This window comes from Salmo salar, chromosome ssa01, assembly GCF_905237065.1.
Source record: "Salmo salar chromosome ssa01, Ssal_v3.1, whole genome shotgun sequence".
NCBI classification, from domain to species: domain Eukaryota; kingdom Metazoa; phylum Chordata; class Actinopteri; order Salmoniformes; family Salmonidae; genus Salmo; species Salmo salar.
In genome coordinates, this window is record NC_059442.1 from 158,539,080 (window position 1) to 158,611,168 (window position 72,089).

The window sequence follows — 72,089 nt, forward strand, 5'->3', positions numbered from 1 at the left end:
CCACACGGCCCATTTTTTCCCTCAAGGCCCCTACACCAGGCCACATTTTCTCTGAGGCCCATATTATTAGCCAAATAATGATAATTTTGAACAAAAAACCTGAGTTAGACAGGCCCACTGGGCTAAAAATGAACCAGCCAGTCCAGCCCTGCTAGTGTATCCCTCCTTCCCCCACATGGGGTATGTAAATATGAACCATCAGTGATCATGGATCAACCAGCTGTCTCCTTGACAACAAGCAGGAGAGGAACAAGTCTGTTCAAGTCCCTAGGGCCTAGATGTAGCCGTTGCTCTCAATGCGCCCCTGAAAGCCCTAGAGGCACTTTATCTGTTCAAGCACAGTGGCTGTAACTAATGAGGTCCTTGTTTTGGAGAGTACCCAGCTTCAAGCATCTATTAGCAAAATAACCGTTTAATTAGTCGTTTTATTATGTTAAATCATGATGAATCAAGGATAAACCATTGATAAAACATAGGGTAGAAAATAGGTTGTTTTTATCAACATGCAGAATCTTTGAAAGAGGACTCCAATTTGAGTATCTGCACTGCTCTATATTGGCCCACTGACCAGTGGAACCAGTTGACACCACACCACACCCACAGCAGTATACCAGCACAATAAAGTAGGCCTACACCTTTTGCCATATAGTAATACCCTATACATGTGTAGGTTATACAATAATATATGGGCTATTATAGGACTGGCCATGCAATAAAACAATAGGCTAAAAAGGGTTATTGCAAGCGCATAACGGTGATACAGCCAACAATTTCTGATAATGTTGGCCGGATGGTTTGAATATGGTGTTATTCTTTGCTGTCTAAATTAAACTTTTCACACACAATTCGGATACATCATTCTGTCGTCTATCCGGTGCCTGTCATTGCGCGCATCGGATACCGACGGGTAAATTTAGCACGAATAAAAAAACTACAGTAGGCTACGTCCATACAGTCAAAAACATATCCTAACAAAACAAGCAATATTAAAATATTTGCGTTAACATTAGTAATAGATATTCCAAAATATGAAGATTCTTGCCTCAGTTTGGCTCATCGATGCCACTAATTCAGGTCCTCCCGTGTCTGCTCTATAGTTCCCGAGATCAGCGCATTCCTCCTATCCACGATTGACATCGCAATCCGTTCTTTCAATGAATGCGCGCAAGCGGGGATGTGGCGATAATGACACTGCGCGGAACCCCCAACAAGCTGCACCAGAAATCTCCTTTCACAAAGCATTAGCTCATGTTTGTGACCTGAAAAAAACTCCTGCAAACAGATTATAAAAAACGCCATATATGTCTCATTTTACGAGGAATCGTTTGATGTGATCAATGATATGACCTAAATCGTAGATGTATAGGCTACACAATAAAACATGATTATTTTAATCAATTCTCATTATAGACCACATTCTAAACATTGAAATCCTGAATGAATTGTGCGAGAATTATCAATATAACATTTTTATTTTGTGAATACAGAGGACCTTTAACCCTATACACCATCCACATTTTTAGACCTTGTTTCACTCAACAGACTTTAGAAAATAGTCCATCATATAAGATGCTAAGTTATCTTGTACTTGAACTAGCCAAGCACTTAATGGTATTTGAAAGCATGACAGATTTCCTAATTTGCCACAATGAGTATTTAAAATACCAAGTGTTTGTGTGGACATAAATATGCTTGGATATCAATTGGCCCCATTCAGTCCGTGTAGACTACAGTTACTAACTAAACAATTGACATTGGTCATTCTTAGCAACTAAGAACTCAATAAATCTTTAAGTCTTAAAACAGTGCCTGAAAAGACATCCAAAATGTGGTGATATGGGACACAAGTGAAACTTTGATCAAATCTGATATAGTACTCTACAAAATCAGCTAATCTAATTCCTCTCCACATTATGAAGCCAGGTTTTATCTAGGGCTGACGACATACAGTGAAAGTGAATACCGACACATTGATTTCATCCCTGGCAAAGTGACAATGCTCCTTAAGGATAAATATAGCATCTGCAGCCATGCAGGGATTGACATTAAGGGTTGCCCTATTGCCTGGGTCAAGTGAAGTGAGCAGTCGCACAAGTTTGGCCTGCACCGAGTTTGCCCCAATGGGCATGTAATGAAAAATAAATACATATAGAAATCAAACTGAAAAGAATTCCAGTAGCCTAAAGCTGATCTTTCTGGTTCATTCCCATTGTTTACGCAAAAGACAAACAATTTATGGCAGTCGGGCAAGTTGAGCCTGCTATTAATGTTTTTACTGATAACAACCAAAATACAAAGAATTCCAGTACTGATCTGATTCCTTCCCTATGTGTAGGTGACAGGCAGGCCATATATGGCAGTTTGTGTGTAAATAACTAATTTACACTTTCAGGGAAGTGATCATAATCTTTAGGCAACCAAAAAAAGACTTCTGACTTGCCGGATGGGCAAGTGCCTTTCAGACTTTAACGTCAATCTCTGACATGCATTACCAACCGCAAGGTTGTGGGTCTGAATAAGGAGAAGGGATAGGTGGTGGTGTACAGCAGCTCTTCAAGTCTTGTCTTCTGTCTTTCAGTCATTAGAGGTTTTCATCAGCTGTCAGAGCGAAGCAGTCCAGACTTTATTTTTTATTTCTCCCAACGGAATGTAAGGCAAGACACTGGACCAGGGAGGTTCTAGTGAAGCTACTGTTAGCATAACTACTAGCGCTACATCCTGACCCGTCTGACAGCGTCTCTGTGACACCATCCCTCTTAGTCCACCTTAGGCTTGCGGTTCTTCCTGGTGACCACTCCAATGAAGGTACCTGAGGAGAGGAGAATGTCTGTGGTTACTCTTAAAACGAGAAGAATAAGATCACTGTTCTCATCAAGACCAGACTGAACTACAGTGGTGGCCAAATATATTGGCACTCTTGCACTTTTCTTAATGAATTCCCCATTTCTTCTAAAATAAGTTGAAATTAAAAAATAAAGTTTGGTCTCCACACCTTTGTTCTATTGTCAACATTGCAGAACCAACGTTTTTTTTGGGAGGGAAATGTTAATTAAGAAAATGTAACCAAATGGCATATACCCCGAGCTGACAAGGTAAAAATCTGTCGTTCTGACCCTGAGCAAAGCAGTTAACCCACTGTTCACTGGGTGCCGAAGATGTGGATGTTGATTAAGGCAGCCCCCCGCATCTCTCTGATTCAGAGGGGTTGGGTTAAATGTGGAAGACACATTTCAGTTGTACAACTGACTAGGTATCTCCCTTTCCCTTATATATATAAAAAAAAAAAAGGTTTTGGATGGGATTCAGATCTGGAGCAGTCGCTGCCCACTCCAGAACAGTCCAGTGTTTATTCTTGAACCATTCCTGGGAGCTTTTTAAAAAAAAGAAGTACGTGTGTTTGGGTTGTTGTCCTGCTGGAAGACCCACAACCTTCAACAGAGACCCAGTTTTTAGACACTGGGTTGAACAATGCACTCCAAAACACCTTGATAATCTGCTGTTTTCATTATGTCTTGCACACGTTCAAGGCCCCTAGTACCAGAGGCATCAAAGCAAAGCATTCAAAGCATTAGCGAACCTCCCCCATGTTTGATTGTAGGGAGGTCCATTAGCGAACCTCCCCCATGTTTGATTGTAGGGAGGTCCATTAGCGAACCTCCCCCATGTTTGATTGTAGGGAGGTCCATTAGCGAACCTCCCCCATGTTTGATTGTAGGGAGGTCCATTAGCGAACCTCCCCCATGTTTGATTGTAGGGAGGTCCATTAGCGAACCTCCCCCATGTTTGATTGTAGGGAGGTCCATTAGCGAACCTCCCCCATGTTTGATTGTAGGGAGGTCCATTAGCGAACCTCCCCCATGTTTGATTGTAGGGAGGGGGTTCTTTTCTTTGAATGCTTCATTTGGTCGTTGGTAAACATAGGAAGACTCCAATGCTGAATGAGACAAGAAAGACCCATTGAACTTTGTAAAATCCCATCTAAACATGCCTAAATCCTGGGGAAATGTTCTGTAGACCAATGAAACAAAATGTGGCAATACATCAGCACTATGTTTACCAATTACCAAATAAAGCATTCAAAAATGTTCTGGAGTGGCCAGCGAGGAATCCAGATCTGGATCCCATCAAAAACCTTTGGGGAAATGTGAAAACAGCAGTTGGTGGAAGGCAACATTAAAAATATTGAAGAATTGGAGTCATTTGCAGGTAAAAAGGTGGCCAAATTCCCAGTAGAAAGGTATAGCAAGCTCATAGATGGCTAAAATACTTTGTTTTGTTGTTATCTTCACAAAAGGATGTTTACCAAATATTAGCTCCTGGGTGCCAAAAATTGTGTCCATGACATTTGTTTACATTTTCTTAATTAAACATTGTAAACTTAAGTTTCCCCCACATAAAATGGTTCTGCCATGTGACAATCCAATAACAATGTGTGGAGACAATGTTTTTTTAGAAGAAATGGGGAATTATTTAACAAAAGTGCAAGGCTACCAATATATTTGGCCACCATTGTAGGTGCCACATATTCACCCATTTGGGTGTATTGCATATGGATCTGTTCATGCCCAGTTAGGCTGTTCTGTGATTTATAGACCATCAGATGGTCATCTCAGCTGCACCTAGCTCAGGGAGGTCCTTGTGAACAAGCAGAATGCCTTATATCCTATGTATATCCAGTCCTTTTAGATGGACAGGCTGAGGGTAGGAACAGGGAAGGGAGCAAAACACGAGATTAGAACCCATCTAATGTAGCATTCAAGAACTCACCTACACAGAGCAGCAGTATCAATGCTGCAATCCCAGGTAGAATGACAGAGTACTCCCGTGGAAGGAAATACTGGTGGACCACATGGTCGCTGTCCACGAAGGGCTGGACAAGGTACAATATCCCATGAGTTAGTAGACACAAACAATACATAATCTTCTATTGGATTCCTGGCAACGAGTTTAACTTGCAAATTACAATGCAAAGTCAACATTCTCGAATGTGTGGACCTCCAACGATCTTTGTGGTACCATTTGAAAGTTGAAATTTCATTCCCATTTTAGTACATTTATCAGCCAAAACATGACACCCACCCTGTTTTCAAGAGCATGTTGTGTCTCAACCGATGGCCGGCACAACACAAAAACGTTACATGATGTAAAATAGGGCCTAAGCTACAACAAATTAGTTTATGCGTTTTTAGATCATTTACATTAAAACATGTTCTTTTAAATAAAATAAAAATAAAAAGTCAAATTATAAAATAGTTTGCTAACCCTGTAAGCTTTTAAATGATATCAATCTCAACCATTTATCTTTTCCAGTGATGAAGACATGTCTCATGGTATGGTGGTGTATGCAAAATGGGGAAACTTTCAGCATCTTTATTTCTTGAATGTTTCGGCATTCAGGCCCTTAAAAGCAGCTTTCTGAGCACTTCTACAATGGGCAAATATTTTTCTAATCAAAAGGCGTGCTGTCAAAAGATGATTGAATTCAAATGGATTTACCCGTTGGCAAGACAGCACAAACCAATTTTGGACCAGAATAGCAGTTCTAGGCTATACCTAGCTACAGATTGTTATACCAGATAATGTGATTTAACCAAATATTTTTGGTATCCATTACTTGGAGTTACAGGATAGGTACTGTTTGGTGTAGGACAAAGAATTTTCGACCAACCTTAGCAATACTGTCTTAATCGTTGATTCGTGGAAACAGGAGAACGACGCCAGTATCACCAAGCTTGGTCAAAAATTCTCTGTTCTATACCAAACAGTACCAATCCTGTAACTCCCAGTAATAGATATAAAAAATATCTTTAGTTAAATCACTTTATTTGGTGTAACAATCTGTAGCTAAGCTATACCTACCACACAGGGGGCTGCTTTAGGGGAGCACAGTTCATGTCTGGAACGGCGCAAATGGAATGTCATCAATCACCCATGTTAATTTTTTTTCACCTTTATTTAACCAGTTGGCCAGTTGAGAACAAGTTCTCATTTACAACTGCGTCCTGGCCAAGATAAAGCAAAGCAGTGCGACAAAAACAACAGAGTTACACGTGTTCGATACCATTCCACTTCAGCCGTTATCACGAGCCCGTGCTCCCCAATTAAGGTACTACCAACCTCCTGTGACCTACCAGTATGATGACCCAGATTGTGTAGTATGTAAACAATAGGAGGCTGAAGCCAACCAGGCCCATGCCAACTGCTCGATCTGTCCCTGTTGCCTGCAAGAAATTAAGACAAAATGTATGAGGATGAGGTTAAACTGAGAAAATACTGTATCAAGCCATTATTGAGATAATAATAAAGTACCACCATATGAGTCATAATACCCATAAAAGTGTGCAGTCAAACAGGGAAATGGTTCCAATCATTTTTCAGCCATTCACTTGTCCCATAGGGATTTTAAAAACACTTAATATAAGGGCTGCGTTTTGTGACTTTTATAAATATATTAGCCAGTATTTACCCCTAACAAAAGAAACGCTAATTAGCTGCTGATGTGGCTATCATAATGAACCACAAATGCCATGATGATCTGGAGACTGCCGAATCAAAGCAAAGGTAAGAATCTCTGGATTAACTATCTAATGTTAGCTAAATGTAGTAATGAATACATTTGTGACATTTCTTTAAAATGTACCTGTTAGCAAAGGTACCAGCTAAAGATGACATGCAGGAGCTTTTATAATATTGCATGATGTCTATTTTGATGCTAGTTAGTATTTTTAATTCAAAGTAGAGCTGAATATATTGACAAATCACCTTGTCCGAGAGAGATTTACATGGTTATCAAACGTCACGCCAGGGAAAGCCTAGATTAAACACAGCCCTTATTTTAAAATTCTAAAATACCCTATGGGAAACAATGAATGGTGGAAAAATTGGAAACATTTCCCTGTTTGACCGCTAGGTTTTATGGGTATTATGACACCACCACTGTGGGGTACTGTAGGCTAACTATTATTAGAACAGCATTATAGGTCAGCCTGGTTGGATAGTCAGGCAGGGTAGTTACAACGTTTCCTTTCATAATCTGGCTGGGTGATAAAATGAACCATGCACGACACATGAAAACGACGATAGTGTGATGGCTAGCTAGCTAACTGTCTGTAACTACCATACAGACATGAGGGATTATAGCTAGTTAAGTAACGTTAGTATCTAGCTAGCGAGTTCGTGCAACTCTTCTGGCTTTCACAGTCTCTGGAGCTTCCCTAACGAAATTGTATCAGCTATTCCGTAGACATTTAAATAGGTTTGTGGCTATAAAATAAATAGTAACATTATACAGGTTATATCACAAAATGGCTAGTAGCCCTGGCAATTATCTTTTACCATTTCTAACGTGTTGTTTCCGCGTTTGAATCACATCCGCAAACTGCGAGCGTGACCCGGATGATGAAGAAAATAGGTAAATGTTCGGTCTAAACCCTACTCTAACCGTTTAAATTCAATGCGGTCACGTCAAAGTTGGACGTCGCAAGGATTCTGTTTAGACTACCACAAAAAGTGATGCCAATTTACCAATTTTGTTGCTGGATTTAGCAACTTTTCAGACTACCCTGGCAACTTTCTTTCAAACAACACTTAGCAACAAAATGAGCTCCTTTAAAAAATGTATTTGCAACTTTTGAAAAGTGACTCAAACGCTAAAATGCACGCATTTTCCCTCTAAATGACACTAAAACGATTGTCTCTGTCACAACACACGTGCCTGGCTGCAAAAGTACGTTGTGAGTGACGTCAGCAGCAGGCGCTCAGCTCGTGCACAGACAGCAGCAAATCATTGTTGGCTGACTGCAGCTGCCTGTGCACGAGCTGAGCATCTGCTGCTGACGTCACTCAAACTGCACTTTTGCAGCCAGGCATGACAACTAACAACCAATACACTGCTGAAAACTATAATTATTCAGAATGTGTAGGTTTACCAGATAAAAAGAAAATAAGTAAAATGTAATTGTTCAATAATGTGTAATGTGTAATTGTTCAATAATTAAGTGTTGTCTTTAAAAATTAAAATATCTGATCATATAAAATGTGTTGTGTTTATATTACTTTTACAAATAAAAATGTGATAAACAAACAAATCTAAACTAACAAATGTCAAATCATATTTTTCGCCGAGATGGCCAGTCAATTTGAGTAACGTTATTGTGTATTCTACGTAAAACGCTACGTAATGGCGCAGTTTTACGTTATTACGCAATGACATCACAACGTCATTTAGCAACTTTTAGCAACAAATCGACCTGCCTCTAGCAACTTCCCCTGAAAATGAGTTGGCAACACTGACCACAAAGATTCTCCTCGCTAGCCAAGCAGACCAGATCACCTTGACATAAATAAATACAATTGAAGTCAATTATCTTCACATTTTATCATTAAACCTGTGTAACAGTGTAGGTTCCGTCCCTCTCTTCGCCCCAACCCGGGCTCGAACCAGAGACCCTTGCACACATCAACAACTGACACCCACCGAAGCATCGTTACCCATCGCGCCACAAAAGTCGCGGCCCTTGCAACACAAGGGGAAACCCTACTTCAAGTCTCAGAGCGAGTGACGTCACTGATTGAAACGCTATTAGCGCGCAACACCGCTAACTAACTAGCCATTTCACATCGATTACACTTGCTAGCAACATCCATTGCTAGGCTTACTGTTCGTCAGTTTGTCAATGACAATATCAAACCTATTTTATTTATTTTTTATTATTTCACCTTTATTTAACCAGGTAGGCTAAATCAAATCAAATTTATTTATATAGCCCTTCGTACATCAGCTGATATCTCAAAGTGCTGTACAGAAACCCAGCCTAAAACCCCAAACAGCAAGCAATGCATGTGAAAGAAGCACGGTGGCTAGGAAAAACTCCCTAGGAAAAACTCCCTAGAAAGGCCAAAAACCTAGGAAGAAACCTAGAGAGGAACCAGGCTATGAGGGGTGGCCAGTCCTCTTCTGGTTGTGCAGGGTGGATATTATAACAGAACATGGTCAAGATGTTAAAATGTTCATAAATGACCAGCATGGTCAAATAATAATAATCTTAGTAGTTGTCGAGGGTGCAACAAGCACGTCCGGTGAACAGGTCAGGGTTCCATAGCCGCAGGCAGAACAGTTGAAACTGGAGCAGCAGCACGGCCAGGTGGACTGGGGACAGCAAGGAGTCATCATACCAGGTAGTCCTGAGGCATGGTCCTAGGGCTCAGGTCCTCCGAGAGAAAGACAGAAAGACAGAAAGAGAAAATTAGAGAGAGCATATTTAAATTCACACAGGACACCGGATAAGACAAGAGAAATACTCCAGATGTAACAGACTGACCCTAGCCCCCCGACACATAAACTACTGCAGCATAAATACTGGAGGCTGAGACAGGAGGGATCAGAAGACACTGTGGCCCCATCCGATGATACCCCCGGACAGGGCCAAACAGGCAGGATATAACCCCACCCACTTTGCCAAAGCACAGCCCCCACACCACTAGAGGGATGTCTCCAACCACCAACTTACCGTCCTAAGACAAGGCCGAGTATAGCCCACAACGATCTCCGCCATGGCACAACCCAAGGGGGGGCGCCAACCCAGACAGGAAGACCACGTCAGTGACTCAACCCACTCAAGTGACGCACCCCTCCCATGGACGGCATGGAAGAACACCAGTAAGCCAGTGACTCAGCCCCTGTAAAAGGGTTAGAGGCAGAGAATCCCAGTGGAAAGAGGGGAACCGGCAAGGCAGAGACAGCAAGGGCGGTTCGTTGCTCCAGCCTTTCCGTTCACCTTCACACTCCTGGGCCAGACTATACTTAATCATAGGACCTACTGAAGAGATAAGTCTTCAGTAAAGACTTAAAGGTTGAGACTGAGTCTGCGTCTCTCACATTGGTAGGCAGACCATTCCATAAAAATGGAGCTCTATAGGAGAAAGCCCTACCTCCAGCCGTTTGCTTAGAAATTCTAGGGACAATTAGGAGGCCTGCGTCTTGTGACCGTAGCGTACGTGTAGGTATGTACGGCAGGACCAAATCGGAAAGATAGGTAGGAGCAAGCCCATGTAATGCTTTGTAGGTTAGCAGTAAAACCTTGAAATCAGCCCTTGCCTTAACAGGAAGCCAGTGTAGGGAGGCTAGCACTGGGGTAATATGATCACATTTTTTGGTTCTAGTCAGGATTCTAGCAGCCGTATTTAGCACTAACTGAAGTTTGTTTAGTGCTTTATCCGGGTAGCCGGAAAGGAGAGCATTGCAGTAGTCCAGCCTAGAAGTAACAAAAGCATGGATACATTTTTCTGCGTCATTTTTGGACAGAAAGTTTCTGATTTTTGCAATGTTACGTAGATGGAAAAAAGCTGTCCTTGAAACAGTCTTGATATGTTCTTCAAAAGAGAGATCAGGGTCCAGAGTAACGCCGAGGTCCTTCACAATTTTATTTGAGACGACTGTACAACCATCCAGATTAATTGTCAGATTCAACAGAAGATCTCTTTGTTTCTTCGGACCTAGAACAAGCATCTCTGTTTTGTCCGAGTTTAAAAGTAGAAAGTTTGCAGCCATCCACTTCTTTATGTCTGAAACACAGGCTTCTAGCGAGGGCAATTTTGGGGCTTCACCATGTTTCATTGAAATGTACAGCTGTGTGTCGTCCGCATAGCAGTGAAATTTAACATTATGTTTTCGAATGACATCCCCAAGAGGTAAAATATATAGTGAAAACAATAGTGGTCCTAAAACGGAACCTTGAGGAACACAGAAATTTACAATTGATTTGTCAGAGGACAAACCATTCACAGAGACAAACTGATATCTTTCCGACAGATAAGATCTAAATCAGGCCAGAACTTGTCCATGTAGACCAATTTGGGTTTCCAATCTCTCCAAAAGAATGTGGTGATCGATGGTATCAAAAGCGGCACTAAGATCTAGGAGCACGAGGACAGATGCAAAGCCTCGGTCTGACGTCATTAAAAGGTCATTTACCACCTTCACAAGTGCAGTCTCAGTGCTATGATGGGGTCTAAAACCAGACTGAAGCGTTTCGTATACATTGTTTGTCTTCAGGAAGGCAGTGAGTTGCTGTGCAACAGCTTTTTCTAAAATTTTTGAGAGGAATGGAAGATTCGATATAGGCCGATAGTTTTTTATAATTTCTCGATCAAGGTTTGGCTTTTTCAAGAGAGGCTTTATTACTGCCACTTTTAGTGAGCTTGGTACACATCCGGTGGATAGAGAGCCGTTTATTATGTTCAACATAGGAGGGCCAAGCACAGGAAGCAGCTCTTTCAGTAGTTTAGTTGGAATAGGGTCCAGTATGCAGCTTGAGGGTTTGGAGGCCATGATTATTTTCATCATTGTGTCAAGAGATATAGTACTAAAACACTTTAGTATCTCCCTTGATCCTAGGTCCTGGCAGAGTTGTGTAGACTCAGGACAATGGAGCTTTGGAGGAATACCCAGATTTAAAGAGGAGTCTGTAATTTGCTTTCTAATGATCATGATCTTTTCCTCAAAGAAGTTCATAAATGTATTACTGCTGAAGTGAAAGCCATCCTCCATTTGCAAAGGCTGCTTTTTAGTTAGCTTTGCGACAGTATCAAAAAGAAATTTCGGATTGTTCTTATTTTCCTCAATTAAATTGGAAAAATAGGATGATCGAGCAGCAGTGAGGGCTCTTCGATACTGCACGGTACTGTCTTTCCAAGCTAGTCGGAAGACTTCCAGTTTGGTGTGGCGCCATTTCCGTTCCAATTTTCTGGAAGCTTGCTTCAGAGCTCGTGTATTTTCTGTATACCAGGGAGCTAGTTTCTTATGACAGATGTTTTTAGTTTTTATGGGTGCATCTGCATCTAGGGTATTGCGCAAGGTTAAATTGAGTTCCTCGGTTAGGTGGTTAACTGATTTTTGTCCTCTGACGTCCTTGGGTAGGCAGAGGGAGTCTGGAAGGGCATCAAGGAATCTTTGGGTTGTCTGAGAATTTATAGTACGACTTTTAATGCTCCTTGGTTGGGGTCTGAGCAGATTATTTGTTGCGATTGCAAACGTAATAAAATGGTGGTCCGATAGTCCAGGATTATGAGGAAAAACATTAAGATCCACAACATTTATTCCATGGGACAAAACTAGGTCCAGAGTATGACTGTGGCAGTGAGTAGGTCCAGACACATGTTGGACAAAACCCACTGAGTCGATGATGGCTCCGAAAGCCTTTTGGAGTGGGTCTGTGGACTTTTCCATGTGAATGTTAAAGTCTCCAAAAATTAGAATATTATCTGCTATGACTACAAGATCCGATAGGAATTCAGGGAACTCAGTGAGGAACACTGCATATGGCCCAGGAGGCCTGTAAACAGTAGCTATAAAAAGTGAGTGAGTAGGCTGCATAGATTTCATGACTAGAAGCTCAAAAGACGAAAACATCATTGTTTTTTTTTTTGTAAATTGAAATTTGCTGTCGTAAATGTTAGCAACACCTCCGCCTTTGCCGGATGCACGGGGGGTATGGTCACTAGTGTAACCAGGGGGGTGAGGCCTCATTTAACACAGTAAATTCATCAGGCTTAAGCCATGTTTCAGTCAGGCCAATCACATCAAGATTATGATCAGTGATTAGTTCATTGACTATAACTGCCTTGGAAGTGAGGGATCTAACATTAAGTAACCCAATTTTGAGATGTGAGGTATCACAATCTCTTTCAATAATGGCAGGAATGGAGGAGGTCTTTATACTAGTGAGATTGCTAAAGCGAACACCGCCATTTTTAATTTTGCCCAACCTAGGTCAAGGCACAGACACGGGCTCAATGGGGAAAGCTGAGCTGACTACGCTGACTGTGCTAGTGGCAGACTCCACTAAGCTGGCAGGCTGGCTAACAGCCTGCTGCCTGGCCTGCACCCTATTTCATTGTGGAGCTAGAGGAGTTAGAGCCCTGTCTATGTTCGTAGATAAGATGAGAGCACCCCTCCAGCTAGGATGGAGTCCGTCACTCCTCAACAGGCCAGGCTTGGTCCTGTTTGTGGGTGAGTCCCAGAAAGAGGGCCAATTATCTACAAATTCTATCTTTTGGGAGGGGCAGAAAACAGTTTTCAACCAGCGATTGAGTTGTGAGACTCTGCTGTAGAGCTCATCACTCCTCCTAACTGGGAGGGGGCCAGAGACAATTAATCGATGCCGACACATCTTTCTAGCTGATTTACACGCTGAAGCTATGTTGCGCTTGGTGACCTCTGACTGTTTCATCCTAACATCGTTGGTGCCGACGTGGATAACAATATCTCTATACTCTCTACACTCGCCAGTTTTAGCCTTAGCCAGCACCGTCTTTAGATTAGCCTTAACGTCGGTAGCCCTGCCCCCTGGTAAACAGTGTATGATCGCTGGATGATTAGTTTTAAGTCTAATACTGCGGGTAATAGAGTCGCCAATGACTAGGGTTTTCAATTTGTCAGAGCTAATGGTGGGAGCCGTCGGCGTCTCAGACCCCACAACGGGAGGAGTAGAGACCAGAGAAGTCTCGGCCTCCGACTCCGACTCGCTTAATGGGGAGAACCGGTTGAAAGTTTCTGTCGGCTGAATAAGCGACACCGGTTGAGCATTCCTACAGCGTTTCCCTCCAGAAGCCATGAGAAAGTTGTCCGGCTGCGGGGACCGTGCGAGAGGGTTTATACTAACGTTAATATCTGTACTTACTGGTGGCACAGACGCTGTTTCATCCTTTCCTACACTGAAATTACATTTACATTACATTTAAGTCATTTAGCAGACGCTCTTATCCAGAGCGACTTACAAAATGGTGCATTCACCTTATGATATCCAGTGGAACAACCACTTTACAATAGTGCATCTAAATCTTTTAAGGGGGGGGGGGTTAGAAGGTTTACTTTATCCTATCCTAGGTATTCCTTAAAGAGGTGGGGTTTCAGGTGTCTCCGGAAGGTGGTGATTGACTCCGCTGTCCTGGCGTCGTGAGGGAGCTTGTTCCACCATTGGGGTGCCAGAGCAGCGAACAGTTTTGACTGGGCTGAGCGGGAACTGTGCTTCCTCAGAGGTAGGGGGGCCAGCAGGCCAGTGGTGGATGAACGCAGTGCCCTTGTTTGGGTGTAGGGCCTGATCAGAGCCTGAAGGTATGGAGATCGGAGTTCCCTTCACAGCTCCGTAGGCAATCACCATGGTCTTGTAGCGGATGCGAGCTTCAACTGGAAGCCAGTGGAGAGAGCGGAGGAGCGGGGTGACGTGAGAGAACTTGGGAAGGTTGAACACCAGACGGGCTGCGGCGTTCTGGATGAGTTGTAGGGGTTTAATGGCACAGGCAGGGAGCCCAGCCAACAGCGAGTTGCAGTAATCCAGACGGGAGATGACAAGTGCCTGGATTAGGACCTGCGCCGCTTCCTGTGTGAGGCAGGGTCGTACTCTGCGAATGTTGTAGAGCATGAACCTACAGGATCGGGTACAGTTACTTGCCCTTGCCTAACGATTGCGTCTGAAGCTGGGCTTGCAGCACAGCTATCCTTGCCGTAAGGCGATCGTTCTCCTGTATATTATAAGTACAACGACTGCAATTAGAAGGCATCATGTTAATGTTACTTAGCTTCGGCTGTTTGAAGTCCTGACGAACCATGTCCAGATAAAACCTCCGGGGTGAAAAGGTTGAATGAAAAAAGTTGAGTGAGGGAAAAAGTAAAAATATACGGTAATGAAAAAGTAAAAAACCGTCAGGTAGCAAAGTAAGATCGGCAACAAAACGCACAGCAGCGTAAACAAGTCTGCAAGTTGTGACCGGAGAACAAGTTCTCATTTACAACTGCGATCTGGTCAAGATAAAGCAAAGCAGTGTGACACCAACAACAACAACACAGAGTTACACATGGAATAAACAAACATACAATCAATAACACAATAGAAAAAAAAGTCTATATACAGTGTGTGCAAATGAGGTAAGATAAGGGAGGTAAGGCAATTAATAGGCCATAGTGGCAAAATAATTACAATTTAGTAATTAAGCACTGGAGTGATAGATGTGCAGAAGATGAATGTGCAACTAGAGATACTGGGGTGCAAAGGGGTAGAAATAAATAACAGTATGGGGATGAGGTAGTTGGATGGGCTATTTACAGATGGGCTATGTACAGGTGCAGTGAGCTACTCTGACAGCTGGTGCTTAAAGTTAGTGAGGTTAGAAGTTAGAGAGGGAGATATAAGTCTCCAGCTTCAGTGATTTTTGCAATTCGTTCCAGTCATTGGCAGCAGAGAACTGTAAGGAAAGGCGGCCAAAGGAGGAATTGGCTTTGGGTGTGACCAGTGAAATATACCTGCTGGAGAGCGTGCTACGGGTGGGTGCTGCAATGGTGACCAGTGAGCTGAGATAAGGCGGGGGTTTACCTAGCAAAGACTTATAGATGACCTGGAGCCAGTGGGTTTGGCGACGAATATAAAGCGAGAGCCAGCCAACAAGAGCATACAGGTCACAGAGGTGGGTAGTATATGGGGCTTTGGTGACAAAACGGATGGCACTGTGATAGACTGCATCCAATTTGCTGACTAGAGTGTTGGAGGCTATTTTGTAAATGATATCGCCGAAGTCAAGGATCGGCAGGAAACTCAGTTTTACGAGGGTATGTTTGGCAGCATGAGTGAAGGATGTTTTGCTGCGAAATAGGAAGCCGATTCTAGATTTAATTTAGGATTGGAGATGTTTAATGTGAGTCTGGAAGGACAGTCTAACCAGACACCTAGGTATTTGTAGTTGTCCACATATTCTAAGTCAGAACCGTCCAGAGTAGTGATGCTGGACAGGCGGGCAGGTGCGGGCAGCGATCGGTTGAAGAGCATGCATTTAGTTTTACTTGCATTGAAGAGCAGTTGGAGGCCACAGAAGGAGAGTTGTATGGCATTGAAGCTCGTCTGGAGGTTAGTAAACACAGTGTCCAAAGAAGGGCCAGAAGTCTACAGAATGGTGTCGTCTGCGTAGAGGTAGATCAGAGAATCACCAACAGCAAGAGCGACATCATTGATGTATACAGAGAAAAGAGTCTGCCTGAGGATTGAACCCTGTGGCACCCCCATAGAGACTGCCAGAAGTCCGGAAAACAGGTCCTCCGATTTGACACACTGAACTCTCTCTGAGAAGTAGTTGGTGAACCAGGTGAGGCAGTCATTTGAGAAACCAAGGCTGTTGAGTCTGCTGATAAGAATGTGGTGATTGACAGAGTCAAAAGCCTTGGCCAGGTTGATGAATACAGCTACACAGTATTGTCTCTTATTGATGGCGGTTATGATATTGCTTAGGACCTTGAGCGTGGCTGAGGTGCACCCATGACTCGGAAACCAGATTGCATAGCGGAGAAGGTACAGCGGGATTCGAAATGGTCGGTGATCTGTTTGTTAACTTGGCTTTCGAAGACCTTAGAAAGGCAGGGTAGGATAGATATAGGTCTGTAGCAGTTTGGGTCTAGAGTATCTCCCCCTTTGAAGAGGGGGATGACCGCGGCAGCTTTCCAATCTTTGGGGATCTCAGACGATACGAAAGAGAGGTTGAACAGGCTAGTAATAGGGGTTGCAACCATTTCAGCTGATAATTTTAGAAAGAGAGGGTCCAGATTGTCTAGCCCTGCTGATTTGTAGGGGTCCAGATTTTGCAGCGCTTTCAGAACATCAGCTATCTGAATTTGGGTGAAGGAGAAATGGGGGAGGCTTGGGCAAGTTGCTGTGGGGGGTGCAGGGCTGTTGACCAGGGTAGGGGTGGCCAGGTGGAGAGCATGGCCAGCCGTAGTAAAATACTTATTGAAATTCTCAATTATTGTGGATTTATCGGTGGTGACAATGTTTCCTAGCCTCAGTGCAGTGGGCAGCTGGGAGGTGGTGCTCTTATTCTTCATGGACTTTACAGTATCCCAGAACTTTTTGGAGTTTGTGCTGCAGGATGCACATTTCTGTTTGAAGAAGCTAGCCTTTGATTTCATAACTGCCTGTGTATATTGGTTCCTAACTTACCTGAAAAGTTGCGTATCGCGGGGGCTATTCGATGCTAATGCCGTACGCCACAGGATGTTTTTGTGCTGGTCAAGGGCAGTCAGGTCTGGAGTGAACCAAGGGCTAGATCTGTTCATGGTTCTACATTTTTTTTGAATGGGGTATGCTTATTTAAGATTGTGAGGAAAGCACTTTTAAAGAATAACCAGGCATCTTCTACTGACGGAATGAGATCAATATCCTTCCAGGATACCCGGGCCAGGTCGATTAGAAAGGCCTGCTCACTGAAGTGTTTTAGGGAGCGTTTGACAGTGATGAGGGGTGGTCGTTTGACCGCAGACCCATTACGGACGCAAGCAATGAGGCAGTGATCGCTGAGATCCTAGTTGAAGACAGCAGAGGTGTATTTGGAGGGCAGGTTGGTTAGGATGATATCTATGAGGGTGCCTGTGTTTACGGATTTGGGGTTGTACCTGGTAGGTTCATTGATAATTTGTGTGAGATTGAGGGCATTAAGTTTAGATTGTAGGATGGCCGGGGTGTTAAGCATGTCCCAGTTTAGGTCACCTAACAATGCGAGCTCTGAAGGTAGATGGGGGCAATCAATTCACATATGGTGTTCAGAGCACAGCTGGGGACAGAAGGTGGTCTATAGCAAGCGGCAATGGTGAGAGACTTGTTTCTGAAAAGGTGGATTTTTAAAAGTCGAAGCTCAAATTGTTTGGGCACAGACCTGGATAGTAAGACAGAACTCTGCAGGCTCTCTCTGCAATAGATTGCAACTCCACCCCCTTTGGCAGTTCTATCTTGTCAGAAAATGTTATATATAGGGATGGAAATTTCAGGGTTTTTGGTGGCCTTCCTAAGCCAGGATTCAGACACGGCTAGGACATCCGGGTTGGCTGAGTGTGCTAAAGCAGTGAATAAAACACACTTAGAGAGGAGGCTTCTAAATTTAACATGCATGAAACCAAGGCTTTTCGGTTACAGAAGTCAACAAATGAGAGCTTCTGGGGAATGGGAGTGGAGCTAGGCACTGCAGGGCCTGGATTAACCTCTATATCACCAGAAGAGTAGGATAAGGGTTCGGCTAAGGGCTATAAGAACTGGTCGTTCAGAACAGAGAGTAAAAGGAGCAGGTTTCTGGGCGCGGTAGATTAGATTCAATGCATAATGTACAGACAAAGGTATGGTGGGATGTAAATACAGTGGAGGTAAACCTAGGCATAGAGTGATGATGAGAGAGGTATAGTCTCTAGAGACATCAATTAAACCAGGTGAGGTCACCGCATGTGTGGGAGGTGGGACAAGAGGGTTAGCTGAGGCATATTGAGCAGGGCTGGAGGCTCTATAGTGAAATAAGACAATAATCACTAACCAAAACAGCAATGGACAAGGCATATTGACATTAGGGAGAGGCATGCATAGCCGAGTGATCATAGGGTCCAATGAGTAGCGGGCTGGAGACACGGCGATTCAGACACCTAGCGGGCCGGGGCTAGCAGAAGGGCCTTAGAGGGACGTCGTGACAGACGAAGTCTGTTGTAGTCCCTCGTGCGGATTACGTCGGCAGACCAGTCGTGACGGATCAGCAGGGGTCTGTGTAGTAAAAGGGTCCAGGCCAATTGGCAAAATAGGTATAGTAGCCCAAGAAATTGACTGATGTACCACCTCAGCTAACAGTCCGGTAGGCTCTAGACGGCTAGCAGGCTAGCAGATGGGCATCAGGGGACGTCGTGACCTGTTGAAAAACCCCTCGGGCGGATTACGTCGGTAGGCCAGTCGTGATGGATCGGCGGAGTTCCGTATCGGCAAGAAAAGGGGTCCAGGCCAATTGGCAAAATATGTATTGTAGCCCAAGGAGTGGCTGATGGACCTCTTCAGCTTGCTGGGAGAGGGGCCTAGCATAGGCTAGCTCCAGGATAGTTGGTGCTTGCTTTGGGACAGGGCCGTTAGCCAGGGAAGTCAATCAGGATAGCAGCTAGCTAGCTGCTATTGGGCTAGTGCAGTCTGTTGACTGCAGTTTATTGTATAAGAAGAGTTCAATAATGCAATTTACATTCTAACTAATGTATTTAATCAACAAAATATTAGGGTTAGGCCTACCAATACTGTAGGTTATTGCTCAGTGTGTACCCTAATCTTTATTGCATAGAAAAGCACATTTAATAAAAACATCAAGCACAGAAGTGTAGGCAATTGGTTAATATCAATAATTGGTTACTATGTGATGCAAACTGTGACTATTAAGAGGGAATAACAGCAAGTACACTAATGATGAGGGCTTTGGCATTTTTGTCTTTCCTGATGTCAAATGAGGATGAGAATAATCATACATACTAGTTTTAGGATTTGCGCCAAAGATTTGTACCATTACGACAGTGAAAGGGTAGAAAAATAATTGCCCACGGATTAGATTCATGGTTTTATCAGAATGTGTGGATGAGACAACGCTACGATTCAAACAGGTAGAAAAAGTAATTGGTCATACTTTACATATTATTCTGGTGGTTGAAAACAAAGTAAAAAATATAAATATACATTGAACTACAAAAGTTGTCGTTGGTCATATTGTACATATTTCAGTGATTAAAAAAAGTTTTAAAATATAGAAATATACATCAAATCTCAAAATATTGTTTAACTAAACTTGATTTTTATCTTAAATTTTACAAAATTAAAGACAACTGCAATACAGTATAGTTGTTCTCTAAATATAATGTTGTGTCTTTGGCTATGCCGGATAAGTGATTTTGATTTTATTTAGATCTCTTTTAGTCCCTATTTGGACTAATCTTCCAAGAGTCCTTAAACATTAAAATACAATTTATAATACGAACACATTTTCACATATAACACACTATTACAAACATACATAATATACTAGCATAATGACCCAATAAATACTCAATCTAAACAATATTGATTCTTCATCTACTGTAGTCCCACAACATTTCTATGTATTATATTTAAATCGTTTAAAAATAATATAAGTGATATGACATGCTATTCTATAAAATCCTTTCTCTGTAATTAATACTACCTGATTAAGCTAGTCATGTAAATGTAATTAACTAGAATGTCGGGGCACCACAAAAGAGTGTTTATAGAGCTGTTATCTTCCGAATAAACTCTTAAAGACCTAGTAATATTTTACATCAATAGCAGTCAATATTAATAATCACCTTATTTCAGTCTCATCTGAAAGTTGTAAATTCTTGGTTATCTTCACGAACCCTGGCTAACAAGTTGAATCAGCAATACAAACTTTGGTTTAATTATTTATTTACTAAATACCTAAATAATCACAGAATTACATATACACAGAATGCAAATTATGTCATACAGAAAACGTCCTTGGTGGACGGAGCCGACATGACGGCTGGTTACATAAAGGAAAGGGGGTTGGGTTTGAGTGAAAGAGCGGGAAGACTGAGGAACAAAGGGAGAAGCTATGCTATCGTAAATACAGTATCTTATGCATTCTAAATTACCGCCCATTTGGAAAAGGAAAATGCAATAAATATTTACTCTGAGCGGCGCTTCTGTAGGTTGGTCGTAGATGCTGGCCGTGTTGCCCAACAGAGATCTTCCTGTCCTCGGAAGAATGTATCTGGTGGTAAACTGGATATGTTGTAGTATCGTCGTTGTGTGTTAGACTGGATCCATCGTCCGTCCTTTCCTAGCCCACGTTTAGAGCGGCCGCTGCTAACTCAACGGCTAGGAGGTATCACTTCTGTAGTGAATAAGAGTTCAAAGTTCATACCATTCGCAACCAAAGCTCACGCTGAGGTTGGCTTAGTTATGTAGTTGACATGTTAGTCCATTTAACGTGGGACCGTCGTCCTCACGTCCTTGGAACAGCTTATTATCTGAATCCTTCTGACATCGGACCGTCACCCTAATGTACCCGGAACAGAACGTTATATTTTCGTAAAGGGCTTATATAGTGGAGGGAGAGAAGGGTGTTTCATAGTTTATAACCAATGTCTCTTCACAGGGGCGGGCGACTGATTGAGCAGAACTCTAACATTATGAAAGCTTCCAAATGAGAGAATTGGGTTAAAATTACATTTCATCTTTTCACAAATAGTTTCATATTTAAACATTTAAATTGCACAACAATTCCATGTGAATCTGATAACTATAATGTGTAGAGTTTCCACGATAGTTTGTCATTCTATCATTAATAAGAATGTCTCAGATGACAACCGAACTGACATATTCATTAAGTACCAACGCATATTTTCAACTGGTTGGATTACTGAAATATGGTTCCTTTCCCCCACCTTTTGATGTTCCCAGACTCTATATGTTTAACAAAGGCTTCTTCAAGAGTTAAGAGAGAGAGGGACGGGAGAAAGGTATTTATGGGGGTCATAAACCTACCCACAGGCCAACGTCATGACAGTTCTGTTCATTATATCAATTTCAATTGATTTTATTTTCCCTGAGTTTTTTTGACCTTGTAAAAGCATACTCCCATAGTTTTTTGCAGGTAGCCACCACACTTCCATCATCTCCCAACCCACCCTTTGCCAAATTGCTACAAGAATGGCTGCAGCAAGGATGTCACAGGAACGTCGTTGCGTGGCATTCTCTCCATGAACTCTTGAGTGGCCTTGATGGAGTCATGCATCCCCCAGGTCTCCACCATCAGCTCAGCAAGCTCCTCAGGGCTTTTTCGTCCCTCCAGAGCACTCTTGGTGATTGGCTTTTGTTCCTTATTCCTCATCATTGCCTTAAGCTTCTTCTTTTCGTACTTTGACAGTTGTCCCAGTATTTCACACAGGTTCTTTATCCACTGCTGCTCAGTGAATCTTTTCACCTTAGCAGCATTATCTGCTGAAAATAGGGGAGGAGACATGGTGAGACCTGTGTGGCCAGGAATTTATTTAATGCAGCAGACAGATGAGATAACCATCTTCTCAGAATGTAGGCTACTGTATGTTATCAGATTGAATGTAATGTAGGATAACGGCACAGGTTTAAAATTAAATATGTGTGTATGATAAAGCAAATATCCTGTCTGACTGGTTGGTCAGAAGGAAACGGTTACCCCGTGGTGTGTTGAGAATCACTCGGCGACACCAGCGTTTCCGTGTCTTTAACTTGGTCTCCAGAATGTTCATATTGAGTTCTGTGATACTACGGTTCAAGAAGACCTCAAAGGTGGCGTGTTGGTATGTGCAATGTGCAATGTGCAAAGTGTATTTCTGAAAGAGTAAGAGAGGGAACATGTGAAAGGAAAAAAAAGGAGAGATAGAGAGATGGACAAATGGTATGGTTAGTCCTAATGGAAGGCAGAATAACATGTGACATTATTAGCAAGATGTCTCTGGTTTTCTGTTCCACTTACTTTGGGTTGAACAAGAAAGCCTTGTCTGAGGTCAGAAGTCACACTATATTTGGCTGTGGGTGTCAGCATACAGGATGAGCTGGTCTTAATGAATGTGAACTCTTTGTGCTGATTTTCCACCTGTGAGAAAAATATTTTGACTCAGACAGACAGATGAAATAGGGTTTAGGAATGCTGAATCCCAAACCAGGCCTTTCATCTCCCCCCTCGCCCCTCGATTTGCACGTTCACATGCGCCTCCATCAAATGCACAGTGTCCAAATGCTGAAGGAGTGAAAATTCGAGAGGGTGGAATTAGACCCTTAATTGGATCTTCTTACAACTCTGGAAGTCACCCTCTTAGTTTTGTCAGCTACACGTGAAAATGAAGGGAACTCCGAGCAAGTTGGTAGAGGCAAGGGGCTGGTTTGGAATTCACAAGGCTTAGTTATTTTATTTTTTCTCCCTCATGTTACAATTTAAACAGACTCAGCGATATGACGTTGCAACGAGCATAAGGATGAACGGCAGATTCTGCAGATGAGGTTGATCCAAGACGATGTAGCAGAAAATATCTGCCCATGTGCACTTCACACTGCTGCAACATGATGGTCGCGTTTCCCTGCTCAGATGTTACATGCATCAACCAATGGTTGTGTTCCACGTCGCCGACCGTGCCATTGGGCACCAGATTGCTATAACATGATGTGGTTAGCTGATACGTAAAATACCTATCCAGGCGTAAGATCTGGCATGCGTCAGCAACGCATGGGCAGAGGAACACGCCCGATATCTGCAGGACCAGAACAGCAGAGGAGTGTAGCCTCGCGATTCACATTCTTAGTTGTTGCGGAAATCGGCCCGATATTGCAGTTTACTTTGTGCATCACTGACTCGTAACTTTAAGTGGAGTTACACATTAATATAAATTGTAAGGATCTGGGCCCGGTTTCCCTGTAGTGAAGGACCTTAAGCGTACAAGTATTTTAACGTTCCTATAACGGCTGGAGATGTCACGTGTTTCCCAAAACACCACGTAGAGAGAACGGTCACTAAGTGCATCGTTTGAGCCTTTGTCGATACTGATAGGATCAAAAGGAAGGGAGCGCTGCTCTCGGATCAGCTTTCTCCATTCAAATCTTACCTTCAATTTATAATTATTACACAATACTGACGACGGATCAGCTCCTAGATATAATCTAATGGTGATTTGAAAAAAGGTGCAAGCTGCACACACTTCATCAGTCTCTCGTTCACAATTTGACAAGCACTTGACAAGCATCAGTCCCTCAAATTTCCCGCCGGCATCTGCCTTGTGTGGCCATAATGCCCACTAAAAAATCCATGCCTTTTGCGGCCGCTGTGCACTCGGGTTGAATCGAATAAGTTAAAAGCTAATTATAATTCCCGGCTCCTGTGCTCACTCACATGGCTCTCTCAGATGTAGCTAATGCCAGTCACATGATCAGGTCCTTCTTACAGGCATTTCAGCTAAGAAGTAAGCTACAAGTGAATGAAGACAGACACATCGGGGATGCAACTGCGCACGTCCCTCTTATGGAATTCCGAGGGGCATATTGAAGATGTTAGAACTGTCCACATTTAGCCTACTTTTCATCAGCCAACAAGATGAGTAGGCCTAACGAACAGCCAAAACACTAGCCTATGTGAATCTACTATCCCCAATAGGGAAAAAGTTTACCTATTCGATTGGTCAACTTGTCCTTCTGCACAATAAATAAATATTCCAAACATACTCTGTCTGGGACAGTTGTAGGAGGCAATAGATCCCAAATTAATACAACCACTTGCATCAAAACATTTTTAAAAAAGCAATGAGGCTGATAGTAGAATACCTGGGATAGGATTAAGTAATCCTTCTAACCCTCCCCCCTACCCTCCCCCCCAAAAAAGATATAGATGTACTATTGTAAAGTGGTTGTTCCACTGGATATCATAAGGTGAATGCACCAATTTGTAAGTCGCTCTGGATAAGAGCGTCTGCTAAATGACGTAAATGTAATAGTTTGTTAACATTTGAAGCTAAACTATTAGTCTATTTTTTCACATTATAAGCGAAGCAATGCGCACGGCAGTAGGCTATAAGCGCGAATGTTCCAAAATGCAATCAATTAGCAGTTCTCAAAAGGTGAAAATTATCTTCCCCAAACTTGAAACTCATACACAGCCTATGTATGTATGACAGTTAAGCTCTACAGTGCTTATAAAGCAGATTAATGTGCTTCATTTAAAAAAGTTATTTGACCACTTATTTAGCTGTGATACAAACCTTATCAAAACATATAGGCCTATGGGCTAGGATACATGAGGTGTGCAACCATAATTTGAAAAAGGTTGCAAAAAAAAAGGTATGCGCATTTTCTTGCACAAGTATCATTCACAAGTGATAGGCTAATATTGTCACCCATCAGACTATTCTTAATTTAATGTTGTCTTTACATATACTAAATCATTTATATGTGTGAAATTAGTTTTGATTTAGAATGGACCATTATCATGCACCTGTCTTGGAACAGGGGTATGGAGAAAAAAAAAATACATGTCATCTATGCACTTAAATAGCGAAGAGGACTATGCTCCTAAATAGCGAGTGGAGGATGCTTTTCCCGTGGTTCATTTTCATGCCAGCCAGGTAGCCTATACTCCTGTTGTAAAGCGAAGCATTGTGCTTAATATTAGGAAAGTTGATGAATGAATGAATGAATAAATAAATAAATATTGTAGGCCTAGCCTATAGAAAGCTGATGGGATACTCCTCTTTTTAAGAGGCAATCAAAACTCTATTTTCTCATGCAATTGCATTGCCTATAGAAATGTTGCGGGCACTCATGAAGTGTTTGATCAAATTTTCTATTACATTTGCATTTATGTCAGAGTAATTAGAAGGACAATAGTGCGCCGAGTACAAGGCAGTTAGCAAGTTTGGTAGGCTACTAATGACCAGCTGCAGCACCCGAGCTTGGAGAAGCCTAATTACTGTGACTAAACGGTCACATGGAATTTGACTACCTCCATGACTAATACGGTCACCCGTAACAGCCCTAGTCACACAGCAGTGTGACATGTAATAATTGTAAATACTGAATCTAGCGTACAGTGTGGGAAGGCCTTAACCAGAGCACAATCTTCATATCTTTGCCTACTCACACCAGTAATAATTCCCTGAGGTTCTCAACTTCAACACACCACCACAATATGGGAGTGATTCAAGGGTGCAAGTTCATTCATTTGCAGTATGACCAATAGAACCATTCCTATTGGACTCCTATGGAATCTATCCTATAGGATTTTATCTTCTAGGATCCTATAGGATTCCAATACAAGAATCCAATAGAAAAATCCTATCAGATTTTAGAACCAGTCCTATTTGCTCCAATAGAAAATACAATCATATAGTATAGGTTCCAAAATCTGATAGGATTTTTTATTGGATTCCTATAGAATTTTCTGACAAGGGTAGCATCTAACGACGCACTTAGCTGTTCTACCAGTGGTCTGAGGCAGTCTGTAAATAATAAGTGTTTTCAAGTGCAACTTTAGTAACGATGGTTTCGGGAAACAGCTCAGAGATATAACAATGCTCCTACAAAGGTTCTTACAATGAACTTAGCCTTAAAGGGAAACTTCATCTCCAGCACCACCCCAACATACAGTGCCAAGAAAAAGTATGTGAACTCTTTGGAATTACCTGGATTTCTGCATAAATTGGTCATCAAAGTCACAACAATAGACAAACATAGTGTGCTTAAACTAATAACACAAATGATTGTATTTTTCCTTGTCTAAATTGAATACTTCATTTAAACATTCACTGCGAATAGGTTGGAAAAGTATGTGAACCCCTAGGGTAATGACTTCTCCAAAAACTAATTGGAGTCAGGAGTCAGCTAACCTGGAGTCCAATCAATGAGACATGATTGGAGATGTTGGTTAGAGCTGCCTTGCCCTATAAAAACACTCACAAAATTTTAGTTTGCTATTCACAAGAAGCATTGCCTGATGTGAACCATGCCTCGAACAAAGATTAAGAATTGTTGACTTGCATAAAGCTGGAAAGGGTTACAAAAGTATCTCTAAAAGCCTTGATGTTCATCAGTCCACGGTAAGAGAAATTGTCTATAAATGAGAAAGTTCAGCACTGTTGCTACTCTCCCTAGGAGTGGCCGTCCTGCAAAGATGACTGCAAGAGCACAGCGCAGAATGCTCAATGAGGTTAAGAAGAATCCTAGTGTCAGCTAAAGACTTACAGAAATCTCTGGAACACGCTAACATCTCTGTTGACGAGTCTACAATACGTAAAACACTAAACAAGAATGGTGTTCATGGGAGGACACCACCGAAGAAGGCTCTGCTGTCCAAAAAAACCCATTGCTGCACGTCTGAAGTTTGCAAAAGTGCACCTGGATGTTCCACCACGCTACTGGTAAAATATTCTGTTGACAGATGAAACTACAGTCAAATTGTTTGGAAGGAACACACAACACTATGTGTGGAGAAAAAAAAGGCATAGCACACCAACATTAAAACCTCATCCCAACTGTAAACAATGGTGGAGGGAGCGTCATGGTTTGGGGCTGCTTTGCTGCCTCAGGGCCTGGACAGCTTGCTATCATCGACGGAAAAATGAATTCCCAAGTTTATCTAGACATATTGCAGGAAAATGTTAGGCTATCTGTCTGCCAATTGAAGCTCAACAGAAGTTGGGTGATGCAACAGGACAACGACCCAAAACACAGAAGTAAATCAACAACAGAATGGCTTCAACAGAAGAAAATACTCCTTCTGGAGTGGCCTAGTCAGAGTCCTGACCTCAACCCGATTGAGATGCTGTGGCTTGACCTCAAGAGAACAGTTCACACCAGACATCCCAAGAATATTGCTGAACTGAAACAGTTTGGTAAAGAGGAATGGTCCAAAATTCCTCCTGACCGTTGTGTAGGTCTGATCCGCAACTACAGAAAACGTTTGATTGAGGTTATTGCTGCCAAAGGAGGGTCAACCAGTTATTAAATCCAAGGGGTCACATACTTTCCCCACCCTGCACTGTGAATGTTTACATGGTGTGTTCAATAAAGAAATGACATTTTATGACCAATTTATGCAGAAATCCAGGTATTTCCAAAGGGTTCACATACTTTTTCTTGCCACTGTATGTGAAAAATGCACGTTTTTGTTTTGTAGTAAAAAAGCTTGCAGAAGATAAGTGTTTCCAATGACCACATTTTTTTTTGGCACGTGCCGAATACAACAGGTGTACAACCTTACCGTGAAAAGCTTATTACAAGCCCTTAAAAAAAACATCTGCATTGTTGGTTAAGTAAATATTTGCAAAATGTTTTATAATAATCGTCAGTGTGCATCGTGTGATGTTGACCAATTGTGAGTAGGCATTTCCTACTAATTGATTGATGATGTCATTAGAAACTCTCTTTTTTTAATACAAAATGCGCCATTTTCACATACAGTATGTTGATGTTGGGATGGTGCTGGAGATGATGAATATGAAGTATATTTTTATTTTATTTATTTCCCTTTATTTAGATAATTTTGGGAAACCGGGCCCAGGTAACTAACCAGTTATTCATAAGTTGACAAAATATTTTAAAAAGGAGAAGTTCATTTTCAGGGACTTGGATGTACCTCGTCTGGCGGCATGTCTCGGGGCAGCAGGAACACCCAGAGCCTTTGCTCTTCTGGAGTTGCTTCAGGCTCAAGGAACAGTAGCACCTGTCCTTGGATACGGTTGCTGTTGGATTGTTTTTTACGAGCTTTTCCATAATTTGAAAGCCCACTAATGCTTACAATCACGTGTGAGTGTGTCACCTTGGGTATTAAGAACTCCCTGTTCTTTCTGCATATGTGGGCGACAAGAAGGTTCTCAGCTGCAGACACTGGGAGAGAGAGATGAAATGCATGAAACCAATTTTTCATAGTAATGTGTGATGTTTCAGTGCAGATTGGTGAAGCCACAACAACAATTCACTCACCCTTAACCTCGCAGTGAGGTAGATGTAGTTGGTACATATGTCCCTCTGGACTCCTGAGTTGAAACAAGGGGCCTGCAGGCTCATAGCTGGTGTTAGCAAGGATATCCCTGTCCCAGTGGACCACACTGTACTCCACAATTCCTGCCCCCCTCATCCCAAAAACCAGCCCTGTAGCTCTGCATTGGAACCTGCCACGAGTCCCGCACTGGAACCTGGGGAGCACCATGTTTTATTGTATTTTTATTTAACTAGACAAGTCAGTTAATTAAGAACAAATTCTTATTTACAATGACAGCCTAGGAACAGTGGGCTGGCTAACTGCCTTGTTCTGGGGCAGAACGACAGATTTTTTACATTGTCAGCTTGGGGATTCGATCTAGCAACCTTTACTGGCCCAACGCTCTAACCACTAGGCTACCTGCCGCCCCCATGAAATGGAGGGAGAGTAAAATAGATGTGGGGCAAGTCTAAGAGTAACCAATGAGGGACGTGCCTTAAGATGGCGGCCTCCATGCACTTAATTACGACAAATGCCTCGTTTGCTAAGTTTTCTGTATTGAAGCTTGCTCTCATTACTCTTTTTTGTATCTGCATTGGCAGAGTATACATGAATCCAATTCTAGCTCCCAGACCCCGGCCACTGATTATTATGACTTGAAAGAGACTGTTAACAGGGGTAAAACATAGGCTAGTATTCAAGCAACTGCAAAGAGTGGGTTTCCAGATAATGCTTTCAGAGGTGTGCTTGATTTGCACTGCAGCAAGTCCTGGATGCATGGGAGTTAACACTTGATTTAGAAACTGCCAGTCTCGTGGCGTAATTAATTCAGTTCTGACTGCAAACCTGACTAAGAAGTCCTCCAGCATACAACCAGACAGACAATTTAAAATGCACTATCTGGAAACTCACTACCTTCAATAAATTTGATCCCGACCATAGGCTTGCTTCAGCAACGTTTGGGCTGTGATTGGAAATAAAACATGAGTACGCAAAGCCTAAAAAACATAGCTGTAATTGATCATTAAACCCAAAGTAGTTACCTGTAGGTAATCTTGTCTGTTATTGTTTTGTCAGGGTCAAATTCTTCAATGAGGGTTTTTTTCTATACAAGTGGAAGACAACTGTGAGGTTAGCATATGCAAAACACATTATGTCTAAGTGACAAATCCATTGTAAAATGTTATTTATATGTGCAATCACGGACAATAATTGAGAAACATGTCATATGGACTATTTTACACCAAAATCATTTTGTGAAAACCCAGTTTTTGCTGTTCAATTTAAATCAATAACTCTACTGTTGAAAATACTTTTGAGGTGTCATTTGTCACAGAGGTAGATCCCAGGGAAGTAACGCGCTGATCGTGCCACCCAGGCTCCACATGAGCTGGCCACAGTTTGTAGCGGTTGTCTGACAATAAGATGTCAAACTCAGTGATCATGTTCTTGGAGAGCCTGTGGAGAGGAATGATTCTACATTGTGACAGTTGTGGAGGCAGGCAGAGCCATAGATTTAGAGAATTCAACCAACTTTTAGAATGGATGCAATGTTAGCGCCTTTATTGTCAAACTTTTGATGATGTTACAATATGAGAGCGTCTCTGACCATTCCCTATGAAATGACCTGCTGCAAACAGAGAAAAACAGAGTTGCAAATATCTTTTTTTATTCGCTCGCATTTGTGAATGTGTATCCATTCTGAATTGGCTCTAAATCACTTTATTACTGTTTTTAACAACATTTCAGATAAGCATGCCCGTTTAAAAAAACAGAGAGTTCAAAATAGATCGAACCTTTGGTTCACACCTGAATTCATACGCAATAGAGATGCTATTATTATATTAATACTCTAGCTGACTGTACATGTACTGGAAATCCATATAAATTCTAGAAAACTGTGAAATCATTGAAGGGTGGTACTTCTACTCTTCCCTTACAAATGAATGTAGTCTGGCCCTATTACTGATAACTGATAGCATTAATGAATTTAAATCAACATTTTAATTTCTGCAGGCTCTCTTTGACAGAATTCAAAAACCTACTCAGTATGACCATGTACTGGATGTTGATGGGGGAATTTTACTAAATCATTTTGAAAATGTCGGTCAGGGTTTTTCCTTTCAGCAATTCAGACAATAAAGTCCTTGATGTGTTGTTGGCATTCGACATTAAATACATCTACAGGGGCCAACCATTTGGCTAAAGGGTCTGCTCAAGTGTGCAGCGTCCCTCATTGTGGGCTCAATAACCCACATCTTTAATTTAAGATTTATCAGGAAATATTCCTAAAGTGTGGAAATCAACTTATGTGCTAAGGGCTTGTTGTGATCTTGACAACTATCATGCCATATCAAGGTTGCAACTTCGTTCTTTTTATCTGTGAACTGTATTTTGAATGTACATCAATCAGGGTTTAGACCAGGGCACAGCACTATTACTGTAACCACATCAGTTGTAAATTATATTGTCAATGCTTTGGATGGTAAAATGAATTGTGCTGTCCTACTTACAGGTTTGTCAAAAGTGTTTGATACAGTTGATCATTCTATCTTATTGAGTAAGTTGTCTGTGTTACACCTTGGCACTGATGCCTGTTTGTGATTTCACAATTATCTTAGTGACAGCCCCCTCGCTATTATGATAGACTGGGTTAAATCCGAATTTCTTGAAGTGCTTACAGGGGTACCGCAGGGTTTGATTTTGGGACCATTGTTGTTCACAGCCAGAGTCACCCGCCAGCCGGGCGCAGCCAGCGTCGCCGGGCGCAGCCAGAGTCGCCCGCCAGCCGGGCGCAGCCAGAGTCGCCGGGCGCAGCCAGAGTCGCCGGGCGCAGCCAGAGTCGCCCGCCAGCCGGGCGCAGCCAGAGTCGCCCGCCAGCCGGGCGCAGCCAGAGTCGCCCACCAGCCGGGCGCAGCCAGAGTCGCCGGGCGCAGCCAGAGTCGCCGGGCGCAGCCAGAGTCGCCGGGCGCAGCCAGAGTCGCCCGCCAGCCAGAGTCGCGGGCGCAGCCAGAGTCGCCCGCCAGCCGGGCGCAGCCAGAGTCGCCCGCCAGCCGGGCGCAGCCAGAGTCGCCCGCCAGCAGGGCGCAGCCAGAGTCGCCGGGCGCAGCCAGAGTCGCCCGCCAGCCGGGCGCAGCCAGAGTCGCCGGGCGCAGCCAGAGTCGCCCGCCAGCCGGGCGCAGCCAGAGTCGCCGGGCGCAGCCAGAGTCGCCCGCCAGCCGGGCGCAGCCAGAGTCGCCGGGCGCAGCCAGAGTCGCCGGGCGCAGCCAGAGTCGCCCGCCAGCCGGGCGCAGCCAGAGTCGCCGGGCGCAGCCAGAGTCGCCGGGCGCAGCCAGAGTCGCCGGGCGCAGCCAGAGTCGCCGGGCGCAGCCAGAGTCGCCGGGCGCAGCCAGAGTCGCCCGCCAGCCAGAGTCGCCGGGCGCAGCCAGAGTCGCCCGCCAGCCGGGCGCAGCCAGAGTCGCCCGCCAGCCGGGCGCAGCCAGAGTCGCCCGCCAGCAGGGCGCAGCCAGAGTCGCCGGGCGCAGCCAGAGTCGCCCGCCAGCCGGGCGCAGCCAGAGTCGCCGGGCGCAGCCAGAGTCGCCCGCCAGCCGGGCGCAGCCAGAGTCGCCGGGCGCAGCCAGAGTCGCCCGCCAGCCGGGCGCAGCCAGAGTCGCCGGGCGCAGCCAGAGTCGCCGGGCGCAGCCAGAGTCGCCCGCCAGCCGGGCGCAGCCAGAGTCGCCGGGCGCAGCCAGAGTCGCCCGCCAGCCGGGCGCAGCCAGAGTCGCCGGGCGCAGCCAGAGTCGCCCGCCAGCCGGGCGCAGCCAGAGTCGCCCGCCAGCCGGGCGCAGCCAGGGGCGCCACCTAAGTGGGCTAAGCCGAGGGTGGAGCGGGGTTCACGGCCCGCACCAGAGCCGCCGCCGTAGGAAGGCCCACCCGGACCCTCCCCTTTAGTGTCAGGTTTTGCGACCGGAGTCCGCACCTTTGGGGGGGGTACTGTAACGCTCTGGCCATAGAGGGGTTTTTGGTTCTCTATTTTGGTTAGGCCAGGGTGTTACATGGGTGGGCGTTCTATGTTTATTTTTCTATGTTGGTTTGTTTCTTTGGTTTGGCCGTGTGGCTCTCAATCAGGAACAGCTGTAGATCGTTGTTGCTGATTGGGAGACATGCATAGGCAGCCTGTTTTTCCTTTGGGGTTTGTGGGTAGATATTTTCTGTTTAGTGTTTTGCACCTGACAGAACTGTTTGGCTGTCGGTTTCTTGCTTTTGTGTTTAAAGTGTTCAATCTTTTAATAAATTAATGATGAGCACTAACCACGCTGCGTCTTGGTCCACTCTCTCCAAAGACAGCCGTTACACCTCTACGCAGATGAGTTATTTATCCCTGTGCCTCTTCAGTGCAGCAGGCCATTCGTGACATTCAGCATGATTGACTCATTCCAAAAATCACTTACTGATCTGAAATTTGTGTTGAATGCAAATTAAACCAAGTTTATGCTGTTCTCTAGGTCTCCTAATGTTGACCGTAAGGACTTGCATATTTGCACTCCAAATGGAGCAAGTTTCTCACTATAAGTACTTGGGTATCTGGATTGATGACAAGTTGTCTATTGAAACACATTGAAAACTTAACAAAGGAGCAGAGATCGATGATTTTTTTTTTTTATATATATATAGAAATAAATCCTGCTTCAATTCTGAAAATAGAAGGAAGATTCAAAAAGAAAGGAGGACCAAGGCACTCTTCATATAATTGATTAAAATGCCTTTATTAGTATGGCATGTTCAATAGAAACAATGTTTTTAAAAAACCGACGCGTTTCGGCTGCATGGCCTTCATCAGGGTGTACAAAGAAATAATACAATGTTCTCTGTTTAACAGCTTTTCCAATTAACCCTAATTAGAAGGGGGAGTGGTTAAAATTGATTGGACACACCTAGTAAGCAATAGTATACACACTTTAAAGTGAAATGCTGCAGCTATGTTATCATAAAAATGTAACTCCAAACTAGAAGTATCAGAACACTTAGAAAGGTAAATGGGAAAATGACTTCATTTTGGATCCTTCTAATAACCATTTCTTTGACCGGATTATATGGTGGGGACGCTATATTGATGTTTGCCTTTTTTGGTCCGGCTCAGAAGATGAACTTATTTCCTTCCACCAATACCTTAACAGCATTAACCCTAACATCAAACTAACTATGGAGTATAGCAAGGATAACATTCATTTTTTGGACCTCGACATCAGTAAAAATGACAAAGGTTGTTTGCACACATCAATCTTTAGGAAGCCTACAGATGGGAATACCATTCTGAGGGCAGACAGCTTTCACCCCAAAAGGCTAAAAGAGAATATTCCATATGGCCAATTCCAAAGAGTCCGCAGAATTTGCGATCAGGAAACAGACTATAGTGTCAAATCTGCTGAATTGGAGAATTGCTTCTTGAATCGGGGCTACAGCGTCCAGGTCCTGAAAGATGCAGGTATAAGGGCTGGATTACTTGACAGAGAGAACTTGTTGCGAAGGGGAGTGCCTCGTGATGCATCAGAGAGAGTGTATTTTGTTACAAAATACAGCACTGAAGCAGAGAACATTAAAAGAATCATTAAAAATAATTGGGGAATCATCCAAAGTGATACGCTACTACGCCAAGTCTTTCCTGAGCCACCAGTCATAAGCTTTAAGAGATGTCCTACCCTAAAGGACAAATTAGTCCACAGTTATCTTCCGGGTGACTCTCAAAAAACTTGGCTTGGCCACAAACCCAAGGGCTCTTTTAAATGTAACCAGTGCAACCATTGCAGAAATATTGCACAGAAAAAGTATTTTGTTGATACAGCTTCCAAAATGGAGTATTATGTCAAGCATTTCATTAACTGCAAAACCACTCATGTCATCTATAGATTGGAATGTGCACAGTGCAAGGTGTTCTACATTGGACGGACAAAGAGACGCCTTCAAGATCGCCTAGCGGAACACAAGTACGCCATACGGGTAGGCAATGAAGACTACCCCATGGCAAGGCACTACAAGTCCTTACACCATGGCAACCCTGCCTCCCTACAAGCTATGGGTATTGATCATATTCCGGCCTCTATTAGAAAGGGGACCGTCTTAAACAGTTAAACCAAAGGGAAAGTTTTTGGATTTACAAACTACAGGCCACTAAATACCCGGGTTTAAATGAAGATATGGATTTCTCACCCTTCCTGTAGGGTTGTGATGGGTACATTTGCTGTCATCTAGTGGATATTTTGCTCAATTGCCCTCAGCTATGTTTAGACTTGTTGTTCATGTTTTGCTGTGTTCTAGTGTACTATGGAATGTATTGCTTTCTTATTCTTGACACTTCGCCCAGACATATTTAAGGTTAGAACTACCTTTCTAAGTGTTTTGATACTTCTAGTTTGGAGTTACATTTTTATGATAACATAGCTGCAGCATTTCACTTTAAAGTGTGTATACTATTGCTTACTAGGTGTGTCCAATCAATTTTAACCACTCCCCCTTCTAATTCTGGCCTTCGCTTCATAATCGTCGCCAAACACATTGGCTCCAGGTCATCTACAAGACTCTGCTAGGTAAAGTCCCCCCTTATCTCCGCTCACTGGTCACCATAGCAGCACCCACCTGTAGCACGCGCTCCAGCAGGTATATCTCTCTGGTCACCCCTAAAGCCAACTCCTCCTTTGGTCGTCTCTCCTTCCAGTTCTCTGCTGCCAATGACTGGAACGAACTACAAAAATCTCTGAAACTGGAAACACTTATCTCCCTCACTAGCTTTAAGCACCAGCTGTCAGAGCAGCTCACAGATCACTGCACCTGTACATAGCCCATCTATAATTTAGCACAAACTACTACCTCTTCCCCTACTGTATTTATTTATTTTATTTATTTTGCTCCTTTTGCACCATATTATTTATATTTTATCTTTGAACTTTCTTCAAACTACAAATCTACCATTCCAGTGTTTTTCTTGCTATACTTTATTTACTTTGCCACCATGGCATTTTTTTGCCTTTACCTCCCTTATCTCACATCATTTGCTCACAATGTATATAATCTTATTTTCTTTTCTATTTTTAATATGACATTTTTTATTTTATTTTTTATTTTTCCTAATGACTAATTTTGAATTTTTTTTTTTTTCTTCGTTTTTTTCTTGTTTATTTTCAATATTTTTTCTTTTATTTTTTTTTCTTCTACTGCATCATTGATTGTATGTTGTTTTACTCCATGTGTAACTCTGTGTTTTTGTATGTTGTCGAACTGCTTTGCTTTATCTTGGCCAGGTCGCAATTGTAAATGAGAACTTGTTCTCAACTTGCCTACCTGGTTAAATAAAGGTGAAATAAAATAAAATAAAATAAAAATAATTAGGGTTAATTGGAAAAGCTGTTAAACAGAGAACATTGTATTATTTCTTTGTACACCCTGATGAAGGCCATGCAGCCGAAACGCGTCGGTTTTTAAAAAACATTGTTTCTATTGAACATGCCATACTAATAAAGGCATTTTAATCAATTATATGAAGAGTGCCTTGGTCCTCCTTTCTTTTTGAAGACCAACTCAACCCTTTTACCAAAGAGCACCTTCTGTCTACCAACATTTACTATTGTGTACCTTAGTAGCGCTTCCCTTCCTCCTCTTTCTTTCACCATAGAAGGAATAGACTATGGTGACATTTATATGCACGCGCCAGCCTGTTTTGAAACCATTGGACTCAGTATTCCATTCAGCAATACGTTTTATCACTGGGGATGGTTTTAGGACTAGTCATTGTATTCTTTACAAACATGTGGGATGGACCTCTGTCTGTAAGAAGAGAGCTGCACTCTTATTTACTTACATAGCAGTCTTGCAGAAACTTCCTCTGTACATTACTTCATTGAGACATACAAATTAGCAAACCCGGTCTCAGGGATGGATAACTCTGGAAATCCTTTGGTCTCCACAGAATTGGGAAAATCTGCTTTTAGTTTTTTTGCCCCTTATGTGTGGAACAATACACAGAATTCCTTGCAATTAGATATTACGGTGCTTTTCAGGCCTTTTAAATTATTGATTGGAGACTTATGTTACAGAATATGATTGCTTTTCTTAAATATATGTTTAATTTTGTGTATGTATTTTATTATAGTGTGTTTTATTTGTAATGTATATGTAGGGCTGTTGTGTTTTATTATAGTGTTTTATAGTGTGTTTTATTTGTAATGTATATGTAGGGCTGTTGTGTTTTATTAAAGTGTATTATAGTGTGTTTTATTTGTAATGTATATGTAGGGCTGTTGTGTTTTATTTGTAATGTATATGTAGGGCTGTTGTGTTTTATTAAAGTGTATTATAGTGTGTTTTATTTGTAATGTATATGTAGGGCTGTTGTGTTTTATTATAGTGTTTTATAGTGTGTTTTATTTGTAATGTATATGTAGGGCTGTTGTGTTTTATAGTGTGTTTTATTTGTAATGTATATGTAGGGCTGTTGTGTTTTATTATAGTGTGTTTTATTTGTAATGTATATGTAGGGCTGTTGTGTTTTATTATAGTGTGTTTTATTTGTAATGTATATGTAGGGCTGTTGTGTTTTATTATAGTGTGTTTTATTTGTAATGTATATGTAGGGCTGTTGTGTTTTATTATAGTGTGTTTTATTTGTAATGTATATGTAGGGCTGTTGTGTTTTATTATAGTGTGTTTTATTTGTAATGTATATGTAGGGCTGTTGTGTTTTATTATAGTGTGTTTTATTTGTAATGTATATGTAGGGCTGTTGTGTTTTATTATAGTGTGTTTTATTTGTAATGTATATGTAGGGCTGTTGTGTTTTATTATAGTGTTTTATAGTGTGTTTTATTTGTAATGTATATGTAGGGCTGTTGTGTTTTATTATAGTGTGTTTTATTTGTAATGTATATGTAGGGCTGTTGTGTTTTATTATAGTGTGTTTTATTTGTAATGTATATGTAGGGCTGTTGTGTTTTATTATAGTGTGTTTTATTTGTAATGTATATGTAGTGCTGTTGTGTTTTATTATAGTGTGTTTTATTTGTAATGTATATGTAGGGCTGTTGTGTTTTATCATAGTGTGTTTTATTTGTAATGTATATGTAGGGCTGTTGTGTTTTATTATAGTGTTTTATAGTGTGTTTTATTTGTAATGTATATGTAGGGCTGTTGTGTTTTATTATAGTGTGTTTTATTTATAATGTATATGTAGGGCTGTTGTGTTTTATTATAGTGTGTTTTATTTGTAATGTATATGTAGGGCTGTTGTGTTTTATTTATGTATAGGGTTTTATTTGTAAACGTATACAGGACTCTTGTAAAATAGTTCTCAATGTGACTCCCTATTTACATAAAGGTTAATAAATAAATAAGTCTACTATGTTGTAGTGTCAACAAATTGCATATTTCCTTTCTCTGGACATTTTCAGAGGTTTCAAAAGCTATCCAAAACAAACAACCCAACCTGAAAGTGTAAATGATCATTTAGCATCAGCTATGGAGGAGTGTCGGGCTACTCTGGGAATGTTCTGACAGAAACATCAACAACCAACAAACAAAATAAATCCACCTGGGTACTGAACCGTTGTCTATGACTATGCCTTCCTCCCGAGCCATTCGGAGAGTTTGGTTGTTGTGGTTTCTATGCTACCTAGGTATAATGCTAAGTTAGCTAGCTAGCTATCCAACTTTTTTTATAGTTAACTATCTAGCTAACGCTGCTATGTTAGAACAACAAGCAAGAATGTTTTACTCACCATACAGTTTCTGTAAAGCTATTGCCGATCATGTATAGGTTAAGTTTCACAGCACCTTTGTCGGTGATTTCATTATTGCAAAGACTGAAAGAGAGAACATGGTGTAGTTTTACTGTCTTAAAAGGGCAATCTGGAATAGTTATTGCTGTTCAATGGACATTCCACTTGATATATTGTCCTTACTTCAGGACTTGAACTTTGTGCAGATGTGGGAGCAGCACGTCCAGGTGTGTGTCAGTGAGGTGGCAGTCACTGAGGTCCAGCTCGGAAAGCCCTTCCGAGTGTTCTAGGACCAAGGCAAGTGTTGAACAGGCCCTCGAGTCTAAAGGGCTCTGACTGAGGTCCACCTTCTTTTCCAGGGCTCTGGAGAGTAATGAAGCAAGCCTCACTGACCTGTCGCAATCTTCCACAAATATCAAGTGCAGGAGTTGCAGCAGAAGAGGTTTTCCAAAGCTACTGTGCAACAAAGTCAAACAATGTCATTAGCCTACTGAACGTTCAAATGTAAAGCACTCACAAGATCACAGAATGGTTGTGTGCGGTTGCCATTTACTGCAGGACTAAACGTTGGATTCAGGAGAGGACATTATAAGTAGTCAGACAAATGTTAAAACAAGGAATCTTTCTTAAGACAGGCATCTCACCTCATATGAATCCTGTGCAAAACATGAAACAGCTCCTCTAGTCCTGCATCCTCAACATGGCAGTCGTGTAGGATCAGCTCTGTGTCACCATCAGCTTCCTGGATGGCCGCGGCGATGACCTTACAGTCTCCAGAACTGAGGCTCAAAACAGTCTCTTTCTCCTGCCCAAACAGGTCCATGGCAGAGGAGCAGGAGAGGTCCAGTTTGTGATGCAGCAGTGTCAGGAGTGCAGGTGCCACTCCTCTCCACAATCCTGCACAGGTATGGAGCAGCTCCAGCAATAGTTTCCTGTCGACCCTGCAAGGTAAGCAGAAATTGGTGGATAAGTACTTTGGAACAGTATTCTATTACAGCTTGGTCTCTCCGACTACACAAAGGATAATACACATTTTTGGTGGGGGTTACAGCCAATACCTATGATATGTTGCAAATGGTCTGGTTACTTCAGACAGAAACGAAAATTGCATGTTCGAATTGTGTTGGGGACAACTTTAGCATCTAAGCTAATTAGGAACTTAGCTAACCACAACCATAGCGTTTTGCAACTACTTAGCATGTTAGCTAACCCTAACCATGTTAACCAAGCCTGATAGTGTTGTTAAGCTAACCTGCTAGCTAAAATTAGCATCAACTGCTAATGCAACAAGACGTATGATACTGTATGACCGCCAAGACGTATGAAACTGTACGACCGCTATTCCAACGTCACAGGACCATTTGTAACATATCATACGAATTAAAGGAACACAAAAAAACATAATATCATGCAAATGGGTGTGCGACCAGGTTGTCTGTTCACGTCACTCATACCCAAAAACACAAACTTCAATCAAGTAAAAGTCACATTCAAGGTAAGGGATGCTGATAGACAATTGGACAGTGACCTGAGCTCAGAGACTCTGTGTAGAAGAGTCAGAATGCTCTCCATTTCCTCCTTTGGAATGATGGTCAACAACAAGTTGAGTTTGACACCGTCACTGTAGTGCAGGGCAAAACGAAGCGCTTCACAGTCATCATGTTTCAAAACCAGGTTGTTCAGGTCGATCCAGTCATCTGATGACTTCACTAAACTGTTCACCAAGTGACCAGCACGTTGCTCATGTATTTCTCTCAGAGCTGTCCTCTCAAACTGGGGGCTTGTCCTGCAGACACAAAGGAATACGGTACCAAGTGATAGAATTACTATAACAGGAAAACAACATTTTCATTGTTGGAATCATGTAACATATTGATTTCTAGTTCATATCAAATATCTTGTGTCACCCAGACCTTTGAAAGTGAACATTCTTCAGCAAAGGGAGGAGATAAGGTATGTATTGGTCTCTGATTCTGCTCCTCCTGAGATTGATGGTGATGGGTTGTGTGGTGGTCTTCAGCAGGTAGTGAAGCACATCCCAGTCCAGTGTACAGTTAGACAGATCACGACCCAACTTTTCCAGAAAGCATTGGGTCAGTTCCTCATCCTGAGCCTCATACACCACAACAGCCAGCTGCTGCAGAGTCTCCTTACTCAATCTGTCATGGAAACATACACAAACCCATCTTTCAAAACAATAGCACGCCTCACAAAACAAAAGTCCATCTTTTTTTCAAGCGTGAAGAAGATCTAGAAACTTGCCTGATAGTGAGTGGACCGTGATGACACAACAAGGTAGTGAGAAGGAAACCCTGGATTGGACAGTCTATCAGATTTAAGACCCTTACAGTCCAAACTCTAAGGAGTAAAGCTAAACCACTGAGCACTCTACACTGCACCCCTTCTTTTGGAATTGACCTAGACAAGACAAGAGTCAGCTCCTCAACGACCATTGGTCTTCGGCATGTCGTTGACTTTGCCAATCTGGCCAGCTTTGCTGTTGACATTTCGTTAACCCTGGAAGTCAATACAAATAAGAGGACTTATTCTGCAAATCATGATCAAAATGATTTTTTTTACTCCCACCATTCTACATTGTTAAAATACCACTATCAAAATCATACTTAAGTTTGTGACACTCTTTCACTTGCTTGAAGAGTAATGCAGCTCCTTGGAATGAGATACTATCTGGGGTGAGACTGACGTTGAGTTTTTCGCCAGGGGCAGATTGGCCTAGGACTGCACCTACTGCCTTGCAGGTTACAGTGGGCAACCACCCTGACAATGTGATGGTGTAGTCTAGGGCCTGCAGGAGTGAGGAGGCTAGCTGTGCATCCCATTCTGAGCCGACGGGAAGTGCACCCCACAGAGCCAGCTGGAACTGGTCATCACAACTTAGAGAGCCCTTTCTCTCCGAGAAGTCCATGGACCAGACTGCAGGGGCTGACCGATAAACAGGCAGTAATGCTTGACAAACTGTTCTGCCTGTTTGAGTCTCGTATTCTTTCACATGTGAGAACAGATCTAACAGAAACAAGCACCTTTCTGGAGAGTCGTCTGAATGAGCAAACCCAAGAACTGACAACAGTTCCTCAACAGAGCTCTGTCCTGTCTCAGTGTTGTCCAGATCTCCATGATCAAGCAGGTGCAAAAGGAAGAATCTCTTTAGTTGCTCAGAAGTCAGTGTAGGCATCTTCACCTCTGTATCACTCTCATCTTGAGGAATAATCCTGCCAGAAAACAATGTGTTAGGCCATGAAAGGGTGGAACAACTATTCTCACCTACTGTATGTGTTTGAAAGGGACTGACCATTAACCAACCTCAGTTGTGAAATATACGGTAGGCACCAAAGAAAACTCCTTATTTTGCTTTTATCAGTTTCTAGCCAGCCCTTCAGTCTAACTGGTTTCTTCTCTGTTTGGAGTTTCAGCACCTCAAGTAGGATGGAGGCCTTGTCTGTACCGAGGTCGAGGACCCAGGCTGCAGGTTGAGCTGACTGAAAGACTGTCAACAATGATGGGAGAATTTGGTCCTCCAATTCAAGTTCAAACGACTTTGCAGAGGAGTACAAATCTAGCAGAAAATCACTCTGTTCGTCTTTGTTACCACTCGCAAAAGGGAAGTTTGAGTAGCTGCATACCGTCGACAGCATCCTCAGTGTCTCCTCTCCTGTCTCAAGCTGACACTGCTTTGCAAAACAGAAGAGTTTCAAAAGGCCTTCAATGGTTCCTTTAGTGTCATCATACTGGATCAGAATGCAGTCATTGAACCTGTTCATAGAAATCACTTTTTTTAATGACCACACTCCATTAGGACCTTTATGCTAAAGCTATAGACAATGAAAAGTGTTAGCCTGAAAATCGCATAAACAAAATGGGTTTCAATCAGAAAAAAAACGAAACATAACTTGCCTTAGCTGTGAAATATAAGGCAAACAATGAATGAGGCTCATGTCACACTCATCATTTGACCACCACAGCTCCACTGGTTTCTTCACGTTTTGGAGTTTCATCACCTCAAGGAGGACAGAGGCCTTCGTATCAGCAAAGTGTATGTACCAGACTGCAGGAAATGACTTGAAAACTGGCTGCAATGTTGGTAGAACTGCTACACCTTCGTCATTCTCATATTTCCCTATATGTTGGTACAAACTCAAAATGAATGAGCTCTGTTCCTCTAAAGAATATGTGCTAGCCAGACAAAGCACTGCTTGCAGGTCCTCTACAGATTTCAGTCCTGTCTCCATCTGGTACAGAGCCCCGTGCAGCAAGATATCCTGCTGGAATGACCTCACCTCCATTTTCCATGCCACAAACGATCGTCTCAGATCAACAGGTTCAACAAACCTAAAATAATGATTTTATACAATGGTTATACAGTTATCATAATGATGTTTGAGCTCAGCTACATAATAAACAATCTACATAATGACCCTCCAGTACATTTAATGTACCCACCTGATAGCCTCAACGCTTGGCAAACAGTCAAATATGCTCTTTCCCAAGGAATCAGCTGCATGCAGTGAGTTGTCAACCAAATGTATACAGAGTTTGACCTTCTCTGGTCTCTTGTGCTTCAGGACCTCTCCCACTCTCTCCCACACCTTTTGGTCCTGTTGCTCCTTGACTCTTAAGTGAATTTCATATTCACACAGTCTTAGCAAGCCTTCAGAGTCACTCGGGTTCCCTGAGTGAAGAGCAGCTTTCCACACCTGACATTGTGTAGTGGGATCCAATCTATTAACACAAGTTATGTTACTGTAATTATCTAAAGGCAAGATGATAGTGTTCAAACCATGTTATGTACCATGTCAATGTGATACCTTCAGAATCTTTTAGTTTAAGTATTGATACAATATCTTACCAATTAGTATGAATATACTGTCTAAACTCTTCCAGACAGAGCTGGGAGCACTTCCAAAGCTACAAGCATAGTGGAAAGGATCACTGATAGCAGACTTACCTGAGACATTGAAGATTTTTCAAAGAGCCCAGAATCAGCCTCAATCCCGGATCAGAGAAAGTGCAGTCATTCAGGTACAGACGGACATTCCTGTTTGTGGACTGGTTGATCACATATGACACGGCACAGCACTGTTGAGGATCGAGATATTGTCCACTGAGATCAAGCTCATACTCCACTTTTTGTAGAAGGAGTGAGCAGGTTTCGGGTGACTGGTGCTCATACAAGCACTGGCAAACGAAGATGAGATCAGCATCCAACTCGGTATGGGACTCGTCATGTCCCTGTAGTATTGCAGGTCCGAGGAAGGTGTCTATGACTTTCTCAAGGTATATGTCAGATATTTCCCTTATCTGGTCCTCTGGCACTACACAGTTAATCAATTCAGCAATGTCACTGGACAAGAGTCCACAGAGGAAGGACACAATGTACTTCAAGTACTTTCCTTCTTCTGTCTGGCACTGTTGAAGGACGGAGGGGATGTTTACAGGTGTCATCAACAGGAAAAGAGCAGCCCAAAACTCCTGCATCGTGTTGTGGAGAAAAGCAAACGAATGGCCAGTTGACAATTCCTTTGCTGCACTGGATGTCAAGAACGCATGTTGAACACTGTTGTCCTTCCAATCCATTTCTGTCAAGTTTACAGTTTTCGCAAGTAATGCTTGGAAAGAGTTTATAGATAGAAGCTTGATGTTCTCCATATTGTCATGAATGTACTTATCCAGATACTCAACATTTTGGTCACCATGTCTTTTCATGCAATGACGAAAGATCCGCACATACATTTCTGTTATGGTGCATGGGTGGTTTTTAGCCTCACAGGGACTAAATGAAATACAAGCAGTCACTATGAAAGCGTACATTGGGACATGGCATAGACTGAATAGTGCGTAGTTGCTCGCAACACTACAAACATAGTCATCCTCAGTGCCTAACATCCACTTTAAGTAAGCATGGATGGACTCGTTGTTGAATCCTTGGACCTCCACTCTGTAAGACGGCCAGTCAGATAAAAACTCGCAGTCTTCTGCCTCTGGTCTGCACGTGGTCAGAATCTTGGCATCACACAGAAGTTCTTTTGCCAAAATGTTATTTAGCACGGGGTTGCCAATCACATCCATGACCCCATCAAACACGAAGATAACATTTTCTGAATTATTTTGAATATCACACAGCACCACATCCTCTGTGCCTTCCTCTGGCTTAAGGTATCTTTCAAACAGCAGAGACCTCAAGGATGAGGGCTGTGAAGAGTGAGACATTGATCTCATCGAAGGCTCATCAAAGTAGAACATATAACTCTCTTGATGATTCTCATTCTCTGCCCAGATATTCAAAACTTGCTGGACAACGGTTGTCTTTCCAATGCCAGGTTTACCAACAAGTAGAATCTTTTTCTCACTGCTTTCCAGTAAGTGACCAGGGGACAGTTTTCCCTTGTCTCTTGGAATGTAAGTCTTAAGTTTCTTAGAGCGTGCTTTTTTGTACTTGCTTTTAGTTTTGGACAGCTCACTCGAGTCGGTGTCCAAAACGACAGGAATGTAAGTAAAGGGTTTGCATTTTGCCTTGTCTTTGAGGAAATGCATGTGCTGGTCCCATTTTGCATGAAGAAACTCAACGGCTTTCGTTCGCAGCTGCCTTTTGTACCTCTCACAAGGCCCTGATTCTGGAGAGAAAACAGACAAGAACAATGAGAAAACACTAACATTTCCTTACATTTTCCTAATGACTACTTCAAGCTTGTGACGCTACAAACTTGTTGGATGCATTTGCAGTTTGTTTTGGTTGTGTTTCAGATTATTTGAATGAAATGAATGGTAAATTATGTATTGTGTCATTTTGTAATCACTTATTGTAAATAAGAATATAATGTTTCTAAACACTTCTACATGAATGTGGATGCTACCATGACTACAGATAATCCTGAATGAATCGTGAATAATGATGTGAGAAAGTTACAGCGGGTCAAAGATCATACTCCAAGACATGCTAACCTACCCTGTAATCTCAACTCTATTGTCGTATACTAGCAGCTGGATCACATTACGTACCAGAGACGAGGCCACTCTGTAAATCTGGGTCATCTGTAAACGAAAAGCAGCTGATCCATTGATGTAAATCTGGGTGGCGAGGTTGATTCTGGGTAGGGTTTGTTCTTGGTAAGGTTTGGTTCCTTGTGTTGTACAATATTTTTAACAGTTCATAACTGGCATATTCCCCTTTCTTGATAATCATGTCCAGCATCTTTCTGGATTTGACAGACCTCTTTTTATGGGATTTAATTTCTCTAACTTGTTTTTCGCTGAGGATGTTATTCTTTCGCAACTCATCAACGACCAAGGAGGGTTTCTGGAGGTGACCCTCAAGAAGGGCTCTGCCATTTTCGACATACTCAAAAGCAGACTGCTGTGTGCTTGCCATGTTGTGGGTTCCCTTACAGTTTTACAGCTGTAAACTTTGTCTGCCTTTGTACCTGTAAAATACAGTGTAAGACATAATATTATGTAGCTACATCAAATCATTTTTCCCTGTCTATCTACAATGCCTATGTTTTTGCAGTCCATGTGAAGCTGATATGAAAAAGGAATTAACATGTCGAATTTTGAAATTACAGGAAATTACAATATGAGCAGCAAGGAACCTGGGGGTGTAAACTGTTTGGATTTGGATACTAGAGGTGCTCCTGAGCAAAATGAAGCCCAAGTTCAACACAATGTAAAGAAAATTGTGTATGGTGCAATATGTACACAGAGTGTACCAAACATTAAGAACACCTACTCTTCCATGACATTGTGTGAAACCTATGAACCCGTATATATGTCACCTGTTAAATCCACGACAATCAGTGTAGATGAAGGGGAGACAAGTTAAAGAAAGATTTTTAACCCTTGAGAGAATTGAGACATTGTATGTATGCCATTTAGAAGGTGAATGAGCAAGAGGGTAATGGCAGTAGGTGCCAGGTGCACTGGTATGTGTCAAGAACTGCAACGCTGCTGGGATTTTCACGTTCAACAGTTTCCCGTCTGTATCAAGAATGATCCACCAACCAAAGGACATCCAGCCAACTTGACGACTGTGGGAAGCATCCTTGTGGAATGCTTTCGACGAATTGAAGCTGTTCTGAGGGAAAAAGGGGGTGCAACTCAATATTAGGAAGGTGTTCCTAATGTTTTGTACACTCAGTGTATTTCATGATGTGTAGCCTAACGTGTGTGCAATGAAGTGCCACATCTTGATTTAGTGCATTATTATTAGGGTAAGCATTATAATAAGCCACCTCAATATTTGCAGCCATAGGTGATATCATATTTCTAGGAGCTGATCCGTCATCAGTATTGTGGAATAACTATAATGTTATGGTAAGATTTGAATGGAGAAAGCTCATCCGAGAGCAGCGTTTCCTTTCATTTGATCCTATCAGCATGGACACATGCCTCAGCGATGCACTTAGCGAACCTTCTCTCTGTGTGGTGTTTTGGGAAACATATCTTACATCTTCGGCCAGTATAGGAAAGATGTATAATTAATTATTTATTATTCTATTATTTAACCCTCTTATGCCTCACTCCCCCCTATCTGAGATATCTGCTGCAGCCCTCATCCTCCACATACAAACACCCATTCTGCCAGTCACATTCTGTTAAAAGGTCTCCAAAGCGCACACATCCCTGGGTCGCTCGTCTTTTCAGTTCGCTGCAGCTAGCGACTGGAACGAGCTGCAACAAACACTCAAACTGGACAGTTTTATCTCAATCTCTCCATTCAAAGACTCAATCATGGACACTCTTACTGACAGTTGTGGCTGTTATGCCTGATGTATTGTTGTCTCTACCTTCTTGCCCTTTGTGCTGTTGTCTGTGCCCAATAATGTTCGTACCCTGTTTTGTGCTGCTACCATGTTGTGTTGCTACCATGTTGTTATGTTGTTTTGCTACCATGCTGTGTTGTCATGTGTTGCTGCCATGCCATGTTGTCATCTTAGGTCTCTCTTTCCATCCCCATCAGGAATCCGGGCCCTGATCAATATAATGGATCATCTGTGATCAAACACGATAACTGAAAATTGTTTGTCAAACGCAATATCTCAATTGGCCCAAGGGGGGACGCTGCATCATTTGTGGGGGACGACATGTCTACGGTTGCCTTGTTTTCTAATTAATCCGGAAAATAATCTTTAAAAAAATGTATATATAAAAATTATATTCAGTTTGTTAAATGTTCAACTGTACCTCCAAATCGTTTTGAAATGAGAGCATATGCACCGAATACAAACAGTGTAGATATTCCCTCCGCAAGGCAATCAAACAAGCTAAGTGTCAGTATAGAGACAAAGTAGAGTCGCAATTCAATGGCTCAGACACGAGAGGTATGTGGCAGGGTCTACAGTCAATCACGGACTACAAAAAGAAAACCAGCCCCGTCGCAGACCCCGATGTCTTGCTCCCAGACAAACGAAACAACTTCTTTGCTCGCATTGAGGACAATACAATACCACCGACACGGCCCACTACCAAAACCTGCGGACTCTCCTTCACAGCAGCCAATGTGAGTAAAACATTTAAATGTGTTAACCCTCGCAAGGCTGCCGGCCCAGACGGCATCCCCAGCCGCGTCCTCAGAGCAGGCGAAGACCAGCTGGCTGGTGTGTTTACGGACATATTCAATCTATCCCTATCCCAGTCTGCTGTTCCCACATGCTTCAAGAGGGCCACCATTGTTCCTGTTCCCAAGAAAGCTAAGGTAACTGAGCTAAATGACTATCGCCCCATAGCACTCACTTCTATCATCATGAAGTGCTTTGAGACTAGTCAAGGATCATATCCCCTCCACCCTACCCGACACCCTAGACCCACTCCAATTTGCTTACTGCCCCAATAGGTCTACAGACGACGCAATCGCAGTCACATTTTACACTGCCCTAACCCATCTGGACAAGAGGAATACCTATGTAAGAATGCTGTTCATCGACTACAGCTCAGCATTTAACACCAGAGTACCCTCCAAACTCATCATTAAGCTCGAGACTCTGGGTCTCGACCCCGCCATGTGCAACTGGGTCCAGGACTTTCTGACGGGACGCCCCCAGGTGGTGAGGGTAGGAATCAACATCTCCACCCCGCTGATTCTCAACACTGGGGCCCCACAAGGGTGCGTTCTCAGCCCTCTCCTGTACTCCCTGTTCACTCATGACTGCGTGGTCATGCACGCCTCCAACTCAATCATCAAGTTTGCAGATGACACAACAGTGGTAGCTTGATTACCAACAACGACGAGACGGCCTACAGGGAGGAGGTCGGCCCTCGGAGTGTGGTATCAGGAAAATAACTTCACACTCAACGTCAACAAAACAAAGGAGATGATCGCAGACTTCAGGAAACAGCAGAGGGAGCACCCCCCTATCCACATCGACGGGACAGTAGTGGAGGAGGTGGAAAGTTTTAAGTTCCTCGGCGTACACATCACGGACAAACTGAAATGGTCCACACACACAGACAGCGTGGTGAAGAAGGCGCGGCAGCGCCTCTTCAACCTCAGGAGGCTGAAGAAATTTGTCTTGTCACCAAAAACACTCAAACTTTTACAGATGTACAATCGAGAGCATCCTGTTGGGCTGTATCACCACCTGGTACGGCAACTGCTCCGCCCACAACCTTAAGGCTCTCCAGAGGGTAGTGAGATCTGCACAAAGCATCACTGAGGGCAAACTTCCTTCCCTCCAGGACACCTACACCACCCAATGTCACAGGAAGGCCAAAAAGCTCATCAAGCACAACAACCACCCGAGCCACTGCCTGTTCACCCCGCTATCATCCAGAAAGCGAGGTCAGTACAGGTGCATCAAAGCTGGGACCGAGAGACTGAAAATCAGCTTCTATCTCAAGGCCATCAGACTGTTAAAGAGCCATCACTAACATTGAGTTCTGCCAACATACTGACTCAAATCTCTAGCCACTTTAATAATAAAAAATTGGATGTAATAAATGTATCACTAGTCACTTTAAACAATGACACTTTATATGTTTACATACCCTACATTACTCATCTCATATGTATATACTGTACTCTATACCATCTACTAGAGGTCGACCGATTATGATTTTTCAACGCCGATACCGATTTATTGGAGGGCCCAAAAAAAAAAAGCCGGTGCCGATTAATCGGCCGATTTGAAAAAAATATATTTATTTGTAATAATGACAATTACAACAATACTGAATGAACACTTATTTTAACTTAATATAATACATAAATACTATCAATTTAGCTTCAAATAAATCATGAAACATGTTCAATTTGGTTTAAATAATGCAAAAACAAAGTGTTGGAGAAGAAAGTAAAAGTGCATTATGTGCCATGTAAGAAAGCTAACGTTTAAGTTCCATGCTCTGAACATGAGAACATATGAAAACTGGTGGTTCCTTTTAACATGAGTCTTCAATATTCCCAGGTAAGAAGTTTTAGGTTGTAGTTACTATAGGAATTATAGGACTATTTCTCTATATACAATTTGTATTTCATATACCTTTGACTATTGGATGTTCTTATAGGCACTTTAGTATTGCCAGTGTAACAGTATAGCTTCCGTCCCTCTCCTCGCTCCTACCTGGGCTCGAACCAGGAACACATCGGCAACAGCCACCCTTGAAGCAGCGTTACCCACGTAGAGCAAGGGGAACAACTACTCCAAGTCTCAGAGCGAGTGACGTTTGAAACGCTATTAGCGCGCACCCGCTAACTAGCTAGCCATTTCACATCGGTTACACCAGCCTAATCTTGGGAGTTGATAGGCTTGAAGTCATAAACAGTGCAATGCTTGAAGAATTGCGAAGAGCTGCTGGCAAAATGCACGAAGGTGCTGTTTGAATGAATGCTTACGAGCCTGCTGCTGCCTACCATCGCTCAGTCAGACTGCTCTATCAAATCATAGACTTAATTATAACATAATAACACACAGAAATACGAGCCTTTGGTCATTAATATGGTCGAATCCGGAAAATATCATTTTGAAAACGAAACATTTATTATTTCAGTGAAATACGGAACCGTTCCGTATTTTATCTAACGGTTGGCATCCCTAAGTCTAAATATTCCTGTTACATTGCACAACATTCAATGTTATGTCATAATTATGTACAATTCTGGCAAATTAATTACGGCCTTTGTTAGGAATAAATGGACTTCACACAGTTCGCAATGAGCCAGGCGGCCCAAACTGCTGTATATACCATGACTGTTCGCACGGAACGCTAGAGAAGTGACACAATTTCATGTTAGCAGGCAATATTAACTAAATATGCAGGTTTAAAAATATATACTTGTGTATTGATTTTAAAGAAAGGCATTGATGTTTATGGTTAGGTATATTGGTGCAACGACAGTGCTTTTTTCGCAAATGCGCTTGTTAAATCATCACCCGTTTGTCGAAGTAGGCTGTGATTCGATGAGAAATTAACAGGCACCGCATCGATTATATGCAACGCAGGACAAGCTAGATGAACTAGTAATATCATCAACCATGTGTAGTTAACTAGTGATTATGTTAAGATTGATCATTTTTTATAAGATAAGTTTAATGCTAGCTAGCAACTTACCTTGGCTTCTTGCTGCCCTCGCGTAACAGGTTGTCAGCCTGCCATGCAGGCTCCTCGTGGAGTGCAATGTAAGGCAGGTGGTTAGAGCGTTGGACTAGTAACCAGAAGGTTGCAAAAACGAATCCCCGAATCCCCCCTGAACAAGGCAGTTAACCCCCGTTCCTAGGCCATCATTGAAAATAAGAATGTGTTCTTAATCTGATTTTTTTTTTTTTTAATCGGCAAATCGGTGGCCAAAAATACCGATTACCGATTGTTATGAAAACTTGAAATCGGCCCTAATTAATCGGCCATTCCGATTAAATCGGTCAACCTCTACCATCTATTGCATCTTGCCTATGCCGTTCGGCCATCGCTCATCCATATATTTATATGTACATATTCTTATTCATTCCTTTACACTTGTGTGCAAAAGGTAGTTGTGAAATTGTTAAATTACTTGTTAGATATTACTGCATGGTCGGAACTAGAAGCACAAGCATTTCGGTACACTCGCATTAACATCTGCTTCCCTGTGGCTCAGTTGGTAGAGCGTGGTGACACCACCATGGTGTGTGCAACGCCAGGGTTGTGGGTTCGATTCCCACGGGGGGCCAGTACAAAAAAAAGAATACTTTTTTTTTTAAATGCGTGAAATGAAATGTATGCATTCACTACTGTAAGTCGCTCTGGATAAGAGAGTCTGCTAAATGACTAAAATGTAACCAATAAAATTTGATTTGCAGTTGTACATCACAAGCATTGTAACCGTGGCATCACCCGGGAGAGATCCTCATTTTGTTCCCGCTGCAGATTGGAGTTTGGTTTAGTAAGGATCCGGGACTAAGGCGATTGGATGCGCGTTTGTAAAGAATCCCCCCTCATGATTGGAGTGGAGACACTTCAGACTGGTCAGGCAAATTTGTTCTCCGCACTGATCAAAGTTTATTGACACTGCCACCAACCATTAACATCAGCATTTTCTAACCCAAAAACTATTTAATTCAATGTCCCCCAGTTTGCATACTCTGAATTTCATGTCCAAATAATCTCTAAGTAACTTCAAACCAAGTCATCAAATTTTGAGTATTGAACTTTAAAAGAATGCCTAGAAGGCCAGCATCCCGGAGCCGCCTCTTCACTGTTGACGTTGAGACCGGAGTTTTGCCGGTACTATTTAATGAAGCTGCCAGTTTCTTGGCTATTTCTCTCATGGAATAGCCTTCATTTCACAGAACAAGAATAGTCTGACGAGTTTCAGAAGAAAGTTCTTTGTTTCTGTCCATTTTGAGCCTGTAATCGAACCCACAAATGCTGATGCTCCAGATACCCAACTAGTCTAAAGGCCAGTTTTATTGCTTCTTTAAATCAGCACAACAATTTTCAGCTGTGCTAACATAATTGCAAAAGGGTTTTCTAATGATCAATTAGCCTTTTAAAATGATAAACTTGGATTAGCTAACACAATGTGCCATTGGAACACAGGAGCGATGGTTCCGCCTGCATTACACGGCGCGAAATACAAAACCAACTAAAATACCACAATTCAATTTTCTCAAACAATCAACTATTTTACACCATTTTAAAGACAACACTCTCGTTAATCTAACCACATTGTCCGATTTCAAAAAGGCTTTACAGCGAAAGCAAAACATTAGATTATGTCAGGAGAGTACCCTGCCAAAAATAATCACACAGCCATTTTCAAAGCAAGCATATATGTCACAAAAACCAAAACCACAGCTAAATGCAGCACTAACCTTTGATGATCTTCATCAGATGACAGTCCTAGGACATTATGTTATACAATACATGCATGTTTTGTTCAATCAAGTTCATATTTATATCAAAAACCAGCTTTTTACATTAGCATGTGATGTTCAGAACTAGCATACCCACCGCAAACTTCCGGTGAATTTACTAAATTACTCATGATTAACGTTCACAAAAAACATAACAATTATTTTAAGAATTATAGATACAGAACTCCTTTATGCAATCGCGGTGTCAGATTTTAAAATAGCTTTTCGGCGAAAGCACATTTTGCAATATTCTGAGTACATAGCTCGGCCATCACAGGCTAGCTAATTTGACACCCACCAAGTTTGGTGCTCACTAAACTCAGAATTACTATAAGAAAAATTGAATTACCTTTGCTGTTCTTCATCAGAATGCACTCCCGGGACTTCTACTTCAACAACAAATGTTGTTTTGGTTCCAAATAAGCCATAGTTATATTGAAATAGGTCCGTTTTGTTCGTGCGTTGAGGTCACTATCCGAAGGGTGACGCGCGAGTGCATTTCGTGACAAAAAAAGTACAAATATTCCATTACTGTACTTCGAAGCATGTCAAACGCTGTTTAAAATCAATTTTTATGCTATTTTTCTCGTAAAATAGTGGTAATTTTCCAACCGTGCGACATTGTATTCATTCAAAAGCTGAAAGAAAAAAATGGAGTAGTATCGTGGACGCGCATCTCCAGTGTCACTGTTCCCAGCCTGATCACTAACAAATACTCCTGCTGTTCTTCGCCCAGAGACTGCAGACACCCCATTACACTTTCTGGCGCCTTCTGAGAGCCAATGGAAGCCTTAGAAAATGTCACGTTACAGCACAGATGCTCTATTTTCGATAGAGATGCTACAGAAGGACAATAAATTGTCAGACAGGGCACTTCCTGTATGGAATCTTCTCAGATTTTGGCCTGCCATATGAGTTCTGTTATACACACAGACACCATTCAAACAGTTTTAGAAACTGTAGAGTGTTTTCTATCCAAATCTACTAATTATATGCATATTCTAGTTTCTGGACAGGAGTAGTAACCAGATTAAATCGGATACGTTTTTTTTCCGGCCGTGAAAATACTGCCCCCTATCCCAAACAGGTTAAATAAAGCCCTTTGAATTGAATGGTGGAGAGGATGCGGGCCGGAGGGGTGTGTGCGTTGAGAGCACTGGTTGAGCGAGTGCTACAGCAGAGATAGCTGTGTCGCAGAGCAGCACGCACGTCGTGACAACTTTTTACCAGTCGTAGGTAGTCTATTTAGATTGGTCATAAAACATATTAACGCGCTAGAACTGATAACGGCAACAAAGCATTGGAAAACGACTTTAGGCGCACTAGAGCTCTTTAGATAAATTCTCTCTGAGGTGGTTTAAAGTGAACTGCATTCTAATGTTGACTTTTCTCATGGATAACAGTATCAAGGAATGGGTTTTAATCATACTCAGTTCTAGGGTCTCGAGCACATCGCGAGTAGAAATTAGAAATTTAAGTTATGGAACTCCCTCGCGTGCTTGTGTTATGGTTAAAAGTCCACAATGAAAATTACATTAAATGTGGAGAATTATAGGCTATATTTGCATATATTTGCCATCAAGTAGGCTATTCATTTCTATGCCATTGCAGGCTACTGTAGCCTAACATTTGATACAATAAATATATTGAAATATCACTGGAGTCATTGCAAATCAATTTGTGCCACTTGTGTAGCCTACCTGGAGCTGGCAAATGGATTTAAAAGCCATATATCACACTTCCTCGGGCCTTATTACTTAATCATAGCAGTAAAAACAAGTTAAATCGAAATCCATTGATGGTAAATGATCTGGAATAATTATTATTTTGACATTAAACTGAATTTTGCTTCTTAGTCTACCTCATTAAAAATGACGTCGATATTACTTTTTAATTCGCTCATAACTTTATGGGGGGAAAGGGTTTATTGGATAAATGTTGCAACTCCTCTCTTGCTTCACAAAAAAATTGTTGAGCTAGTTTTCAGCCCTTGGCGGGTTTTCAGAGGTCCCTGGGTTAGAAATTGTGCCTAGACCTGGTAAACCATGCCCACTTCCCCACAACTGAAGTTGGGCGTGCAATGTTCATACCGGTTTTCAGTTTCACTTTTAGGTTGACTAACCGCCATGGTTTTCTCTCACTATTAAGGCATGTCAATCAGATTAGCTGGTAATATCATGACTTTTTGAGTCGAGTGCAAACTCTTATGGAGGCGATTTACCTCGACATGAAATCAATCCATTAAAGTGAAATGATTGATCTTAACAGTAACGTTACTTGGCTACACGTCTTACAAGTAAATCCCCCCCTGCTGTCTTACAATGAAACTATGAACAAAGTTCAACCATTTAATCTCCATCAATTAACGGAATATAAAATAAAAGTGATGGCGTTGACATTACTGTAAGTCGGCATTTTTTTTTTAGCTAGGTATCATTGATAGATCTTGCCTACCTTTTATGCTCAGGTTGTCCTGTCATCAGAATTCAGTGTAAAGCTATTTTTGTGAGTGCCAATACTTGACATATCATAGCCTCCGTATAGGTTACTGTTGCCTACCTTCTAAGAGCTGCCAACTCTCAAGCATTGGCCGTGAGACACACGTCTTATCTCACGCATTGAAAATTACTGATTTTATTTTTCTAATTAGTCCATTATAGTCAGCGTATTAACTTTTCAACTGTGCTCCAAATCGTTTTGAAATCGGAACATCTTCGCCTGCTATTTAACATCAGGGCTCTGTCATTGGCCAGTCGTGCAACTCACATATCTTAAAGAAACGCCCCTCAAGATTAGAGCGGCATTTTTTAAATGTTGTATTTTTAATTTATTTAACAGTAACACGCAAAACACGAAAAACTAAGGGATTACACAAAGAAATACGGAAGACAAAAAAATAAGAATAATACAATCCACATTATATCAAATCAAATTTATTTTATTTATTTTGCTCCTTTGCGTCCCAGTATCTCTACTTGCACACTCATCTTCTGCACATTTATCACTCCAGTGTTTAATTGCTATATTGTAATTATTTAGCCGCTATGGCCTATTCATTGCCTTACCTCCCTTATCTTACCTCATTTGCACACACTGTATATAGACTTTTTCTATTGTGTTATTGAGTGTATGTTTGTTATTCCATGTGTAACTCTGTGTTGTTGTTTGTGTCCCACTGCTTTGCTTTATCTTGGCCAGGTCGCAGTTGTAAATGAGAACTTGTTCTCAACTAGCCTACCTGGTTAAATAAAGGTTAAATAAAAAAATACAAATAAAAAAATATAAACATGTAGCGAATACATTTTTTTTACATTTTGTATACATTTCAATGATTCTAAATAGTTTTTCAAATCAGAATAACATTTTTAAAAAGGCACTTTTTCTACATACATTTTGATTTGTGTTTTCCTAATAAAATAAAGAGATTTATGACATACTGACATTCAATTGTGGAAACAGTGTAGTAAAATAATATGTCAAACTTAGATATTTCAATGGTTGTTAGCATTTTTATTGACAATATATAGTTTTACATCAGTCCAGAACACCTCACTATGTAAACAATTACAGAGTAAGTGTTCAATAGATTCCGTTTCTAGTTCACAAAAACTGCATTCAATGTTAACATCAGGTATATATTTAGAAATCAAGCTATTACACGAGTAAAATCTATGGATAATCTTAAAGGAGATCTCCTTTACTTTATTGGTCACCATAAATGTGTGTGGAGTGAGCCAAGCTGTCAGGGCTGTCTTCAGGAATGGACCAAAATGCAGCAGAGTTAGTGTTCATCATCATTTAATGCAAAACGGAACACTCTACAATTTACAAAAACAAGAAAACTGACAGCCAACAGTCCTGTCAGGTGCAAACACACTAAACAAGAAACAATTACCCACAACCCCAAAGAAAAACACACACTACTATATAGGACTCCCAATCAAAGGCAACTCAACACACCTGCCTTCAATTGGGAGTCCAACCTCAATTAACTAAACACGTGACACAAAACCCTCTCTGCCACGTCCTGACCAAAACCAATATAATTGCTCCCTCTGCTGGTCAGGATGTGACACAAGCACGGCGCCAGTTTACATCAAACAATGATGCCCAACAAAATATAGCAGAAGGAATAGAATTCCTGTAGAAAATATCCCTTACTAAACGATTGTTGAATGTCTTATCTAGTAAACCTATGCCATTCACCTGGATATCACTTACAATAGGAGATGTTCCAAAATAAGCATCATTCTGAAGTAAAGATTTTATCTCACTAGGTATAATTTTCCTTGCTTGAAACCTCAAAGTTGTAACTTTCCATAAATTCTCTCCACATCAATAGATTTCCACAAATACTAACTAATTAGCTGACAAGGACAATATTTTTCAATAACCAGTTACGGTAAAATAACATCTTGTTTCTATGTAATATCAACCCATTATTCCATACAATCATTTATAAGGTGAAAGTTGTGTTTATACAGCAAAGGCCAGCACATTAAAGCCTGCTTGTGAAAAGCTGTCAATTTCACGGGAAGTTTACCCACAATATAGGGACATTGTAGTAAAAAATTAAGCCCTCCGAGCTTCTGAAAAACAAAATGAGGTATAATATTCCAGAAACTACGAGGATTTTTTTAAAGTACCTTTTAAACCAGTTGACTTTTGATATCTGATTGAAGAGAGTGAAATCTAAGACATTTAGACCACCGTCACAAACCCTGTTGGTGATAACATCTATTTTTATCTTATGTGGCTTGTTTTTCCATATGAAGTTGTACAATGGCCTATCTAAGGTAAAGCAAGTGGATTTGAGTGTCAATAGATAGCCCCTCATCTAAGGATAAAAGCACCCTCCCTTGAAGACTTAAATCCCTCCCTAACCATGAGGATCATTTATTTTTGATAGATTTGTAGATTCAGTTACAGGATTCAAATTAAGATCATTCACAGCCTTAAGATTTTTGGTGATCTTTTCACTGAGGTAGGTTACAGTATCTTTTTCAGAGATGTTACAATCTGCTGGATTGACAGCTCCTTTCAGAACAAACATCTCACATTTGGAAAGATTTAATACCAAACCTGAGATTTTGGAGAACTGCTTCACAATATCCAATGCTAATCTAGTTTGTGACACATTTTTCAAAAAAAGTGAGGTGTCATCCGCCAGTTGGGATATCTTGATCTCTCTGGCCTGGAATGTAATGCCTTCAAATTGACTTTTATGAACTAATGAGCATAACATTTGAGATACTAACAAAAATATAAAAGGTGAGATTGGACAACCTTATTGTATTCCTTTGTAAATGTTAAACCTTGAGGATATTCTATGACAGAGTTTGATACAGCTATTGCCACCATTATACAGAGTTCTAATAGCATCAACAACAAAAAACTAGCAAACTTCAAATGCTTAAGACAATCAAAGATAAAATTGTGACTTAAGGTATCAAACGCTTTCTGGAAATCCAGAAATAAGATAACAGAGAAGTCATCCAATAGATCACAATACTCAACCAAATCTAACACCAGCCTCAGATTATTAGATATATTGTGCCCTTTCATAACTCTGATTGACATTCATCAACCAGATCATTCAAGCATGACTAACCTTTTCGCAAAGGGTTAGTCGGGGGTTGACTTTTGGGATTGTACGCTCCCCTATCAGACTACGTTCCATGCTCCTCTCCCAGTTTCATTAATTAGTCCCTCAATTGCAAATATGGAACAAACTACAGTTAACAACCTTTCTGCAATTCCTAGATTATTGTCCAATCACCGTATTGCGAATACTACTCACATGCAGAGAGGTATTGTTAGTAATAATCTTGTCCCCATAAAATTGAGCTCTGTCAATAGCTCAAAAATGCTTTATTGCTCATCCAGTGCAGCTTCAGGTGCTACCTTGGATACTCCATCTGATATGAATTCCCGTAGCAATGGCATTGGAATAATTCATTTGAATGCTAGAAGCCTGATCCAAAAGTTGGACTTTATTGAAATGTTGGTCTCACAATCAAATGTTGACGTATTGGTTGTATCTGAATCGTGGCTGTGTGATTCTGTGCCTGATTCAGATGTTCAGTTGATTGGGTACAATATTTATAGAGCTGATAGAGTTGGTAGAGGTGGTGGTATCGCGATTTATGTAAAATGCTGCTTAAATGTTTTTATGTCCATATCAACCTCTGTTCCAAAGCAATATGAATGTCTAGTTTTAAATTTGGTACTTGGTAATAATGCTCATTTAACTCTAGCAGGGGTATATCGCCTCCCCTCAGCTCCTCCTTGTACTCTATGCAAATTATCTGATATACTGTCTAATTATGCAAACTCTGAATTACTGATTTTGGGAGATTATAACCTGGATTGGCTCTCACCAGTATCCGATAAATTAAAAGACATTTGAACTGAGCTAAATCTAACTCAGCTGATAACTAAACCAACCCGTCCCAACTTTAAGAACCCAGTAAAATCTACTCTACTGGACATTATTCTAACAAATACCCCCCATAAATACACAGCCAGTGGGGTTTTTGCAAATGATATCAGTGACCACTGCCCTATTGCTTGTATTAGAGATACCAGGCTGAAACACTCTGATCCCTGTATAATCTCTAAGCGAAATTATAAACATTTCTCACAGCAAGCTTTTATCCTTGACTTATATCACTGAGTTTTTATCCACTTGCTGCTTTCTGGACCCGGTTTTAGCCCTTGCTTTTTTTCTCTTCTATTGTTACCTCTATGTCTGATAAACATGCCCCGCTTAAGAATCACAGAGTAAGAAACCGAATCAGTTCTTGGTTCTCTCCTGAATTGTCAGGTCTTTTCCTGCAAAAGAATCGGGCCTGGGCCTTGGCGAGGAAAACAGGTACTCCAGCTGATTGTCTGTTTTTTAGGCAATTGAGAAATAAATGTACTGCAGCTGTCAAAAAGGCAAAATCAAATTACTTCCTTAATGCTCTGACAGATTCTGCAGGAGATCCTGCAAAATTCTGGAAAACCGTTAATTCACTGAAACGGGGGAATTCTGCTGTTTCTCTTCCTAAGCAAATTACCTCAGACTCCTGTATTCTAAGTGAAAAAAATGATATTTGTGATGCTTTTAATAAGCATTTCATCTCTGCTGGTTTTTTATTTGAAAGGAAAAGTGGCCATTGTGGCACTGGCCAGTTAGTTGATTTTTCGTCTTGCTTTTCAACCGTTACTCTGAAAAATGGTAACCCTGTTTTTAGTTTCCAGAAAATAACCGAAGCAGAGGTTCTAGCTGCCCTGTGTGCCATTGATACTAAGAAATCCTTAGGCGCTGACAATTTCCACCCGTACTTACTTAAGTGTGCTGCACCTATCATTGCTGGTTCAGTGACACACATTTTTAATCTAACATTAAGCACAGGAAATATCCCTAAGGTGTGGAAAGCAGCTTTTGTTCTGCCATTACATAAGGGAGGTGACGGTAGTGATTTGGATAACTATCGACCCATATCTTGGCTCCCTTGTCTGGCAAAGATCCAAGAATCTATTGTCAACAAACAGTTACAATCTTTTCTTTCTGCTAACAGTATTCTTAGCACCAATCAATCTGGTTTTAGATCTAAACACAGTACCACATCGGCCACTATGCTTGTTGTAAATGATATTGCAAATGGCTTAGATGATAGAAAGCACTGTGCTGCGTTGTTTGTAGATTTGTCAAAAGCTTTTGACACTGTAGACCATGCTATCCTTTTGAGTAAGCTGTCATCTTTAGGACTGGGCACTGATGCCTGCCGATGGTTTTATGACTATCTTAAAGATAGAACTCAGGCCGTCATGGTCGACGGGGTCAAGTCTGACCCCTTACAGTTACTTAAAGGGGTCCCTCAGGGTTCAATAATTGGCCCACTATTGTTCTCACTTTATATAAACAACATTGGTGATGATGTCAGATATTGTAAATTCCATTTATATGCAGATGACACAGTGATGTACTCTATTGCTCCAACAGCGGACCAAGCTTTAATGCAGTTGGAGTCTGATTTTAGGATACTACAGGGGTCTCTTTTACAGCTTAAACTTGTTTTAAACGCTAAGAAAACAAATGTCATGTTTTTTTCTAGGTCTAAACTCTCAGTTAGAAACACTTTTGTAATCACTAGCTTGGATGGTACTCAAATCAAACAGGTCTCTGCATATAAATATTTAGGGGTATAGTTAGATGATAGGCTTTCTTTTAAAAAACATGTTATTGAATTGGGAAAAAAGCTCAAATTCAAGATAGGGTTCCTTTACAGAAACAGGGCTCGTCTGTCCTCCGTAAATAGAAAACAAATTGTGCAGGCTACTTTTATGTCCGTTTTAGATTATGGTGATATTATCTATATGCATGCATCGGCAAACACATTAAAACCACTGGATGCTATTTACCATTGTGCACTCAGGTTTATCACGGGTGATAGTTACAAAACTCATCACTGTATCTTATATCAACATGTGGGTTGGGCCTCTCTATCTGTGAGGCGAGAGCAACATGCTCTCTTGTTTATTTATAAAGCACTTCTTTTAAAATTACCTCCATATATATCATTAATTTCCACTAGATATACTCATTTTAAAACCAGATCACAGATGTGGATTACATTACAGACTCCTGCGGTCTCCACAGAGTTGGGTAGGAGTTCCTTTAGTTCCTTTGCACCTTATTTATGGAACAAACTGCAGATCCAACTTAAGTTAGACACTCTGGTGTCCCTTGCCCATTTAAAAAATGTTATGGAGGATCAATATGTTGTCTGTGATTGTTTCTGTTGAATTGTGTCTTTGTTTTGTATGTTTGAAATGTTCTTGTCTGTATGCCTAAAACTGTACATGTGAACATGTTTACACAGGGCACAGCCGTAAAAGAGATCCAGGTCTCAGTCTGTCTGTTTTCCCTGTTAAAATAAAGATTTCATTATTTTATTTTTTTTAAAGATTGAGGCTATAATTTTCTAGTCGTTATTTAGGAGTGTGATTGGATGGCAATTATCAATAATTAAGAGATCCTTGTGTGGTTTAGGTATAAGAGTAATAACCCCTTCCTTCAGAGAGGCAGATAGTTCTCCCTTCTTTATAGCCTACTTAAAGGTTTCAAGTAAAAATGTTGCTATTTCTTCAGAGAAGGTTTTGTAAAATTCAGAGGTTAATCCATCACAACCTCTAAATTTGTTATTTATTTATTAAGCAACCCCATATAGGATGTCCATAATGGATAAATCTTGACAACAAGACCGACTGAATTCTTCACTAATCGAGTTAACATTCTCTATAGAATCAAGGAGATCCATTAGTCACTCAAACTGTTATCTAAGGAGTAAAGATTCACATAAAACTTGTTGGTAAAGTCTGATAACAACTCTCTATCCTCAGAGGTTACCCCATTAATCTTAAGTTTCCGAAGTGTGTTGAGTTCCCCTCTCCTCTTTTCCAAATTAAAAAAGTATCTACTAAAAAGTATTTACTAAATACCTAAATAATCACAGAATTACATATACACAGAATGCAAATTATGTCATACAGAAAACGTCCTTGGTGGACGGAGCCGACATGACGGCTGGTTACACAAAGGAAAGGGGGTTGGGTTTGAGTGAAAGAGCGGAAAGACTGAGGAACAAAGGGAGAAGCTATGCTATCTTAAATACTGTATCTTATGCATTCTAAATTACCGCCCATTTGGAAAAGGAAAATGCAATAAATATTTACTCTGAGCGGCGCTTCTGTAGGTTGGTCGTAGATGCTGGCCGTGTTGCCCAACAGAGATCTTCCTGTCCTCGGAAGAATGTCTTTGGTGGTAAACTGGATATGTTGTAGTATCGTTGTTGTGTGTTAGATTGGATCCGTCGTCCGTGCTTTCCTAGCCCACGTTTAGAGTGGCCGCTGCTAACTCAACGGCTAGGAGGTATCACTTCTGTAGTGAATAAGAGTTCAAAGTTCATACCATTCGCAACCAAAGCTCACGCTGAGGTTGGCTTAGTTCTGTAGTTGACATGTTAGTCCATTTAACGTGGGACCGTCGTCCTCACGTCCTTGGAACAGCTTATTATCTGAATCCTTCTGACATCGGACCGTCGCCCTAATGTACCCGGAACAGAAAGTTATATTTTCGTAAAGGGCTTATATAGTAGAGGGAGAGAAGGGTGTTTCATAGTTTAAAACCAATGTCTCTTCACAGGGGCGGGCCACTGATTGAGCAGAGCTCTAACCTTATGAAAACCCAATTCTCTCATTTGGAAGCTAAGATTACATTTAATCTTTTCACAAATAGTTTCATATTTAAACATTTAAATTGCACAACAATTCCATGTGAATCTGATAACTAGAATGTGTAGACTTTCCAGGATACAGTTTACGTCATCCTATCATTAATAAGAATGTCTCAGATGACAACCGAACTGACATCATATTCATTAAGTACCAACGCATATTTTCAACAGGTTGGATTACCGAAATATGGTTCCTTTCCCCCCAACTTTTTGATGTTCCCAGACTCTCTATGTTTAACAAAGGCTTTTCAGTAGTCCTTCAGTAGAGTCAAGAGAGGAAAGGGATAAAGGTATTTATGGGGGTTCATAAACCTTACATTTACATTTACATTTAAGTCATTTAGCAGACGCTCTTATCCAGAGCGACTTACAAATTGGTGCATTCACCTTATGATATCCAGTGGAACAACCACTTTACAATAGTGCATCTAAATCTTTTAAGGGGGGGTTAGAAGGATTACTTTATCCTATCCCAGGTATTCCTTAAAGAGGTGGGGTTTCAGGTGTCTCCGGAAGGTGGTGATTGACTCCGCTGTCGTGGCGTCGTGAGGGAGCTTGTTCCACCATTGGGGTGCCAGAGCAGCGAACAGTTTTGACTGGGCTGAGCGGGAACTGTGCTTCCTCAGAGGTAGGGAGGCGAGCAGGCCAGAGGTGGATGAACGCAGTGCCCTTGTTTGGGTGTAGGGCCTGATCAGAGCCTGAAGGTACGGAGGTGCCGTTCCCCTCACAGCTCCCCTCACAGCTTACCCACAGGCCAACGTCATGACATGTGTTACCTAATTTTTATAGCCCAGTGAAACAGGAAGCCATGGATGACCACAATACAGTTCCCTAAACTGAAATGAAGGGCTCTAATCAATCTGAATCGAGGAAGTTCAGTTTAACAGTGCGATTGAAATTTAAAGGCAATGTGGGGGGAAGGCCAATCACAAAATATCACAAGAGAAGCATCTAGGAAAATAAATGTATACTGACGTGGTGCAATTGCAGTACTTGCACACAATAGTTTATTGGAGTGCCAACGAGCCAGCAAAGTACAATAGACATACTGTACCTGCCCACCATAGTTTATGGGGGAGTCAAAAAGCCAGCAAAGGTACAAACCATGCTTTATCGGATTAAATGCGCAATGATATGAAAATATAAATGCAATTTCGCCTTTCAATATAACATTGCATTTTCAAATTGGCATCGATTTAACCATCCATAGTAGAGTGATACCATGCCACCTATACATTAACACTTTACATTTGAGTTGTTTAGCAGACGCTCTTATCCAGAGTGACTTATAGTTAGTGCATTCATATAAAGATAGCTAGGTACGTGTTTCCTCTGACACATTGGTGTGGCTGGCTTCCGGGTTAAGCGGGCATTGTGTCAAGAAGCAGTGCGGCTTGGTTGTGTTTTGGAGGACTCACGGCTCTCGACCTTCGCCTCACCGAGTCCGTACAGGAGTTGCAGCGATGAGACAAGACTGTAACTATCAATTGGATACCATGAAATTGGAGAGAAAAGGGGGTACATTTGTTTTAAATAAGCTAGTTAGGTGGGACAACCCACATATCACAGTCATGGTAAGTACCTTTTTCCTCAACGTAGCTATCAGCAAATTGAGCAAGTAAGAGGGAAAAGAGTCAAGTGCGAGTGTTAGTTCACAAAATCAAAATGTTCTGCTTCAAAAAAATGGGGGTGGGGTGAGGAGGGGGTGCGTGGGGGGTTGCTGTGGGATTATTTAAGATACTCTTTGAAGAAGTAGGGTTTCAGATGTTTTTAGAAGATGGGCTGGGACTCTGCTGTCCTAGCTTAAGGGGGAACTGATTCCACCATTGTGGTTCCAGGACAGCGAAGGGCTTTGACTGGGCTGAGTGGGAGCTGTCCTTCCATAGGGGTGGGAGGGCCAAGAGGTAGCAGGACAGAGTACTCAGGTTGGGGTGTAGTGTTTGAGCATAGCCTGAAGGTAATGAGGGACAGTTGCTCTTGCTGCTCCGTAGGCAAGTACCATGGTCTTGTAGTGGATGCAAGCTTCGACTGGAAGCCAGTGGAGTGTGCGGAGGAGCAGGATGACATGGGAGAACTTGGAAAGGCTGAACACCAGGTGGGTTGCAACGTTCTTGATAAATTGCAGGGGTTCGATGGCACAAGTGAAGAGCCCAGCCAACAGCGAGTTGCCATAACTCAGATGGGAAATTACAAGCACATGGATTAGGACCTGCGCCGCTTCCTGTGTGAGGTAGGGTCGTACTCTACGGATGTTGTAGAGTATGTACCTGTGTAACCGATGTGAAATGGCTAGTAGTTAGCGGTGGTGCGCGCTAATAGCGTTTCAATCGGTGACATCTCTCGCTCTGAGACCTGAAGTTGCGTTGCAAGGGCCGCGGCTTTTGTGGCGCGATGGGTAACGATGCTTCGTGGGTGTCAGTTGTTGATGTGTGCAAGGGTCCCTGGTTCGAGCCCAGGTTGGGGAGAATAGAAGGACGGAACCTACACTGTTACACCTGCAGGAGCGAGTCACTGCTTTGATATTTGCAGAGAACGACAGGGTGTTGTCCAGGGTCACACCAAGGTTATTTGCACACTGGGAGGGGACACCGTGGAGTCAACCGTGATGGAGAGGTCTTAGAGCGGGCAGGTCTTCCCCGGGAGGAAGAGCAGCTCCATCTTGTCGAGGTTGAGCTTGAGGTGGTGGGCCGACATCCAAGCGGAGATATCTGTCAGGCACGCAGAGATGCGTGTCGCCACCTGGGTGTCAGAAGGGGGGATGGAGAAAAGTATTTGAGTGTCATCCGCATACCAATGATAGGAGACACCATGTGAGAATATGTCGGAGCCAAGTGACTTGGTGTTTAGAGAGAAGAGGAGAGGGCCTAGAACCTAGCCCTGGGGGGCACCAGTAGTGAGAATACGTGGAGGATTAAGGAGGAAGGAGAAGGTGGAAAAGAGATTCCTAGGGTTAGAGGGAGAAGCTTGAAATTTAGAGTGATAGAAAGTGTCTAGCAGCGGATACCAAGGAACAGAAAGTAGAGAGGAGGGAGTGAAAGGATTATAGGTCCTCCGGAAGTTTAGTTGAAATTACTATTGCAACATGTTCCTTGGTAAATGTGAATGATAGTTGTACCAGCTAGATGATTCATTGCTTAATCTCATGTAAGTGATTGTTGTGTCTTAGAGATACTGTATACTTGTAACTCAGACATAATTCCACTACAAGATGGAGTCAAAGTAACAGCATGATCATTATGGAGGTACTGTATGGCCTCCTATATGAAATTGAGAGGTACATTGTATTATGAATGTGTAATAAATCATCCAAAATGTTTTTTTTTAGATACCCAACAACAGCTTTATTTCCCCAAAATATGATTTACATTATTCAAATAGACATTTACCATCTTGAATAGGAAACATGACAATGTGTGTACAGATATAGTTCCTATTCATCATGTCACAGTGTCCCTCCACATGTGAGATGAAAGTGATAGAATAAATGCATTTTAGGAGAAAAAAAAGATGAGAACTTTGGAGCAATACCTGTGTGTGTACAATAAATGTCTAAATAATTCTGGAAAATCAGAAAAATAGTCATTTCAATAGTCCTCTATTGATATATATTCATTAACTGTTGATTTTTTAAAATCATATAAATCTCTTATTATTAATATTATAATTCTTAAGGTCATGAGTTTGGGTGGACCTCTCGGAGAGTCTTGGACTCGTGTGCATAGTTTTAAAATCCCTTTACAAAGATGAAAAAAATAAAAGAAATAGAGGATAAATAATTAAAATAGATAAAATGTTATGTCAAGTTAGTTGTCCAGACCTAAGTGCTGTTATCATGAATATCATACCGGCCAAGGTTTCAGACAGAGGAATGGCATATCTGGTCCCCATTAAATTCTGGTTCCCCTACCTACTGAGCTGATGAGCCTTAGGAAAGGTCCATGTGAGTTTGCAAATGATGATATTCAAAGAAATCTGTGATTTTTTAATCTCTGATTGAACAATGAAAGTGATTTACAGTGCTCGGTCTTTCAGAGAGCAATCTGTCTATTGACTGCTATCCTCTTACCTATCAAGTTCTTCAACCCACAAAATGTAGGTGATATAGTAGCTGAAAAGTGATGACAAATATCTGCTGATGTGTTGCATCAGAGAAACCTCACCCTCCATAGTGATGTGTTGATTAATTCAGATTTCAAATATGCAGCAGAAAATCCTTAGCGCTCCATTCATGACAGCAGAACCTCATGTTAACATATTGGTTCAACTCGTTTGTTAGAAAAATCACAGGTTACAAATAGTCAAGAATGTAGGAAAACAGAACCCAAACAATTCAAGAAATATACAATGAGCCCTCTTGTAAAAATAAAAACAGTAGCAGGGGAATCAGATAATAAGAAATTATTACAACTCTTTAGTGTATCAGTTTTTTTGTATACTTGATTTTTCAATGTTTCAAAGTAGAGCACAGGTACAGGTTTACCAATACATCTCAGCTGCATAGAACAAATAAACCAGCCAGCTGGTAAAAACTAAAACAAGTAAAATATTAATCAAGTGTTTGCCATTATAACCATTATCGTTAATAAAATGCTTGGGACTACACTACTATGAGATAGACAGTGTAACGTAATGAAAGAGGCCAAGTAAAAGAAATCAATTGGTTTCGTTGTAAAAGAAGCTCACGCTAAAATACAGATTCAGTGTGTTACAGAGGGCTTGTATAATCAAAGTTGATGAAATAGAGTTGAATTGTCCATATCAGCTTGACACATAAAAATAAAGCTAAGAAAACCTGTCAACATTTCCCCATGCATGTGTATGCACGTCAGTGAAGTTAAAGTTTATGCATTCATTGTTTCCTTTTTTTTCTCACATACAGTATGCTCACAGCATCTACAATGATAATGATGCAAGGTGGAGAGTGAAATACACACAAAAAAGCACATTGCAACAGCACACACAGCCCAATTTTCTTTTTAAAGGGCCAGTCAGGAGACATTTTTCTCTTTTGTGCCTCTGAATGTCAACACTCAGTATGCTGTGAATGTCTCTGTCCCAAATATCACTGTATTCTCTATACAGGACTCTGTTCAAATGTAGTCCACTATGTAGGGATTAAGGTGCCATTTAGGACACCTTATGTCTGTTGTAAAAAAAAACATCCTTGTTAGGAAGCTATGTTGAAGCTACAGGTGTGTAGATGAAAGCCCATATTGCACTTTTCCTTTGAAAGACATTTCAAATGAACAGACTAAGGGCGATAAGACAGGCTAAGGGCGATAAGACAGACTAAGGGCGATAAGACAGGCTAAGGGCGATAAGACAGACTAAGGGCGATAAGACAGACTAAGGGCGATAAGACAGGCTAAGGGCGATAAGACAGGCTAAGGCGCATTAGGTCCGTTTTCCTGCTGAGGGCTTTCAGATCAACTGAAATGTTACTCAGGGGTGAAGAACCGTGAGACAGGTGAGTGGCAAGCTCTTCAGCTTGCACACGCACAGACACACACACAGACAATGGGCGGAAGTAAACACACACACACAGACATTTCCTCGTTTCCACTCCCTCCCTAAAAAAGATATGCGCAGGCACAAACACACATACAAGAGGCCATTGTCATTTGGGGATGAGAGGGGAGTTTCTACTCAAAATCCTCCATTGTTAGCTCTGATTGGCTCTGACACACCATACCCACAATGCAATGTTCTTCTAACGGGATCAAAATCCGGGGGCAACAGAAATAAAATTACATTTCTCCCCAGCAAATAGAATAGCTTGTTAAATTAAATGAAGATGAGCAGATACCACTGTCAGTTGTATCATTAGAGCCCTTATTCAATTGTAAGTTCATTACGCTTGATAACGACTGGTGATATTGAGGCTTAGTGGAAGGGCAACAGTTGGACAGTTCTAGTCAAGCCCACATAGAAGGTATTTCACAAAGAAGGATTACTAAATTAGCCAGCCAACTTTAGTAACCCACTTCAGTAACCACACCATTTAAGGGCCCCCACTCAATCAAAATCAGTGACCAGGCTTGCATTGAGAAAGCATATTTGAAATAATATGCAGTCGAGTTTCCTTTTGAGCCTCACTGTAAGAATTGATTTTTCTTCTAGAAACCTAGTAACTTAGTTTAATTGACAACTCCAGTCCTTGACAACATGTAGGAATGTCATGGGCATGGTGACACAAAATAATTGGGTCTGACATACAGGACAAATGAGCGACAGTCAAGGGACAAAACTACTGAGACAGACAGACAGACAGACAGACAGACAGACAGACAGAAATGTCCCCCTCTGATTTTCCAACTTTTCCACTCATGGTATAGTCACCAAGCCAGCTGGTGAGCATGAGGATAGTGTCTCACATTACGGATGTAAAGAAGGCTATGTACAAGACCCAGGGGAGGAGAGGACCAAGGGCTTAGACTACAGTAATCGATTACCAATCCTGCCTGCATTTACCTAGACTCCAGTAATCGATTACCAATCCTGCCTGCATTTACCTAGACTCCAGTAATCGATTACCAATCCTGCCTGCATTTACTTAGACTCCAGTATTCGATTACCAATCCTGCCTGCATTTATCTAGACTATAGTAATCGATTACCTATCTTGCCTGCATTTACCTATACTACAGTAATTGATTACCAATCCTGCCTGCATTTACCTAGACTACAGTAATCGATTACCAATCCTGCCTGCATTTACCTAGACTAGAGTAATCGATGAATCATTGACCATGCAGTATGTACAGTTGCATATGGCCAGCCATATGTGCACGCCTTTCTCTTTCTGAGGTCCGTATTTCAACATGATCTATGATCATATTACATATAAGCCTATATTGTAAAACATTCTGTAACTTATAATATATTCTATAATGTATATATCTATATAATTCTATAACATGGGTTCTTTGGGCTATACCGTAACTTTGACCCCAGGTCTGGTACTGTTTCTGAAATCGGGGGATTGCAAGGGGTCATCAAATATAGAACATTTCACATTGAAAACCACCCATTCAAGCGGCCATTCAAACGGCCTGTTCAATTTCTCTATTTAGTAGTTTGTAACCAAGTCTTTCTTTACTTTATCAATCTCCCCTCATTTTAATTTATATTTGTTATTTGAATAACTAAATGTATCCCCAACCATTATCATACACAAACATAACCCAGTGTAGTACACATTGTTAAAAAATGATACACACAGGGTAAATTCCAACTTTTTGAGGCAGTCACATTTGCCTCCAACGCAACCTGTGTGGCTAGCTTTTTCCTGATTTTCAGTGTTTCACTACAACTCCCACGGTGCAATGGTTACCCATTGCTCACTCTATCAAGTAGTTTACACATTTTACACCTATGGTCCCCCAGATGAAAGCATGAATATAAAAACTTTTCAACATGAATGGATTATTCATAAATTACACCTCCCACCACCATCACCGTAAATATCTCATTAAAGGGTTACATATGTTGTTTAGTGGTGTTTGTTGAAGTGGTGTAACTCAAAAGACAGGCGTATGTGCATTTGTGTGAACACACACACTCATCGCTAGTGGCTCTCGATCACCACTGGCTCAAAGACGCCAGCAGTCACCCTACAGAAAACACAGAAGAGGAAGGGATTCATTTCTTTATTTTACTACCATAATAAATTCTGTTTTTGATCATGTAATAACATACTGTACACATTCTGGCATGCACACTCACTTGTTCCCCAGTTGTAACCCACTTAGGGCTGTAGTCCCATCTTTGCTGACAAACAATCTGAGGTTGCTGTCTGTGTATGGAAGCAAGAATGAAAGACAAAAAAGAGGGAGAGAACAGGTAGAGGAGAAAACAGTGAGTAGATGAGAGAGAAGCAAAACGTTATCACTGTGTGGTCATGCTCACTGTTCCATCAACACAACCTTCTTCCTACCCTTACCTTCTTCATGGTTGCTGACATCGGCAAAGTTCTGGCTCTGGATAATCTTGTCCACGATGTCGTCGGCGTCGATGCGCGTATCATCCACCCAGGTGGGTTGACTCTCAACCGTGTCCTTCTTCCTCCTGGCATGTCACATGACAAGGTTTACCCAACAACATCTGATCGAGGCTATTTTCAATGGTTGTTGACTGTGATGCAGTTAGCCTCGGTCAGATGTTGTTTGTTATCTCAGCCGTTAGTGATTGTGCTGAAGTTAACCAGTAATGTCTCACCAAGGCTAGAATTATTGAACGCTAATCAGGTCATACTTGTCTCCATATTTGAAGTGTACCTTTTTGACACGGTACAACCAAAATGTTCGATATAGTACTGCCAAAAAGTAATTGGTTGAAGTGCAGGAATAAAGCACTTCTGAGTAGCATGGTCCCGTGTGGCTCAGTTGGTAGAACATGGCGTTTGCAACGCCAGGGTTGTGGGTTCGATTCCCACAGGGGACAAGTACGGGGAATAAATTTTTTTATGAAATGTATGCATTCACTACTGTAAGTCGCTCTGGATAAGAGTGTCTGCTAAATGACTAAAATGTAAAAAAATCTACTGTCTGCATGCTTTTCCTTTCTTTATATTCAGTGTTTTTGGCCCAGCAACAATTTCGATTTTTGGGAATAAATGTCATGACAAAGAAATACAAATATATGTGTGTGTGTGTGTATATACAGTACCAGTCAAAAGTTCGGACACACCTACTTATTCCAGGGTAATTTCTTTATTTTTACTATTTTCTACATTGTAGAATAACAGTGAAGACATCAACATTATGAATTATCACATATGGAATCATGTAGTAACCCAAGAAGTCTAAATATATTTTAGATTCTTCAAAGTAGCCACCTTTTTCCTTGATGACAGCTTTGCACACTTTTGGCATTCTCTCAACCAGTTTCACGAGGTAGTCACCTAGAACGCATTTCAATTAACAGGTGTGCCTTGTTAAAAGTTCATTTGTGATTTTTTTTCCCTCTTTAATGCGTTTGAGACAATCAGTTGTGTAGTGACAAGGTAGGGTTGGTATACAGAAGAGAGCCCTATTTGGTAAAAGACCAAGTTGAATTGCTGCAAAGAAACCACTACTAAAGGACACCAATAATAATAATAAATTTGCTTGGGCCAAGAAACACGAGCAATGGACATTAGACCGGTGGAAATCTATCCTTTGGTCTGATGAGTCCATCTTTGTGAGATGCAGAGTACGTGAACGGATGAGCTCTGCATGTGTGGTTCCCACCGTGAAGCATGGAGGAGGAGGTGTGATGGTGTAAGGGTGCTTTGCTGGTGACACTGTCAGTGATTTATTTAGAATTCAAGGCACACTTTACCAGCATGGCTACCACAGCATTCTGCAGCGATACGCCATCCCATCTGGTTTGCGCTTAGTGGGACTATCATTTGTTTTTCAACAGGACAATGACTCAAAACAC

At 41.6% G+C, this 72,089-nt stretch overlaps 3 protein-coding genes across 10 annotated transcripts in view; all 3 read right to left on the reverse strand.

The window, feature by feature from the left end:
• Positions 1 to 1,453: 1,453 nt before the first annotated feature.
• On the reverse strand, positions 1,454 to 7,610 carry dpm2 (dolichyl-phosphate mannosyltransferase subunit 2, regulatory). The gene is made up of 4 exons (XM_014141887.2): positions 7,336 to 7,610; positions 6,132 to 6,221; positions 4,768 to 4,870; positions 1,454 to 2,809 (listed from the first exon to the last, which is right to left on the reverse strand). The coding sequence occupies exons 1-4, from the start codon at positions 7,336 to 7,338 to the stop codon at positions 2,757 to 2,759; spliced, it is 249 nt and encodes an 82-aa protein (XP_013997362.1). The 5' UTR covers positions 7,339 to 7,610; the 3' UTR covers positions 1,454 to 2,756.
• Positions 7,611 to 20,511: 12,901 nt separating this feature from the next.
• LOC106569993 (uncharacterized) lies at positions 20,512 to 55,114 on the reverse strand. 8 transcript variants are annotated; one of them, XM_014141845.2, is made up of 20 exons: positions 54,944 to 55,108; positions 45,060 to 45,481; positions 43,009 to 44,674; positions 42,504 to 42,782; positions 41,958 to 42,392; positions 41,367 to 41,816; positions 40,670 to 41,275; positions 40,308 to 40,562; positions 39,959 to 40,204; positions 39,574 to 39,831; positions 38,690 to 38,986; positions 38,229 to 38,501; positions 38,046 to 38,129; positions 29,616 to 29,760; positions 29,346 to 29,407; positions 28,305 to 28,516; positions 28,141 to 28,208; positions 22,318 to 22,437; positions 22,018 to 22,174; positions 20,512 to 21,803 (listed from the first exon to the last, which is right to left on the reverse strand). In XM_014141845.2, exons 2-20 carry the CDS (start codon positions 45,427 to 45,429, stop codon positions 21,505 to 21,507), a joined length of 6,282 nt encoding a protein of 2,093 aa, XP_013997320.2. In that variant the 5' UTR covers positions 45,430 to 45,481; positions 54,944 to 55,108; the 3' UTR covers positions 20,512 to 21,504. The 8 variants fall into 8 exon arrangements, with proteins under 8 accessions (XP_013997320.2, XP_013997311.2, XP_045549105.1 ...); XM_014141836.2 differs by having other exon boundaries at positions 20,513 to 21,803; positions 27,958 to 28,208; positions 54,839 to 55,114; XM_045693149.1 differs by having other exon boundaries at positions 20,513 to 21,803; positions 27,958 to 28,208; positions 38,229 to 38,408.
• A 10,867-nt stretch (positions 55,115 to 65,981) lies between these two features.
• The window catches only part of eeig1b (estrogen-induced osteoclastogenesis regulator 1b), a 90,177-nt gene continuing 84,069 nt past the window's right edge, over positions 65,982 to 72,089 (reverse strand). The window contains exons 10-12 of the mRNA XM_045693160.1: positions 70,609 to 70,733; positions 70,392 to 70,461; positions 65,982 to 70,279 (exon numbers count right to left, since the gene is read on the reverse strand). Coding sequence (XP_045549116.1) covers positions 70,234 to 70,279; positions 70,392 to 70,461; positions 70,609 to 70,733 — 241 coding nt within the window. The 3' untranslated portion in view covers positions 65,982 to 70,233. The remainder of the gene's footprint in view (positions 70,280 to 70,391; positions 70,462 to 70,608; positions 70,734 to 72,089) is intronic.

What these genes read in the sequence shown, in the direction of transcription:
- dpm2 (XM_014141887.2), bottom strand. An exon ending in CAATCTGGGTCATCATACTG is followed by an intron (nt 4,871 to 6,131) that starts GTAGGTCACAGG and finishes TACCTTGTCCAG; the next exon opens with CCCTTCGTGGACAGCGACCA. An exon ending in GATACTGCTGCTCTGTGTAG is followed by an intron (nt 2,810 to 4,767) that starts GTGAGTTCTTGA and finishes TCCTCTCCTCAG; the next exon opens with GTACCTTCATTGGAGTGGTC.
- LOC106569993 (XM_014141836.2), bottom strand. Translation starts at nt 45,429, where the DNA reads ATGGCAAGCACACAGCAGTCTGCTTTTGAGTATGTCGAAAATGGCAGA. An exon ending in AAGAATGTTCACTTTCAAAG is followed by an intron (nt 39,832 to 39,958) that starts GTCTGGGTGACA and finishes TTGTGTCTGCAG; the next exon opens with GACAAGCCCCCAGTTTGAGA. An exon ending in GAGACATGCCGCCAGACGAG is followed by an intron (nt 22,438 to 27,957) that starts GTACATCCAAGT and finishes TTTTTCTCACAG; the next exon opens with GTGGAAAATCAGCACAAAGA.